This window comes from Triticum urartu, chromosome 6A (genome assembly GCF_056163025.1).
Source record: "Triticum urartu cultivar PI428250 chromosome 6A, HENAU_Tu73, whole genome shotgun sequence".
NCBI classification, from domain to species: Eukaryota; Viridiplantae; Streptophyta; class Magnoliopsida; order Poales; family Poaceae; genus Triticum; species Triticum urartu.
In genome coordinates, this window is record NC_141878.1 from 7,344,541 (window position 1) to 7,416,629 (window position 72,089).

The 72,089-nt window shown below is 43.4% G+C and overlaps 1 protein-coding gene and 1 pseudogene across 1 annotated transcript; both read right to left on the bottom strand.

Moving 5' to 3' along the window:
* Positions 1–19,399: 19,399 nt before the first annotated feature.
* Positions 19,400–24,501, bottom strand: LOC147963056 (uncharacterized). The gene is made up of 4 exons (XM_087527813.1): positions 23,917–24,501; positions 22,663–23,814; positions 21,731–21,811; positions 19,400–19,686 (listed from the first exon to the last, which is right to left on the bottom strand). The coding sequence occupies exons 2-3, from the start codon at positions 23,804–23,806 to the stop codon at positions 21,732–21,734; spliced, it is 1,224 nt and encodes a 407-aa protein (XP_087383939.1). The 5' UTR covers positions 23,807–23,814; positions 23,917–24,501; the 3' UTR covers positions 19,400–19,686; position 21,731.
* A 1,591-nt stretch (positions 24,502–26,092) lies between these two features.
* On the bottom strand, positions 26,093–28,369 carry LOC147963057 (protein FAR1-RELATED SEQUENCE 6-like; annotated as a pseudogene).
* Between the last annotated feature and the right edge of the window lie 43,720 nt (positions 28,370–72,089).

Genomic DNA, 72,089 nt, shown 5'->3' on the forward strand with positions numbered 1-72,089 from the left:
CATTTATGATGATACGTGTTTTTGTCACAATTATTGTCATAGAAAGTTCATAACCATGACATAAATTTTTTGTTCAGCCCATAATGTTACGAATGTGCTTTTTTGTGTTGCTTAGCTGTCGGATCAATCCTGATCGAGCATTCACGCTGGCCACAAGTAAGTATTGTGGCCATGTTTTTTTCCTGTAACAAGGGTCTTGTTTAAGTAGATTTCTGCAACACATAACTAGTCTCAGAAATAGAAAAAAATGATTCGGTGGCGAAGATTTTTTTCCTGCAACATGGGTCTTGTTTCAAAAGGTTTCCGCAATAGTGAAAGTGCAACTAATCCCTGGGTGGTTTTGGTAATTTATAACAACTATAGCTCATTCAACTAATATCCATTCAAGATAAAGATTTCAGGAAGTTCAATGAATGGCATGGCATGGACAAGAGATGTGGACCCCTCGAAATGCTAAGGACTAATATTGGCAAAAGCTCAAGACTCTTCATCTTTATTTTAGTGATCCAAGATCACATTGAGTCCATAAGAAAGCCAATACTATTAAAAGGGGATGAGGTGTTGCTTAATGGCTTGCTTGCTCAAATACTTAGCGATATTTCTCCAAAACCCTCAACCACTTTCTCCATCCAAATATGTCCAAAACTTATTGTACAACTCAGCCCCATCGATTCTTTCTATCCAGAGCCACCGAGTTCATATGACATAGCCACTGCCAAAAACCCTAGCAAACTCTTTGTAACCTGTTGTAATTATTTTGGTCTCACCGAAATCAGCAATTGGTCCCACAGAATTTTCTTGACCAACTCTCTGTTGCCCTATTGCTTCTCTTTGGTCTCACCAAATTGATGCAATCGGCGCCACCAAGATGAGGTTTTCCCTAAGCCCTAGCACATCGGTCCCACCGAGTTGTTCCATTCGGTCCCACAGAGATTCGTAATGTTCACATTTTTGAACTGATCGGTGCCACCGAGTTTAACCATTCGGTCTCACCGAGTTGAATGAAATGTGTGTAACAGTTGGATTTGGTGTGGAGCCTATATATACCCCTCCACCCCCTCTCCATTCGTGAGAGAGCCATCAGAACGTGCCTACAGTTCCACTACTCATTTTCTGAGAGAGAACCACATACTCATGTGTTGAGATCAAGACATGCCATTCCTACCATGCTTATGTCACTCAAGCAACCCATTATAAGTGAATCATAAACGTATTACAAACCCTATAGCGGGAGTCCCTCATGTGTGCGTGGCACGAAAGGCACCATAGGACGGCACCAAAATAAAACATACAACTCAAACCAATCTATATCATCAATCAACCCAAAAGATAAAAGAAATCTACTCAAAACATCATAAGATGGCAACACATCATTGGATCACAATATGTGGCATAAAGCACCACGTTCAAGTAGTGGATTACAGCAGGGTGCGGGAGAGTGGACCGTGTAAAATAGATGAGGATGGCGATGAAGATGGTGATGTTTATGAGGACGATCACCGCGGCGATGATTCCCCCGATGGCAGTCCGGCGCTACCGAGAGAGAGGGGGAGAGGTTCTCCCCCTTGTGCTTCCTCCTCCATGGCGTCCCCCCTAGATGGGGAGAGGTTCTCCCTCTGGTCCTTGGCCTCCATGGCGATGATGGCCCCCTCTAGGATCCTCCTCCGTGGCCTCCGGTGATGATGGCCCCTCCGGCAGGGTGCCAGAGAGGGCCTAGAGTGATTTTTCATGGTTACAGGGGCCTGCGGCGCAGGAACTCCCGATCTAGGTTTATATCTGAGGTTTTTGGGATTTATAGGAGGTGTTGGCGTTGGGGACAAGTCAAGAGGGTCCACAAGGCAATGGCAAGGTAGGGAGGCGCGCCCCAAGGGGGGTGGGGGCGCCCCCCACCCTTGTGGTTACCCCATGACTCCTCTCTGGTATCTTTTCGCTCTAGTATTTTTTAAATTTTCCAAAAATATTCTGCGTAAATTTCCATCCCATTCCATGACTTTTATTTCTGCACAAAAAATGACACCACGGTAGTTCTGCTAAAAACAACGTCAGTCTGGGTTAGTTCTAATCAAATCATAGCAAAACCATAGAAAATTGTTTTAAACATGGCATGAATACTTCATAAATTATAGATATGTTGGAGACATATCAAACACATAAAACCATTTGCCCGCTTGTTTGCCTCAGCCACAATCAGAAAAGTATGCACGCATTTAACGAACTGGGCAGAGCATCGGTCATCGTACATCCATTGCTGGCTCATCTTCATTACACAACACCGAAAATACCAAATTAATACAAGTTCATACATAAATTTCATACACACTTATTCTCATGAAACAACATACAAACTCTCTAGCTAAAGCATTTAAATGCAACAACAAATGCAATCAAGATCGCAACTAAGGTAAGAATTGATCCAACATCATAATGATACCAAGCCTCACTGTCAATGGAATATTTTCTAATCTTTCTAATCTTCAAGCGCATTTTCTCCATCTTGATCTTATGATCATTGACAAAATCGGCAACATACAACTCCAGTTTCACCTTCTCTTCTTCAAATCTTTTCAATTTTTCTTCCAAATACTCATTCTCTTTTTCAACTAAATTTAACCTCTCGACAAGAGGGTCGGTTAGAATTTCTGGTTCACATACCTCCTAGATAAAAATATCTATGTCAAGTTGATGGGCATAATTTGTCATAAACATGAAATGAAACAAATAGTTATAAAATAGAATATACAACATTCGAATCATAAACCGGACGAGGGACAACGGGGACGGATATCAAAACCATGCCAATATGTATGACAAACAACGCACGGGTAAGAAAATTATACAAGTAACTATATATCTAAATCACACAAACATGATTTTTTTTAAAGATAAGAACAAGAGGCTCACGAAGGTGGTGCCGGCGACAGGACGGTGCCGGCGATCGACGGTGGTTAGGATGGGGACGGGAAGGCACTAAGTAAACCACACCTACATATGCAAACTAAGCGTTAATTTGAGATCAAATTGCATATAAATCAAATAAACTACCACATATAATTACTCCCAAACTAAAACCCACAAATCACTACACATATAGAGCATTGCAAGAGCTAATCTAGCAATGAGAGATGAAAGGACAAAGTTGCAAACCTTTGTGATCACTTGGATGAATGTGGGGCCTTGAAATCTTGACAAATTTTGGGCAAAATGAAGGATGAACTCGAGCTTTGGGGAAGAATAGAGAGGACAGGAAAGGGGAAGAACATAGAGCTTGTTCGCGGGCTCAACGAAGGGTTTATATAGGAACATCTTTAGTCCCGGTTCATGGTACAAACCAGGACTAAAGGTGAGCCTCTAGTACCGGTTGGTGCCATGAACCGGGACTAGAGGGGTTGGTGGGGCCCCAGCCTGACACCAGCCTGCCACCACCTCTTTAGTATTGGTTCGTGGCACAAGCCGGTACTAGAGGTTCAACACGAACCGGGACTAATGATGCCCGCCCGCCTAGCCACTGGAACCGACACTATGGGCACATTAGTGCCGGTTCGTTTACAAACCAGGACTAATGTGTCTGACGTAAAGTAGTTTTTCTACTAGTGATACAACAAAAAGGTTTTGTTAGGAATACCGGAATGATACAAATATTTGAAGCCATAAGTATGATTTGAAATAAAGTATCAATTAGCTGGAATTTGATAAAGTAATTGGAGAATTTGAACTTCTCCAAGAAGCTTGTGGATATAAGAAGTTTAGTGGGAGGTCTATGGCATATCTGATCTTACACATATATGACATATCACTTGATCAGAAATAATATAAAGTATATTACCACAAGAAAATAAAATTATGTTTCTAAAAGTGACTTTGAATTATTGGATGAAAATCAATATAGATAGATTGATACATCTGATGATGCCAAGACATGTACTGTGTAAAAGTTTTCAAGAAGTCTAAAAGTAGAAACCGTTTTCTCAAAATGTCACATAGCATAACACTATGCAGAAATCAATAGTTGATGAGCATATGTGGATGAGTAGAGTTCAAATTGATTCAGATGTTGAATTCATCATATGTGGTATCAAATGTACAATGCCATATGTTTCATATGAACTAATCGTTAGTAGTAAGTACCATAATGATCCTAGAAGAGGTTCACTAGGGTGATTGCTTAAAGATTAAATACCTGAGTTGCACGAAGTTTTTTGCTTCTTGTCCTTGGTGGAGATGAAGAGATTGTTGTAAATAGTTACACAAATTATTTGTTGTAAAGGTTACACAAGAAACTTTATGAATGGTATAAACAATCTATCGGACAATATATTTTGAATAGTTTCAGAAAATGAACATAATTGTGGATTTTACAAATGATTTAGGTTGAGGCTTGAGAAGTCTTCAATAGAATATAATCTGGATCAATAAAAGTTTATTGATAGACTATGGTGTATTTCCAAATGTAAATTGACAATATAAAGATATACCAAATGGACTATATGGAGATATAGTATTACTGTAAAATGGACTATATGGAGATATAATGTTACCATTAATGTAACATCACAATTACATAGAAAAACCAGATTTTACCAACACAAATAAAATTAGAATAGAATTTGAAGAGTATCAGATCCGGCGGCGAAGACTCTACAAAGCATGAGGAACACCAGATAGCCATGGGTGTTAGAAAAGCACACAACTAGATTATTGACTCTAGTGCGAGTGGGAGACTGTTGAAATATGCCCAAGAGGCAACAATAATTCTATTGTAACATTTCTATATTCATAATTATAGAGTTTATGTTCTATGTTATAACTGCTATAATCCTGGAATATGCGATTCAGTGGAAAACTCATATGCATGTGTTGAATGATAAACGGTTAAATAAAATATTCCTAGTCTTGCCTCTAGGACTAGCTCAAGTTGCTGATGATCACTTTTTTCGGATCTTAGGATACCCTTAAGTGTAACGGTAGTCCTAAAGAACCTTGGAGATTATGACATTGGAAGAACAATCATACTGAATCAACCCAAACTTGTTTGTTATGAATTAGGATAATATCGTATGTAATCAATTGTAATAACACAGAGAGTTAACATGTGATTATTATCCTTAGACCATGAGTATCATAGTCACTTCTTACCGTACGGTGGACCCTGGGGTTTCTCAAACGTCACCTATAGCATGGTGATCATAAAGGCAACTTATAGGTTCATCTGTAAGTTTGACAAGTGACTAAATAGCTCGAGAGTGTGATTTGCTCCTCCGACGATGGAGAGATATTCTTAGGTCCCTCTTGGTGTGAGAACAATATTATTATCTGGCCAGACACATGTGACTTAGTCTTGGGGATGCCAGAACATGACAACGAGAAAGAACAACAAAACTGGTAATGAGGATAACATTTGTAAGCATTTGATGACTCAGGAGGATACCGATGCATCCTAGGTTTTCTGTAGTATCAAGAAGCAAAGGGAACATCACGTGACAACCAAAGGTTCACTCGAATATCATTTGTGTTCTCACGGGGATCGATATGGACGTCCAAGGTTCAGTTGTCGGTCATTGAACGAAGGGGTTTTGTTCATGTCTATGAGTTACTAAAACTATGGGTTCACAAGCTTAAGGCAATCACGATCTGATGAGTATTATTAGGACGGGAGTGATGACAATATATTTGTGTAATTGTTTTACTAATATTCGAAACAGTTCTGAGAGGATCTAGAAGCGTTTCGGGGTCACCTGAAGGGTTTCAAAGAATATTGGGTAATACCGGTTATTATCGATAGTTAATATATAGGTGGAAAATGTTTTTAGTGTTGTTAAATTATATATATATATATATATTATATTCAATTTAACACAAATGGGCCTTAAAAGGCCAAACCAGAGAAGGAAACTTGGGCCAAATTGGCCCAAGTTGAGTAGGCGCCCCCAATCCCCTTATGGAAGGAGGAGGCTGAATTGGACTAGGGGAGGAGGCCGGACTCCTCCGCCTTCCAGCTGTTCTTCTTGTGTAGCATCTGATAGATGAAAGGCATAGTAACAAATAGAATTAGTCAGCAAGGCTTGGTCTTCTCCCATTTGTTCATCTCCTCGGGCGCCTGCCACCGTGGCCGGCATCTCTTCCTCCTCAGCTTGCCATCGCCGCCACAATTTCTGGGGCGTTCCTTCTGGATCCCTCCCGGTGCCTCCTGGTGCGAGGCCTGATGGATGGATGTATGCCACCATCTTCAAGTCCTCTCGAGGGTGCCTCCTTGGGTTCCTGCCTGCTACCCAGACGAGCCACGCAGGAGGAGCTGCTGCAAACCTCCATGCCCAGGTGTTGCTCCTGGACCCTTGTACGTGTATGTGTTTCTTCGCCTGATACACAAGAGAGATGAATATATTTATTGTTAGTTAACCTGAGAGATGGTACTCCGTGTTGTATCTTGACACACGCTCATCCGCAGGTCGGTCGCCACCAGCGTGTTCTGCTTGTTGCCCGTCCTCCTTGTCACCGGCGCAGCCACCGGCCGGACAGGCAAGGGTACGTGTGTGTGTGCGAGGGCGCCGGCGGTGGCCACGGCCTCAAGTCTTGATGTGTGTTGCCACCATAGCGGCGAGCGCATCACTCCTTTGGCCTCCGTGACCTCCTTGCCGCACGTGCTGCCGCTGGAAAGAACCAGGTCGCGTGGGCTGCCCGACAAGCATGCTGCGTCGTGGTTTCCCTTCGACCCCTCAAGGCACATCGCTCATCTGCATGTCGACGCTGCCGCCATCGGGCGCGTCTTCTCTTCGTGCGTACCTCCTTCCCGCTGCTGCATCCTGCGTACGTGAGCTCCGCCCCTCCCTGAATATTGGAAAAACAATGACAAAGAAAACACATGTACTAGGAGGAAGAGGGTGATGAGGGCGTCGTGGCCACTGCCGACGCACCGGCCAAGATTGGGCAGTTTCCGAGTCGTCATTCCTGGCGCCGCCGCTTCTCCTCGTCTGATCGGCCTCGGCGCTGCCGCAACACCTGTACATCTCCTCCGGCAAGATGCCAACTCTCATCGATGCTGCCGCAGGGGCGCGTCTCCTGGGTGTCTGTCCATCCTCCCTCTCTGGCCGTCTTCCTCTCCCCGTGCGTGAACCCTTCTGCCGGTCGTGCTTTGTATATGTATATATAGGAAGCAGGGTGGCTGGATGGATGGCGACGCGCAGCAAGGCCACGGCCGTTCGGCTGTTGCCGATTTTCTTGGACGAGATATGGACTGCAACTAATCCATCTACCTTCGCTGCTTATCCCTTCATTATTTTGCTTGGCGCATACTTCTGCAAAAACAAAACCTCACATACATACCAAATATCTTCTCCCGTGTATTGCTTACCCTTCTCCTTTTTTGGTTGCGTAAATATGCGGGTATTCGGAGATGTATAAATACGCGTCGGCCAGGGTGCCGGTATACGGGTACTCAAAGAGAGTTACCACCGAGTATCTAGTGCAAGTATACATTAGTTAGTAACGTGAGCAAAACTCAAAGTGCATGCATGCACGTACAGCCGAATCGAGGATTGCCTATTGCGTATATGTATGTGCATGTACACCCGATCATAGATGTGTATAACTTGCACTGAAAAAGAAACTAAAATTAAACTTACATTTTCTGAAAGCAGGAAGTGCAAAAACACGTCAAACACTCTATTCTATACATATGTTTTGGAGCCTCATCTAGTTCTAGTTCTGCTTGGTACTAGCTAGTTGACTAATTAGAGCTAGGTCTAGTTCCTCTAATCCTCATAATTAGAAGCCCATTGTGGTTCTAATCTCCTCCCTCTAATTCTCTGGCGACGATTAGCTCTGGACGGTGAAGCGCTGCCGGATCATGAAGGTTGCACGCTCGCAACCAAGTAAGAAGTCGTGCTTTCGGTCTTCGGCTCAGGGACTATTAGTGGGCTGCTCGCGGGATCGTTCATCGATCGTTAGAGGGACTCCAAGTACGATCTACACCGACACGTCCTTCTTCCGTTGTAACTCGGTGACGGTAACGATCGTGATCCCAGCCAGTTATGCATCTTCATATTGATCTTGGGTGTGTAGGCGCGAAGGCTTTTGTTTTCTACTACGTTTCCAAACAGTGCCTTTTACAGCGGCTCTGGCGGAGGTGTCATGTTTAGCGTGTTGCTACTTGATCGAAAGTGGTGTGGCAGTAGCGGGAGGTAGGTGGTATGGGACGTCCTTGTCTTCTATTTTCTTCTCTAGAGGTAACCGGCTATCGTGGCGTTCAGTAGCAGGATAAGAGTGGAAGGTACAAATGTCTTCAACGACGAGTTTATGCACTTTGGCGGAAACACAAGATATCTGATCGGGCTATGTCGACGCACGTTTGTGTCTTTTCTTTCCAGAGGTGCTGGATTGAAGCTTGGCTTTGAGTATGAGAATCGGGAGTTCAACCATGTGGTGGACTCGCCATCATCGGCGCACACACGCTGATTTTTTCTTGAAGGCGTAGCCTAGGAGTTGTGTATTTTTCGTTTCTGATGTGTCTTGTAACATAGGGTTAGTGGCTATCTGGTGAAGTTACTGTTGCAAGGCATGCGGCCTCAATTTTTTCACTTTATTTTCAGGTCGATGTTGTTTGGCTGCTGAATTTTACACTATTAATAATATATGGCTGCATACATCTTCCTAATACAGAGGCCGAGGATATCCTCCTTTTCAGGAAAAAAAAACTCAATGGAGATTTGGCGGATTGAGCAATTAAGAGAAGTATATGTGAGAGAGGAGATATTGTACGGGCAACAATCACGTGTTATTGATGGCAAGTGATCAAAACACTAAGTACTTTCAGAATCATGCATCACGGCGAAGAAGAAAGAACACTGTGAAAGCACTTCCGAGAGAATAGGGAACCAGGTATATGACGGATGATGAGATCATGTACATGCCTGCAAAGTTCTACTTTTTTTCTTTTAGAAGGTTTTGTTGAGACACATTTTTTACTTGAGAATATTGGCAGCATGGTAACTGATGACATCAACGGGAAGTTAGTGGCTGCTATTACTGATGAGGAAATTGAGGCCGCACTTTTTCAGATGGGCCCAATGAAGGTGCTGGGGCCAGATGGGTTGTCGACCATGTTTTATCAACCACACTGGTTGTTGGTTGTCAAGGACGTCTGCCATGGGGTTAGTGATTTCCACGAGGGGGGCAGCAGCTCGGGATTCTTTTAACGCCACAGTTATAGTGAAGATTTTGAAAGTCAACTCACCGGAGTTACTTTCTTAGTTTCGGCTGATCAACCTGTGTTATGTGATATATAATATTGGTGAAAAAGAGGCTACATGTAATTTTGCCGATCTTAACATCTGAAGAACAAAGCACTTTTGTTTTAGGGAGGTTGACCACAAACAATGTTCTGGTGGCATATATGAGTGTGTGCAAGCGATCAGGACGAGAAGCAGGAAGAAACCGTTGAGTGCAGTGAGGATGTGATGAAGGCATATGACAGGGTACAGTGGGCGTTTTTTTGAGAAGATTCTTGCAAGGTTTGGATTTTCCCATGGATGGATTTGTACGATTATGAGATGTGTTACGTCTGGAAATTCTCTTTTAAGCCGAATGAGGTTTTTCGAGAGGATTTTTACTATCTACAGGACTACGGCAGGGCGATCCACTATCCCCATATTTATTCCTATTATGTGTGGAAGGCTTCTCATCTCTTTTAAGAAACTGGCAAGGTGATAAAAAACAATCAGAGGAGTATCTTTTTAGAGCACTAGCCCCCATGTGACTCACATGTTATTTGCAGACAACAGTATTATTTTCATGGAAGGTTCTCCTGATAATCTAGAGTCTCTCAAGGAAATCCTTAGGAAATATGAGGTGACATCCGGTCAAAGGGTGTTTTGAGGAGGACAATGGGAATCTTAAGCAGGCTAATTGTATTGAATCAAAGACCCTTACTGAAACGTACCATGATCTAAGGATGGTGCATTTAAGCATGTTACGGAATGTTCGAAGGGCAAATGTTCAGGATAGAAAGGACAAAGCTTCACAAAGGCCGCCAAGGAGGTACTTGTGAAATCTATGATTCAAGCCACACCAACCTATGCCATAACTTCTTTTCAGCTCACAAAGAAGATGTGCCAGAACTTGACATCAGTCTCATCGAAATTCTTGTGGGGAGCAGAAAATGGTGAGAGGAAGGTGCACTGAATTGCATGAGATAAAATGTGTACCGGCAAACGTGATGGAGGTTTGGCTTTCTATGCAGGCGTGGAGGATGTTACAGGTACCATCCTCTCTTTTTGCTGGAGTGGTTAAGGCGTGCTTCTTCAAGGAGGGAACCATTATGAATGCAACATGCCTGGCAGGGGCCGCATACACATTTCATAGTATATTGCATGGGCGTGATGTCTTGAAAAGGGTCTATTTGGTGGATTGGGGACCGATCAAATATTCTGATCCATCATGGTAACAGGATCCCACAAAGGGGGAGCATGAAACAACTCGGACAGGATTATGTTCATAGGGGCATGGGATCCAGTCCGTGTGGACTCTATGTTCTCACATGATGATGCAGCGGATATAAAAAAATAGCACCAGGAGGGCCTGGGACATATGACTACCTCGCATGAAATTATACAAAGAATGGTGAATTCTCGGTCAAGTCAGCATATCACCTAAAAATGACGTTGAATGTAGTGAAGTCTGGACGGCTGGGATCTACTTCTTTTCTACATAAACACAAGGAGTGGCTGGCTCTTTGGGATACATGTGCACCAAATAAAGCGAAGGTACAGATGTGGAGGCTCCTGAGGAATGGACTTGCGCTGTTGGTTCTAAGCTCTACCGTTGGCATACAAAGGAAGGAGTTTTTTGTGTGGCATGCAGAAGGGAGGAGACGCTATATCATTGATTCTGGTCATGGCCACATTCGGCTATGTTTTGGGAAATTATGCTCTCGTAAAATAGAGTTTCGGTGGCGATCCCACTGACTACGGCGGACTCGACGAGTGCATTGTCGAGCTGGATGCTAGGATGGTTTGCAGAGGTGGTGTAGGGGCTTTGGCGTGCAAGGAATGAAACAAAGGAAGGAAAGAATATTGCCTCGCCACAGGAAATATCCAGGTGTGTGGCACTGTACATGGCTGAATGGATGTCTCTGCATGTGAAGAAAGACACGGCCAAACCTGTTACAGAGCTACACCGGTGGTCTCCACCAGATGAAGGATGGGTCAAGGCCAATTTAGATGCCGGCATTGCGAAACATGGAGATAAGGGTGGTGGAGGGATGATCCTTTGGGGGCATGCTGGTGACATCTGCGCAGCAGCTGGCTACACTACAACATGAACCCCCTTATAGCAACGCTTCTATCCGTATCTACAAGTTCATATATGTGTTGTTAGCGCCTTTACCAACAGTTTCGGATGCGTTGCCTTATCCAGTGTTGCTAGAGCATAATGCAACGCTTATACCACTGTTGGTATATTGAACCGTTGCAAGAATGAAACACATAAAACAGAATTATGCAATGCTTATATACGTTGGTGCTTAATGCACAGGAATCAAAATCCCGTTGCTTGGCAACAAATAACATGCAACGCTTCAAGCATTGGTACATATATAATGTGAATAATATTGTTTTTCATATTTATTTATGACCGGCGGTTAAATTAATGTTCCATGTAATGGTGACAATTATGTATTTTAAGTGAAGAAAAGACAAGAGAATATACACACGGAGGAAGAAATTGTATATTAAATAAAATTGTTGGATTACAATACTGGATAGTACAGGAGGAACATCATCCAAATGTGATGCATAATCAAAATATTTTCTTGACAACAAAACTTAAACTGAAAGCATCCATCAACATCCCTGTAACTTAACTAAAACTTAACATCATCCAATAGCTTAACTAATATTGAAAGCATCCATCATCATCTTCATCATGAATAGTAACATCATCATAGTCATTGCACTAGACTTTCCATGCACCCTTATAATCAAGTTTTCTTTTGAATCTACAGACATAAAAAAAATGAAACATTAACACATATGGCGTTGACATGATGCAAGTAGTGATAGCGGAAGGATATTAGTCACATACAAATATTACTGCAATTGTAACAATGAAAGATTTACAAAATCTTAGCTTGTAAATATTTGATTTGTGATTACAAAATCTTAGCTTGTAAATATTTGATTTGTGATTTAAGTTCCTATCGCTGTTCTTCAAACATTGGAAAAAAGGCTAGTAAGGTCATTCTACTATGCATATTTTTTCCCTCTAGGAAACATTGAAATTGCTATAAATAAATAAATAAATAAGTGAAGTGATTTTTAATACATTAGATACATCAGTTTTCAGCACACACATGTATCTTCTGTTTTTCATGTCTAATAGTATCTTTCAAGTCCCTGTTGTCAAGTGGCTTGCATACCTTTAGAAGAACCACAAAGGTTCAAACTCATCTAGCATGTGTGTAGCTTATTTTTTCATTGCCGAACTTCCCTTTTGTTGATCAGACTGTGCAGCACTTAAAAAATGATTAATGAGAGGTGGTAAGGAAGATTTAAAAGTCATGGGACAAGAAAAAATTAACGCGAGCTGCAAAATATTGATCTGAAATACATATGAGAAGGCACTGCCTTCGCACAGCTCAGTCAGTTATAGCTATATAAACTTATCAAACTACATTTAAACAGAGGGATACTTACATATTTTTGTGCCACATAATATATATACTGGACAATGGCATTGAATGCATAATTTTATTTCAAGAAAACGCAATCAACAAACACATGTTAGAGAAGCAAAAGTTGTGATCTGAAGTTGCAGATTTGTAATATAGCCCATTGCTCAATCACATGTCAGCGTCAATATACCTGAAAATTTATGGTACCATGGAATGATAGGGGAGGCATGCCGCCTTTCAGTCAACTCTGTTTTGCAGCTACAAGGAAACTTTCTAATAATATATAATCAAGTGAGAGGAGAGTTAGACCAACACTTCCTATTACGTGTAAATCAATAAGTTATGTACGATTTATTCCTCGGCAGCATATGGAAACTTACTTTTCCCATACACCATTTCACAAATCCACCATATATACTGCGGCATGCACTTCCAAACCCCTGCCTGCATTATGAAATTTGTCAGCCTGAGAACAGTATAAGTAAAGAGAAGACATAAGTTTGCTAGCTTATTATTTAGTAAAATGAAGTAATATCGTTGCAATATCATCAAGAAAACACCACAAACAGTATGTTGCTGCATGACGTATCAGTGCAGAGTGCAGACCTTGCTGCTGAAGAATGTTCTCCATAATCTTCATTCACATTCATCAGCTTTACGAGGGTAAAAACTGCAAACAGTATTCAAATTAGAATGTGTGTTGTCTCCTGTAATAATCAATCTTCCTAGAAAGCATGCATGCTGAGAAGTGTTATCAATCAGGGCAAAACAAGACTCAGAATTTCCTTCAACAAAAGTTTTTTATGATATGAAAATTGAACCAATAAACCATGTACAGATATTTACTTTATTCAGAGGAATATAAATGTTGGTCCTTTTATTGCATTGAAAACTAAAGTAGCAGCATACATGAATAATCTATCACAAGTATATCAGTATCGTAACTACCAAAGCTTCTTCCAAAATGGATACAACATTAAGAAGATGGTCTGAACCATTAATTTTTATAAGCACAGTAGGCCGGAATGTGCACTGCTTGTGCAATTCAATGATATTTACCAATGTATGATGAACTTCTCGCCGTAGTACCTACAATGCTTGGAATCCAGCTAGTAGCAGGTGAACAAAATTCAATGGACACCATGGGCTTCCAACATTATTCCATTGGACTGCACAGGAAATAACATTCTCAATATTAAATCTGGCCAGGGGAACAGGACACTGAACAACACACTTGGTGCCGAGAAAAAAAAGATTATAAGGTATGCTGATTCAGGTGACCATCCATGGCAATGTGTTGTATTGGTGCATTGTCTATTTGAAATTTCAGTGGCCACGACATATTCTCCGACAATGACAACCTTTGATCTCTAACATAACATGTCCACTTTATTACAACTAAGCAATATGTGGACACTGAATACTACGACAATCACGTATGAGTCTCTGGTTTTAAGTCCTATACCTAATGGATGAAGAACAAAAGGTACAAATCATAAGGTTAAGTAACTTATTGGCTCGCCTACCAAACAAACATATAGAATCTTAGCTCCATGAGACCTTGACCATGAACTCGGGTGAAGAAACAGCTACAGAATTTTCTTAAACCAAACAGATCTTCTCAGCTCTCAAGAGTCAAGACCATCATGCAGGAACACCGGATAAACAAATCAAAATCTTTGGCCGCCACCTTCACTGTGTACCTAGGGATCAAACATTTGTTCCTGCCGTTCATGGGCTTGTGATAAAAAAAATCAATTTCTCAAACTTGGCGGGCAGGCTTGAGCAGATTCATGGCCGTACCTTGGATTCGCCAATGGTCACAAGGAAGGGGTGACGAGGGGCGGTGCGCCGGGATGCAGAGTCGCAGGGGAGACGTGCTGGCGGCGCGTCGGGACGGATGAGAGGACCACATGCAGGGGAGTGGTGACGAGAGGCGGCGCACCGGGCTGCAAGGTCACACGGGAGTGATACCTTGAACTCCTGAGAGGCGGCCGCCGGGATGGAGGACCGCGGGGGAGTGAAGAGGGGAGGCGCGCCAGGATGCGGGTTGGTCGCAGCCGCGAGGGGCGGCGGCCGGCGTGGGAGCCTAAGGAATAGGGGAGGGTGGGGAGAGAACGACCTAGATTATTTGTGAAAGCCAATTTGGGCTGGGCTATTACAAGAAAGAGGCTGGGTAGTGCGCTGGGCTTTACTTGTACTACAACAGAGGTCACGAGGTACAACTGTACAACGCATAAGGTGCAATGCTTGTATGCGTATCTATCGTGAATTTTGCAACATACAGTTAAAACGTTGTAGAATGTGTGTTGCTTTATGAAGGGTATCCTTGTAGTGCTACTTGTTCGGCACGGCGAAGAAGAAAGAACACTGTGAAAGCACTTCTGAGAGAATATGGAACCAGGTATATGACGGATGATGAGATCATGTACATGGCTGCAAAGTTCTACTTTTTTTTCTTTTCGAAGGTTTTGTTGAGATACATTTTTTACTTGAGAATATTGGCAGCATGGTAACTGATGACATCAACGGGAAGTTAGTGGCTGCTATTACTGATGAGGAAATTGAGGCCGCACTTTTTCAGATGGGCCCAATGAAGGTGCTGGGGCCAGATGGGTTGTCGACCATGTTTTATCAACCACACTGGTTGTTGGTTCTCAAGGACGTCTGCCATGGGGTTCGTGATTTCCACGAGGGGGCAGCAGCTCTGGATTCTTTTAACGCCACAATTATATTGATGATTTTGAAAGTCAACTCACCGGAGTTACTTTCTTAGTTTCGGCCGATCAACCTATGTTATGTGTTATGTGTTATATAAAATTGGTGAAAAAGAGGCTACAGGTATTTTTGCCGATCTTAACATAGAACAAAGCACTTTTGTTTTAGGGAGGTTGACCACAAACAATGGTCTGGTGGCATATATGAGTGTGTGCAAGCGATCAGGACGAGAAGCAGGAAGAAACCGTTGAGTGCAGTGAGGATATGATGAAGGCATATGACAGGGTACATGGGGCGTTTTTTTTTTGGTTCAGAACCACCAGCACACGAGTCTCCTCGTGCTCGGGGTGTGCCTCCATTTGGCACGGGTATATGGGGCGTTTTTTGAGCAGATTCTTGCAAGGTTTGGATTTTCCCATGGATGGATTTCTATGATTATGAGATGTGTTACGTCTGGAAATTCTCTGTTAAGCCGAATGAGGTTTTTCGAGAGGATTTTTACTATCTACAGGACTACAGCAGGGCGATCCACTATCCCCATATTTATTCCTATTATGTGTGGAAGGCTTCTCATCTCTTTTAAGAAACTGGCAAGGTGATAAAAAACAATCAGAGGAGTACCTTTTTAGAGCACTAGCCCCCATGTGACTCACATGTTATTTGCAGACAACAGTATTATTTTCTTGGAAGGTTCTCATGATAATCTAGAGTCTCTCAAGGAAATCCTTAGGAAATATGAGGTGACATCCGGTCAAAGGGTGTCTTGAGGAGGACAATGGGAATCTTAAGCAGGCTAATTGTATTGAATCAAAGACCCTTAGTGAAAGGTACCATGATCTAAGGATGGTACATTTAAGCATGTTACGGTTCGAACGGCAAATGCTCAGGATAGAAAGGACAGAGCTTCACAAAGGCCGCCAAGGAGGTACTTTGAAATCTATGCTTCAAGCCACACAAACCTATGCCATAACTTCTTTTCAGCTCACAAAGAAGATGTGCCAGAACTTGACATCAATCTCATCGAAATTCTTGTGGGGAGCAGAAATGGTGAGAGGAAGGTGCACTGAATTGCATGAGATAAAATGTGTACCGGCAAACGTGATGGAGGTTTGGCTTTCTATGCAGGCGTGGAGGATGTTACAGGTACCATCCTCTCTTTTTGCTGGAGTGGTTAAGGCGTGCTTCTTCAAGGAGGGAACCATTATGAATGCAACATGCCTGGCAGGGGCCGCATACACATTTCATAGTATATTGCATGGGCGTGATGTCTTGAAAAGGGGCTATTTGGTGGATTGGGGACCGATCAAATATTCTGATCCATCATGATAACAGGATCCCACAAAGGGGGAGCATGAAACAACTCGGACAGGATTATGTTCATAGGGGCATGGGATCCAGTCCGTGTGGACTCTATGTTCTCACATGACGATGCAGCGGATATAAAAAAATAGCGCCAGGAGGGCCTGGGACATATGACTACCTCGCATGGAATTATACAAAGAATGGTGAATTCTCGGTCAAGTCAGCATATCACCTAAAAATGACGTTGAATGTAGTGAAGTCTGGACGGCCGGGATCTACTTCTTTTCTACATAAACACAAGGAGTGGCTGGCTCTTTGGGATACATGTGCACCAAATAAAGCGAAGGTACAGATGTGGAGGCTCCTGAGGAATGGACTTGCGCTGTTGGTTCTAAGCTCTACCGTTGGCATACAAAGGAAGGTGTTTTTTGTGTGGCATGCAGAAGGGAGGAGACGCTATATCATTGATTCTGGTCATGGCCACATTCGGCTATGTTTTGGGAAATTATGCTCTCGTAAAACGGAGTTTCGGTGGCGATCCCACTGACTACGGCTGACTCCACGAGTGCATTGTCGAGCTGGATGCTAGGATGGTTTGCAGAGGCGGTGTAGGGGCTTTGGCGTGCAAGGAATGAAACAAAGGAAGGAAAGAATATTGCCTCGCCACAGGAAATATCCAGGTCTGTGGCATTGTACATGGCTGAATGGATGTCTCTGCATGTGAAGAAAGACACGGCCAAACCTGTTACAGAGCTACGCCGGTGGTCTCCACCAGATGAAGGATGGGTCAAGGCCAATTTAGATGCCGGCATTGCGGAACATGGAGATAAGGGTGGTGGAGGGATGATCCTTTGGGGGTATGCTGGTGACATCCGCGCAGCAGCTGGCTACACTACAACATTTAAAATACGGAACCGGCTCCTCTAACTTAGCTACTGTGAAGTTAGGAGCCTAACTTAGCCACATTTCATCCGTTGGATCTAGAATAAATGGCTACAGTTCTTAAACAGTGTCAATTGCTACAGGTAACAAACAGTGATTTTAGCTACAGTGCTCGTCCAAACAGTATGCTACAACCCCATGTGAACAGTGCAGAATCTTGGTCATCTATTTCCCATCTGATGGTTCACAGACTAAGTTAGGGTACTGTTTCCCTAACTTCATAGGAGCGAAGTTAGAGGGGCCAGTTCCCTAAAATACATGTGCAGAAGCTTCACCTGGAGACCGACAACAAGATTGTGTGGAGCATGTTAAATGATGGAAGAAAGAATCTCTCAGTGACTGGACCTTGGATTGAAGAAATCAAGTCAATATTGAGAACATTTCAGGAGAGCAAGGTGACATGGGTAAGGAGGTTTCCAAATTATGCCACGAATAATTTAGCTAAGCTAGGGGTAGGGGTAGATCTATGTAAGATTTGGTTGATGGTGCCACCAGACTTAATCTTAGTTGTGGTCGCCGATGAGATCCCGGACGTTGTTTAGATATTCGCTGGTTAAATAAAGCGGCGGAATTAATCCTCAAAAAAATGTACAAGCATCAAGAAGGCACATATTACACAATGGAGGTGTTTGGTTCACGTTTTTTTAGCCATCATCACATTGCGGAGGCACCTTAAAATGTTGCACACGTTTGGTTCAGTAGGGCTGTAAACGGATAGCGCATAATCAAATCACACCCCTATTCACTTCCTATTACGCCCACCCCTGTCCGATAACCGAAGCTATGATCGCTCATCCCTATCTCTTGCCACAGCCAACCTTCTTTTCCATCCGTTCCCGCCCACCTTCAACTCAACTATCTGCCCTGATTTACTCTGACGAGACCTCTGCATGTAGCAGCAGTGACGACACCAGCGACCCATTTCTCTACTCCCTGACCAGATTTATTTTGAGCAGCAAAGCACCTTACATGGATGGATCGGCGGGCAAGGTGAGAAGCACGTTTCAGATCTTCCACCACCTCAAGGAGCAGCATCCGTCACCAGTGATTTTCCTCGCAGCCATCACAAGGAGAATTGCCCAAAGCATCACCGCTGCATAGCATTCAAAATACATCAAACATCCATGTTGGGGCAAAATAAGCCATGCTCTGCCGAGGTGATCGACGTAGGGCGCGCCAGGTCTGGTCCGGCAAGGTTGTAGGCGTGTGCGTGTGTGTTTAGTCTGAGCTGAGCCGGTCTGTGGCTGGGCCTGCGATCGTGCAGCGATAGATGCCCAGGTCTCGCGGATGAGTAGGTTGCTCATGTTGGTGGGAGACCGGGTAGCCAGGGCGTACATGCGCGTGGTGATCGTGTTGCGTGGGGGGCTGCGTTGCCGATGGCTACAAAGCCGGCTGTAATCCCAGTTTGTTAGTTGGTGGTGAGTTCAGTTGCAACAAATACAAGGCGTTGGAGCGCCGGTGCATTCGTTGCACACAAAACAAACTCGAGTTTCCTGTCCATCGTCTACCTTCGAGCGAGAGTAACTAGACAGAGACAGAGCCACCCATCAATCCAAACACCGCAATGGAATCCATGCCTTTACAATGGCAATACCATACAAAAAGGGGAAATATCTTATTACGCCTTCATCCCATTGTGAACCCATTCCATTACCTTTTGCATTATCACTGCATAACCACAGGACATTTATAGACAGGTGAAAAAAATTATAGTTTTTCACTCCCCAGTTTTCCCTCAAGAACTTAGTAACTTTATGGACTGTCAGAAATTGTATATTCAAAACCAAAAACATATGTTACTCGGAACAAGAAAAAAAATCAATGGCAAGTTCCAGAATTGGACTGCCATTTGACAATACATACATCAAGATGTTTTTTCGGGTCAAATACTCTTTGAGGTTCAATGGTACATCACATGAATGTAACATGGGAAAATTCAGAAAAAATAAACATCATGACACTCTATTTTGACATGTCTGCTTGTTGCTTCATTGTGCTTTTAAGGACCATAGTTTTTACCCACGAAGGCAAATATATCCTCTCTGAATGTTGGTCTTGTATTCCTGGAACACATTTTGAAATAATGAGCACGAGAAATGATGTATTACAAATTTATAGATGCATATATACCAAGCAAAGGGATATTTTTCAAGTTACTGAAAACATCATGCAAACATCGAATGAATTTAACAGATAAACTTCCCGGAACCCCCCCCCCCCCCCCCCCCCTCCTCCGATAAACTTGCAGAGCTGCTAAAGGATCATGTAGCAACTGAATAATAAAAGTAAGAGTGTTCCTGACAAACCTTTCTTAGTTTCTTTAAACTAGGTAACTAGGGCTGAGGTAGGCAGCCGCAACAAAAAATAGGATGATGAGGACAACAGGTTCAGGTCTCAATACATCCAAGGATGAGTCTCCAACTAGGGATGCAGACACTGGATTCAGAAGCTTTATCCACCACAATAGTTGTCTACAAACCAGTAGGTATGACCGGTACGAGTGTTACCTTTGCTGAAACTCGCGCCTCTTGCCGCCGATCAGATCACCGTCGTAAGCCGGTGCAACTAGTCGGAACCAGAACAAGATGTACACGTACAGAACTAGGTAATCAGGCAAGCAGGCTGGTGGATGCTTTTGATGTAGGCTAGCTTAGGATGCAATCTAATCTCACGGCCACTTGATTGATCCGTACAGATACACACAAGAACACAGGATATTTTCCCCACACTGTCATAGCTTCCCATATGATTTTCTCCTTTATTGTAAATAATAGCATGATTACATAGACTCCAATGTAAACACTACTAATACTTGTCACCCTATGTCCAACGTGACCTAAACTTAGGACTCTCCAAACGACACCAACATGTATAAGACATCCTAACAACCTCTCCCTAATCCCAACTTGTCTACTCAACAACTCAACAACGACTAGTCTAATTGGCTCTCCTAAATTTTGATCACATCAAATAATAACGACCACACGCATAGAAAACTTTTATAGCCAAGGGCCTGTTTCGTGCCCCTCTTCTTCTCTTTATTTTTTTTCTCTTTTAACTCACGGAGTTACAAAAGACACACTTGATGCTGTGCATCTAAGAACCTTCCTACGTGATGTCCTCTAACTAGGCAGCATCTATAATTCTAAATATATTATATGTTATAATTTAGGAGCACTGCCTGTCTGTGTTGCATGTGGTGATGAGGTCATGTCATCAGCATATCACTGTTAGATCACTAGCAAGACTCACAAGATGGATCAAATGTAGTGAGGGACTTCACAAACACAATGTCTAAAGTGACATAGCCTACTGCTTCTTGTCCACCCACCTAGTTAATACAAGCGATTAACCAAATCGACTCCACTAGTCTACCAGGCATGCAACTTGACTAAAGTCGACTGATCTTAGATCATAATAAAAAATTCACATGATTAAATCCGAGAAGTTCCACGTGACATGCTACTGTACATAATAGCAATCTTAGCGTCAACCAGAACACATTCACAGCATACAGAATTGAAGAACCATCTAGCCCTTTTTCTTTGTTAAAGTAACCCAAGTATTACTCAACATACTTGCAGAACAATCAAAGCCATCTCAGTGTACCCATTTCATACTACTCTCAAAGAAAAGCGATTTTTTTTGAGCCAACAATAAAGTTTAACCATACAACACTGTACAAACTATACAAAAAACTCCAAAGCTGAATCATCACAGCATTTTTTTAATAAAAAATAGCAATACAAAGGAGAAAACCAATAGAAGATCAATCAGTTTGTGATGGCACACCTGCAACCTCTATGGTTATCATGTTCTCTAGTTTTTATTTCTCCGGATAAGTATGTACAATCAAATTAAAACTAGTAAAAGATCAGTGACTGAAAGCTTGCATCCATTAGAGGCGAAGACTGGACTTCCTAGATTGTTCCAAATGAACAACATACCTTACAGAAATATAAGAACTACACGGTTTCAAAATTAATTGAATTTATGCATTAGGAATCTAAAATCATAAATCATGCACCATCTAAGCTGAGTAATCAACATGAAATGATATACTGCCTTCAAGACAAAAGATATACTCATAGCTAGAAGATAAATTACCTCACTTTTTCAACAAAGATAGAATATTAGTACATCTCATGTGTTCACATTTCAGATTCGCGCAGTCTCCAGCCAACTCCCCTGCGTACAAGCAAAAGAAGCACAAAAGGAAAGAAATATCAAAGATAAGTTGAATCAATGAGAAGGCATATGTGCAAACCATTATAACTTTAGGTAACTGGAGGAGGGGGATTAGCTTCTGTTATGATGACAGTAAATGAATCCCCCTAAACGAAGCTAATCATTATAAGTACATGATTGCAGTTAGCAATTAGCAATGGACAGACATCAAACCATTAGTTATATTCTTCTTCTAGCTTTAAGGTAGAAAAGTAATAATAAGAAATTACATCACCATCAATGATATGATGGGAAATTTCTAAAATTATGGCCAATGGTCTAGAAGAAAGCACATATTGGAAAACCACAGTGATTACATAGTACCATTCGAATTTAATTAACTAGTGTTCTTTTTTTTACAACACATAATGTACATGTTATAAATTGATATTTAGTATCAAGGTCAGTGAAAATAGACATTATATTTCCCATAAATTTATTGTATGGGAAAATATAACTAGATTTAAGCTTCCAAGTGTGCCAGCCGGTTAACTATTTCATGTAGCAGACGGCTTCACGACATCACAAATTGCCAGCACACGACTGTGGTTACCAATTAGAAACGGCCACAAATCAATGAAATAGTTATATTCTCGTTCTAGCTTTAATCTGGCATGGTAATAATAAGAAATCACATCACCATAACTCATGACCAGACCAACAAGGAAACAAACAACTGAACACATTTTTATATATCCAGTCAATTTTTAATCGCAACTACAATTTATTACCGCAATCATGTGCCAAAAGCAATCCAAGAAAAAAAAATACTCTTGTTTGCTCGTGCAATGTGAATATAGAGGAGGCATTACCTGTAGTATAGAAATTTGTGTATGGATAGAAAGTGTCCAAACATAAGCCACCTCGTTTGCAAATATGTTTGATCTGCATCGAGTCAAGTTGGAGCGTGAAGACGCCGCGGATCGTAGATAGAACAATCACATTTGTGTCCTCATCATACCCCGTTATTATCATCTTTTTGCAACGACTAAACATTCTATGCGGAAAGAGCTCCTGCAATTGAATACTTTTCTGCAGAAACACCCATGTGACAACGCCATCACAGTTTGATTTCCTCTCCCATAACAGGATGGTCAGTTTTGACAAATATGCGAGGCCAAGTCTGTTATCATCCATCCTTAAGACCTGAACAAATCCATAGGAGGTGGTGTTCATAGGGCAGTCTACCGGCCTCTTGATCAAATCAAGGTGCTGACTTTCAACATCAAACACAAGGACGTTACCACCACAAAGCACCCAGCAAAGTGCACTCCCAACAAGGATGCCAGGCCTTATGCCAAACATCGTGTCTGTTGACTCCATGGAGACAATGTCTCCCCATAAACCAGATGCCGATTCATAGAGGCAAGCGAATGCTTTTCTGTATCCAATGACCCAGATCAAGACCAATTCGAGCGGTCTCGAGAAGCAATCGCCATGCACGTGCCCGTCTTGGGCATCAGCGCACATCACCGCGGCCTCCCAGTACACCAGGTGGACCTCCGGGTCGAACACCAGCCCAGGTGGACAAGCCACACGGTGCTCTTGTCCGGTGAGGGGATCCCACACCATCACCTGACGAAGCCACATGTTGACTAGGATGGCGAGGCCGTGGCGGCAGCCTACGAAGTTCCAGTGTTTGTTGCTGTTGTTGGGCACAGAGAAGCGGGCTGCAGCGATGCGGTCCGGCGAGTCGAGCACAGGAGTGAAGTGGTGCTCTGTGCTCATTGAATTACCTCTGAAGAAGCCGAGCAGTGGAGGTTTTTGGTGGTGCCTGCGGAAGCGCTTGAGGAAGTCCGGATCGGACAGGATGCTGCGCCAGCGCTTACAGACGAGGGAGGCGCGGGGGAGTGACGATGGGTCCGGAGGGAGGCGCAGGAGGATCTCCGGGAGAAGGTTCTCATCTTCCACTGGGGACGCCGTCGCCGGCGAGCAACGGCGGCGGCGGCTCCTCATACTTCAGCCTGTAGCGAAGACAGCAAGAGAATTATCAAGAATCCTAAAACCAAATCAAAATTGGAAAAGCAGGAGTCAAGATAGGAGTAAAAGAAACCAGAGGCACTCACCGTTTGTTCTTCCAGAGGCCTGGCCGGAGCGCCGCCGTTGGTCGCCGCTACGAATTAGGGTTAGGGCAAAGGAGGGCGGGGCAGGGCAGAAGGGCGGGGGTAGGGGGAGGCGCGGCGGAGTGCGTGAGGGACGCAGCGGAGTTCAGGACGGACGCGGTGGAGCTGGAGGAGCAGCGGCGGCTGGCCACCGGCCGGCGCCGTTGGGTGGAGCGGCGGCGGCTGAGAGTCTGAAACCTGAGACAGCGAGATGCGATGTGAGTGTGCTCTTTTTTGTTTCCTTTCCAGCGATGTGACTCTACTCACTGTAGGCATGGAAATGGCATATTTACCCTTGTCGAAAGGAGAAACAGCTGCTACTTTAGTCAGAGAGTGCACGAGAGTTCTTAGCCTCGTCAAATCCCTTTTGCCTCTGCGTTGATCTTGCTTCCGCTGCCATGCATGGATGGCACTCCTGCCATTCAGGCTGGACATAGCGAGCGGGCTTTTCAGCCCGCTCGTGGCCCGTTCGCTCTTGGCCCGCTCGGTCCAGCCTCGCTAAATATAATGGACGGTCCGGTCTGTAAATATGGGCCCGTTTCGGTCCAGTCCAGGCTCGCTAAATAGTGTAGCAGGGAGCGCGGCCTCTGTCGACCTCCTCGTTGTGCTCGCCATCGATGCGGGGAGCTTGCATCTCGTTGCCAACATGCCGTCGACACGGGGAAGGAAGAGCCATGGAGGGACCTCCGCGTCCCATGAGATCACGAGGCTTCAAGAGCGCCGCCTGCAGACCGGCCGCCATTGGCAACTTCTTGACTTAGTCAACCACCTCCTTGCCGCCTACGAGCGTCGTCCGACCACCACAAGCATGAGGGGCATCTCCTCCGCAGCGTCGCCTGTCGACCGCAAGCATCAGGTGCATCTTCTACGGCCCCGGCCACCATGCTACTTCTCCCTCCACCTTTCCGAAATGCTGACCCCACATGGCAGTGACTGGCCACCGCAGGGACCGCCGAGCCCGTCGGTACACACCGAGCTTTACACCCGCCGGTCCGGTCCCTGAAAAGAGGACTGCAGCACTGCTCGGTCCGGTCCGGTCTAGACCGCCGGCGACCGGTCCAAACTGCAGCTCAGTCAACGACCGGACCGTGTCCACCCTGACCTGCCACCAACGGCATGGCCCATCTCCCCAACGCCAATCTGCCTACGGCCGCTCTTCAGAATGGCGGCCACCAAGACGCTCTGCTCGTTGCGCCGCCGGCTTATTCCCTCCCCGCCTTGGTCTTCAAACCATTGACATCCGCTGCCATGTTCCGGTCATCCTTGACCTGCTGGCCGGCAACTACCAGCAGTAGCACTCACACTTTGACACCAATAATGCTACACTTACGGATGCTTGTTGATGTGGAAGCGTCCATGTCATCCCCACGGCCCACCCTTGTCTAGAAGAAAACAGCAAAAAAATTACTCAGTGCAGAAAAGTCATAATCCCTGCTCATCCCCTTTCTCTACCGGGTGATGCGACGGCGATGGGTGATGGCTGACAGCGGAGAGGATGTTCCCCCAGATCAGCGGCGGTGTTACATGGCGAGGGTCCTTCGAGGCGGCCCGACCTGCCAGTTCCCTCGCGCGGCGGGTCTAGCTCCCCTGTGACGGCCACGGCGAGCTCCTGCCCGAGGGAATCCGATTGGTGAGCTCTTTGCAGTCAGCGGCGGCGCGGAAATCGCTAAGTCATACGCGGGCGGCGCTCACGAGTTCTTTCTCTCTGGCGGCTGCGGCACGAGATCTTGGTCTCCAGCGACAGCGGCGCGAGCTCTTGGTGGTCGGCTGCGGTGGCGCAAGCTCTTGGTCGTCGGTTGCGGTGGCGCGAGCTCTTGGTCGGATTGTGGCACAGTGAGGTCCTCCATTGTTGCAATGCCGAGCAATTAAAATCACAAAAATCCTGCATGTTGTTTGTAATTGCCCATGTCCCTTGGTTGTCTGATGATGTCACTTTTTCCTTGACAGATTCAGAGCTGTGTTAGATGTGTGATGAAACAGTACTAGACAAGATGCCGATTCTGATAACAGAAGCTAAGCAAGCCAATACAATATTCAATCTTGCATCATCGTCATTATCATATGGCTGCATGTGTATATCTTGTCAGGACATGCCATCTCTGCAAACAAGTGCAGACTCAATCCTTCTCTGAACATACCATCAGCTAGTGCCCTCCCTGTGAACATCTTCAGGATCCAGCAGAGTTATCCCAAAGCTGTAAGCATCACCAGCAGCTGATACAGAAAGGGCGCAAAATCAAGGCAGTTCAGTTTATTAATAAGAGGAGGGCGCAAAATCAGGGCATCGTCATTGTAAACATATCTCCTTATTCAGGGATTTAGTTAGCCACGACTGACTAGCACGTTCGTGCACTCATGTACTTGCCTCAGATCAATAAAAAAGTGGGTTTCATCATATTCTTGCCTCTTACATTCTGTCATTGTTTCTTGAGAATGACAAATAAAGAGTATTTGCTGCTGATGTTTCTGCTAGGATCGACATAAAAGAACCACCTAACATTTGAACTGGAACTGAAACTGGAAGCAACTAATACTTGAACCATATAACAGAGACAAATTCAAGTACCTTGGGCAGAAACAAGATGACAAAACATAAATCTGTCTACTTTTCTAGTGCACTGGTACCTACCAGGTATCAGGTATTACATTAAAGTTAACAAGGTCATACAAAATATTGCATCCAACATATTCAAACTATGTAAATCATGTCCAAACCCTGGTCCATCATATTGTCGAGCCCTTAACTTTCATCGAAATGTAATACTGTAGAACTAGGCTCTACAGTCGATCCCTGCTGAACTTCAAATAGCATACTCGTATATTTTCCAAGAATTTGGGGCATAACCATTGTCGATGAACCTCCAAGTGATACTGTAGCCGATCCTTGTGGTGGATTTATGTCGCCATTGGTAATGCCCAAGTCAAATGATTTCTGCTCCAAAGAAAGTGATAAAATTACATGGATGTTTAAGAGTTTACTAGAAATAAAAAGGTGAGAAATAAGCATACCTCAGCCATGCTACTACAAGCTTGGCCATCTTGTTCCACAACGTCTTGTTGTAGAATATCATCATGTGATGATTTCCTTTTTTATTGGACATTTTCTTTTTCAAATTCATGGAGCGAGCCTGAAATAAATACAAAATTAGTAAGAAAACACGCAACACATGCCTACAGAGAATCCCTCTGAATTCAAAGTGGCGACATGAACCCATCGGTGCTGATTGCAGTAAAGACCTTTAAGACATTCATTATCACCAAGATCATACTTCTCAAGCATAAGCATCCAAGCAACTTCAAACTCTGTAACTGTTAATGAATCATAAACTGCCTTGCCAATAGCAACCTTAATGTGATCATATTCATCATATCCACCAAACTTCTCGGGTATCTTCTTCATTATATGCCTCAAACACCATCTATATCGAGATTCTGGAAAAACTCTTTCCACACCATTTTGAATTGCTTTTGCTTGATCGATTACAATAGTTTTTGGATGGAGATTTGTCATGCATACATGTGAGCCATGCTTGAAATAATCAAACAAATGTTTCAGTATCTTCATATGATAATAGCGCACATCCAAGCTAAACTGATTGTCCATGATGATTCACTCCGACTAAACAAGCAAAAGGCATATCATATTTATTCGTCAAATATGTTGTGTCAAAAATAATGGCGTCATGAAAAGAGTCATACACTGCTCTACTTCCTGCATCAGCCCAAGAAACATTCCTTAGTCGAGATTCATCATCAAGGTCCATCACCTCTGCCAAGTTTCAACCTTCTTGTTTTCTCTAGAAAATTGCGAGCATCCTTCTCACCAAAAGTTAGGTTCTCATGACCATTTGCTTCCACAACAAAAGAATTGAAATTCTCGTTTACTCGAATTCCAGCCCGGTCATTCAGCTCAAACCTTCGCTTCACATGGAAGTCCAATTTTTGGTTGCATCTGAATAACCGAGACTTGTCTGAACTTAATCTGTGATTATGATCTAAAATGACGGTTGAAAGATGAAACTTCCCATCAGGACCATGGCTAATATTGATTTTAGCTTTACATCCTAACCCGGTTGTTGGATTTGGTTTCAACATAGTACTTGAGTTGGATTGAGTCTTACCATACCGAGAGCACGAAAGTGTAAGATGCTTCAGCTGTCCATTATCAGCATTGCTTGAGCTTCTTCTTGTCACATCAAAGCCCTTTGCTTTAGCGTAGTTGTTGTATTACTCTCGCACCTCATTCTCAGTATCAAAGGTCATCCCCAATTTAGGGTCTCCAAGTAAGGCATCTGGTTGAGATTCACCATGGTCATGTTCAAGTTCCGTGTTGCTCATTCCGATGCTTAATGTTGTCATCATCGCTTGAACTAGGCATGTCACTTGATTCTGGAACACCACCAATTCCATCACACATTTCTATAAATCAAGAAAATTGTAAACATTATTATTGTTCAAAGGGAATATAAAATAAATTTATAGGGGATGGTAACATATTGTGCTAACATTTGGCATGTGGAACATGATCTATACAAGATGTATACATTCAGAAGCATGCGTAGGAACAAACAATCAATCATAAATAATGTGCTACACTTCTGTAGATTCAGACACAAGAAAGGTGCAGATATTGAACATAACAAATTATTGGGGCAAAAAAATCAATCGTAATCTGATGAAGAAAAGTTAGATGGAAGATGCAGAGATTGAACAATATTGGGGCAAGAACCTCAACTCCTACAGTCCTCAAGCTCGGCCAAACACACACCTTAGTCCACCCCCAGCGTCGTCCGCAGTGCCAAATCTGCGACGGACAACAGTTTATGCAGCGACCTGCTGCGACAACAACGCCCTCGGATCTAGAATCCCAGCGGCTAGTTGTTCAATGTGGAACGAGGGAATCCAAGCGGCCTGTCTGGAAAACAAGGAGGCGGCTGGCTGTTCTTTTTTGTTCGAGGTAGAAGCTAGAAGGCAGACGGTCTGGCTGTTTGGCACTTGCTCGCGACCACGTCGGATTCTATCCTAGTCATTCCGTAAAGCTTCCGTAAGTCATCCGTAAGTGTAGCATTATTGCTTTAACCCGACGGCTATGATATCAACGCAGATCTTACTAATAAATCGATGAACGAGCTGCCGCATGGTCACGCTCCTCACTCAAAAGGTCAAGAGCATCTTGACGTGCTTTTTCATTATCAGCTTCAACATAAGCCGCCACATGGGGCGAGTCGTGACGAATGTCATTAGGGAGAACCGCCTCTGCTGCGTAAACCATGAAGAAAGGCGTGCAACCCATAGATCTGTTGGGGGTAGTATTGATATTCCATAACACTGAGGGAAATTCCTCCACCCAACAACCCGGCGTCCTCTGCAAAGGGACCATAATCCGGGGCTTGATGCCTCTCAAAATTTCTTGATTGGCTCTTTCAGCTTGGCCATTGGACTGGGGGTGAGCTACTGATGATACATCCAGACGAATATGCTCTCGTTGACAAAATTCTTTCATAGCACCCTTGGACAGATTAGTGCCATTATCAGTTATAATGCTGTGAGGAAAGCCAAACTAGAAAATCACCTTTTTGATGAACTGAACCGCTATTGCCGCCTCCACACTTACTAACCGGCTCTGCTTCAGCCCACTTTGTGAATTTGTCAACCGCGACCAAAAGGTGGGTCTTTTTATCCATGGACCTTTTGAAAGGTCCGACCATATCCAGCCCCCAGACTGCAAATGGCCAAGTAATTGGAATCATCCTCAATTCTTGAGCTAGCACATGAGCTCGTCTTGAGAATTTCTAACAACCATCACAGTTACTGACCAAATCCTCTGCATCATCATGTGCCATCAGCAAATAAAATCCATGGTGAAAAGCTTTTGCTATGAGAGATTTAGAGCCAGCATGATGACCGCAATCTCCTTCATTAATCTCTCGTAGAATATCACGACCTTCTTTAGGAGAAACACAACGCTGAAATACCCCTGTGACACCGCAATGATGCAACTCTCCATTGACAATAGTCATTGACTTAAACCGCCGTGTTAGTAGCATGACCAAAGTTTGATCTTCAGGTAACTCGCCCCGGGTCATATAAGTGAAATATGGAACTGTCCAATCAGGAATAACATGAAGAGCCATCACCAATTGCGCCTCCGGGTCAGGAATAGCAAGATCCTCCTCCGTAGGCAATTTGACTGAAGGGTTATGCAGAATATCAAGGAAAACATTAGGTGGAACCGGCTTACGCTGGGACCCTAGCCGGCTCAAAGCATCAGCCGCCTCATTTTCCCGCGATCAACATGTTCCACTTGATAGCCTTTGAAATGACCAGCAATAGCATCAACCTCTCGGCGGCCGCCATGAGTAGGTCTTTAGAATCCCAAGTGCCTAAGACTTGCTGAACCACCAAATCTGAGTCGCCAAAGCACCTCACCCGACTTAGATTCATCTCCTTAGCCATCCAAAGACCATGGAGCAAGGCTTCATACTCAACTGCATTGTTAGTACAAGGGAACATCAACATTAAAACATAATAAAATTTATCTCCTCCGGCATCTGCAACTCTGTCCAATCATTGATGAAATCCACAAGTGCTTGAGATTTGATGGCTGTGTGAGGCGTATATTTCAAACCATGGGGTCCAAGCTCAATGGCCCACTTGGCTACCCGTACTGTGGCCTCTTTGTTTTGAATAATATCCCCTAAGGGAGCAGAACTAACCACAGTGATGGGATAGCCAAGGAAATATTGCTTGAGCTTTCGACTAGCCATGCACACCCCATATACCAGCTTCTGCCAATGCGGATACCTCTGCATGGATTCAATGAGCACCTCACTGATATAATAAAACCGACCGCTAAACCCGATGTTCCTTTCCTCCTTCCTTCTGTTCCACCACAATCGCCACACGGATGGCTCGGCTCTTGGCAGGCACATATAACAACAAGGGCTGCTTAGCAATAGGAGTTGCAAGGATTGGCGACTCAGCTAACTATTTCTTCAGGGCTTTAAACGCCTGATCAGCAGCATCACTCCTGACAAAGTGATTTGTTTTCTACATCATCTGGTATAGAGGGATAGCTTTTTCTCCTAACCGGCTTATGAGCCGGCTTAAGGCCGCAATACGACCCGCCAGATGCTGAAGATCATTAATGCACGCCGGTTTAGCAAAGAAGTAACAGCCTTGATTTTTTTCCGAGTTAGCTTCGATGCCTCGTTCTGAAACCAAAAAATCCAAGAGCTTGCCTGCTGGCACACCAAAAACACACTTGGCCGGGTTAAGCATCATCTTGTAGACCCGGATATTGTCAATGGTCTCTTTCGAATCATCTATCAAGGATTCCTTCTTCTTGGATTTCACAACAATATCATCCACATAGGCATGAACATTGTGAAGAAAATATGTCCTAGAGGAAATAATAAATTTGTTATTTATATTTCCTTATATCATGATAAATGTTTGTTATTCCTGCTAGAATTGTATTAACCGGAAACTTAGTACATGTGTGAATACATAGACAAACAGAGTGTCCCTAGTATGCCTCTACTTGACTAGCTCATTAATCAAAGATGGTTAAGTTTCCTGATGATACCTCCATTTTGCATCATGTTTTTATATCAATATTTATTGCATTATGGGCTGTTATTTCACATTATGTCACAATACTTATGGCTATTCTCTCTTATTTTACAAGGTTTACATAAGGAGGGAGAATGCCGGCAGCTAGAATTCTGGGCTAGAAAAGGAGCAAATATTAGAGACCTATTCTGCACAACTCCAAAAGTCCCAAAACTCCACGGAACACCTTATAATAAATGATGAAAAATCCTCGCCAAAGATGAAGACCAGGGGGGCCACACCCTTCTCACGAGGGTGGGGGCGCGCCCCCCTGCCTCGTGGGCCCCCTGGTGGCTCTCCAATGACCATCTTCTCCTATATGAAGTCTTTCGTCGAGAAAAAAATAGGAAGCAACCTTTCGGGACGAAGCTCCGCCGCCACGAGGTGGAACCTTGGCGGATCCAATCTAGAGCTCTGGCAGAGCTGTTCTGCCGAGGAAACTTCCCTCCCGGAGGGGGAAATCATCGCCATCGTCATCACCAACGCTCCTCTCATCGGGAGAGGGCAATCTCCATCAACATCTTCATCAGCACCATCTCATCTCAAAACCGTAATTCATCTCTTGTATCCGATTCTTGTCTTCAAGTCCGGGATTGGTGCTAGTAGGTTGCTAGTAGTGTTAATTACTCCTCGTAGTTGATGCTAGTTGGTTTAATTGGTGGAAGATCATATGTTTAGATCCTTTATGCATATTAATACCCCTCTGATTATTAACATGTTTATGCTTTGTGAGTAGTTACGTTTGTTCCTGAGGACAAGGGAGAAGTCTTGCTATTAGTAGTCATGTGAATTTGGTATTCGGTCGATATTTTGATGAGATGTATGTTTTCTAGCCTCTAGTGGTGCTATGTTAACGTCGAATACATAACACTTCACCATTATTTGGGCCTAGAGGAAGGCATTGGGAAGTAATAATTAGATGATGGGTTGCTAGAGTGACAGAAGCTTAAACCCTAGTTTATGCGTTGCTTCATAAGGGGCTGATTTGGATCCATATGTTTCATGCTACGGTTAGGTTTACCTTAATACTTTTTTTGTAGTTGCGGATGCTTGCAATAGAGGTTAATCATAAGTGGGATGCTTGTTCAAGTAAGAACAGCACCCAAGCACCGGTCCACCCACATATCAAATTATCAAAGTACCAAACGCGAATCATATGAACGTGATGAAAACTAGCTTGACAATATTCCCATGTGTCCTCGGGGGCGCTTTTCCTTATATAAGAGTTTTTCCAGGCTTGTCCTTTGCTACAAAAAGGATTGGGCCACCTTGCTGCACTTTATTTACTTTTGTTACTTGTTGCTCGTTACAAATTATCTCATTACAAAACTATCTGTTACCACTTATTTCAGTACTTGCAGAGAATACCTTGCTGAAAACCGTTTATCATTTCCTTCTGCTCCTCGTTGGGTTCGACACTCTTACTTATCTAAAGGACTACGATAGATCCCCTATACTTGTGGGTCATCACCTGACCATAGACATGTGTTGTCATTTGATGAACGGGATCACATCATTAGAGAATGATGTGATGGACAGGAACCATCGGTTAGCTTAGCGTTATGATCATCTAGTTTTATTGCTATTACTTTCTTCATGACTTATACATATTCCTCTGATTATGAGATTATGCAACTCCCGAATACCGGAGGAACACCTTGTGTGCTATCAAACATCACCACGTAACTGGGTGATTATAAAGATGCTCTACAGGTGTCTCCGAAGGTGTTTGTTGAGTTGGCATAGATCGAGATTAGGATTTGTCACTCTGTGTATCGGAGAGGTATCTATGGGCCCTCTCGGTAATGCACATCACTATAAGCCTTGCAAGCCATGTAACTAATGAGTTAGTTGCGGGATGATCCATTACGGAACGAGTACATATACTTGCCGGGAACCAGATTGAACTAGGTATGATGATACCAACGATCGAATCTCGGCCAACTAACATACCAGTGACAAAGGGAATGACATATGTTGTTATACAGTTTGACCGATAAAGATCTTAGTAGACGGGTCTAGTGTGAAAGAAGATTTAGCCAATGGCTGCCCTAGTGTGAAAGAAGACGGGTCTCCCTTCGGCGCTACTGATTTTGCACAAATAGCAAGGGCAATGCATCCAATAGCACGCAAGCTAGCTGAAGAAACAGATCTATCCCAATACCAAGCGGCATATGACGCTGAGAACAAGAAGTTAAAGGCACCGGTTCATCAAGAAGTGGATCTCATCCCACCGACTCGTAAGCATACCTTTGCTTCTAAGATTGATCCATCAAGTCTTATTGACGACAAGGCTGTGTTTAGAGCTTTGACCGGTATCAACTGGGCTACGCCCGACTTCCAGCCAATGGATAATCAAGACGATGAAGAAGAAGAAGCGCAAGATGACCCGGAGGCTTCGACCCGCCAAGACTAAAAGTCTTAATCCATGAGCTGGTTTATCAGGCATAGCATTTGGATGCTAAAAACACTTGTCCTTTTGGGGCGTCAGATGCCTTGTAATAGGCTAGTTACAAACAATGATATGTCGTGCCATCGTGCACATTTTATTTGCATAGCACTGCCGATCCATCATTTGAAGATCTGCCACTTATGCTCATAATACCATCAATTATGCAGACCATACTTATCATGTTTTCCTGCACATAAACAGATAATAAGTGCCCTGGCGGTTTACCCCAGGGTGGGTCACAATACCCCATATAAAAACCACTGATGACTAAATAGTCCATAACCAGGGTTGGTTTATCGAAACCTCATATAATCATAACAAAATAAATATCATACATGTGATATTGTTTACAATGCCGACTTATCATGCTTCGTGCAGTAATTTATTCACACCGCCGGCTTAGAACGCCATATGCAGAAAGGGGTAACATCCCAAAGCTTAGAGCCAGAACTCCAAGCACATAATCATCATACACTGGCGACTTAAAGTCCAAAGTCAGGCCGGGTTAACAAAACTCCGGATAGATTCATAAATGAACCATAAGGCAACGTGGCCCTAATCAGTTTTCAAACATATAGCAATATGGCAACAAAAGATGAATCTCAAAAAATATTTAGAGCAAAATAAATCAGAAAAACAAGGCATTCATAGGCTACCAAGCCTCAATGTCAAGTGCTATTCAAGGGCCGCATAGCCTCTGAGTTAAACCTTAATTCAAACCCGTAAGCTGGACCTCACAGGACCAATCGCCATTTTTACTTTGACAAATTCAGGGTCTTTATAAGATTGATTGTCAAGAGTACAACGGGTCATTCCAGGATTACCTGGTCGGAGTGGCAGGCAAACTAAGGCAGGATAACCCGGATTTTTGGTGAATACACCTGGCGTCCAAGCCTATCACAAGGGACAACAAAGCTCTGTTCATTAACAAGGAGCCCCGAAGTAATATTTCATTCTAGGTGTATAAGCCAGATTATAGGGTTGTCATAGCTATGCTCAATGAGCAGGAATCCCCCAAGTATTTTGTAATCATGGCGTACAAGCCGGATCAAGATGGTAGTCACAGCTATGCTCAATGAGTAGGAAGCCCCCAAGTATTTTTTAATCATGGCGTCAAGCCGGATCAAGAGGGTAGTCACAGATATGCTCAATAAGCAGGAAGCTCCCAAGTGATCGTATGAAGTGACAATAAAGACTCATATTCTTAGAAATGAAAAGGCAGAGGCCCTGAATTATCGGGGATGCCGACTTTATTATATTCATCATAATATATGTATTGACAAAATATGTACATCACGAGAGCGGGCAGCTCAGGTGTAATAAGGCCAAAGATGAGCAATATTCCACGGCCGGCGGGTCTCTTCCTCCGATGTGCGTGAGTCCTTGTGGTCTCGAACATCGATAAGGTAGTATGACCCGCTTGTGCATGTCAGTTTGATCCTGGATGAGCCGGAGCACCAAATCTCCTTCTTGAAAGGTCCTGGTTTTAACCCGGTGACTATGATATGAACGCAGATCTTACTGATAAATCGCTGAACGAGTCGTCGCACGGTCACGCTCCTCATCCAATATGTCAAGAGCAACATAAGCCACCACAAGGGGCGAGTCGTGACGAATGTCACTAGGGAGAACCGCCTTTGTTGCGTAAACCATGAAGAAAGGCGTGTAACTCATAGATCTGTTGGGGGCAGTATTGATACTCCATAACACTCAGGGCAATTCCTCCACCCAACAACCCGGCGTCCTCTACAAAGGGACCATAAGCCGGGGCTTGATGCCTCTCAAAATTTCTTGATTGGCTCTTTCAGCTTGGCCATTGGACTGGGGGTGAGCCACTAATGGTACATCCACACGAATATGCTCTCGTTGACAAAATTCTTTCATAGCACCCTTGGACAGATTAGTGCCATTATCAGTTATAATGTTGTGAGGAAAGCCAAACCGGGAAAATCACCTTTTTGATGAACTGAACCGCTATTGCCGCATCACACTTACTGACCGGCTCTGCTTCAACCCACTTTGTGAATTTGTCAACCTCCACCAAAAGGCGGGTCTTTTTATCCTTGGACCTTTTGAAAGGTCCAACCATATCTAGCCCCCAGACAGCAAACGGCCAAGTAATTAGAATCTTCCTCAATTCTTGAGCTGGCACATGAGCTCGTCTTGAGAATTTCTAACAACCATCACAGTTGCTGACCAAATCCTCTGCATCATCATGAGCCGTCAGCCAATAAAATCTATGGTGAAAAGCTTTTGCTATGAGAGATTTAGAGCCAGGATGATGACCACAATCTCCTTCATGAATCTCTCGTAGAATCTCACGGTCTTCTTTAGGAGAAACACAACGTTGAAATATCCCTGTGACACTGCAATGATGCAACTCTCCATTGACAATAGTCATTGACTTATACCGCCATGTTATTAGCCTGGCCAAAGTTTGATCTTCAGGTAACTCGCCCCGGTTCATATAAGCCAAATATGGAACTGTCCAATCAGGAATAACATGAAGAGCCGTCACCAATTGCGCCTCTGGGTCAGGAATAGCAAGATCCTCCTCCGTAGGCAATTTGACTGAAGGGTTATGCATAATATCAAGGAAAACATTAGGTGGTATCGGCTTACACTACTAGGGAAAACCTTATACACAGAATCTTAGAAACAGCGAGGTTTAAAAACAAACGCTACTGCTAATTAGCAGTACAGAGCGTCAGAAGACCACGCTACTAATAGCCCAGTAGTAGTAGCGCTCTAGGTGAAACGACGCTACTACTACAATTGCCACGGTGTTGCCTTCAGGCTATATATAGTAGTAGCGCCCTTCTACTAGGCGCGCTACTGCTAAAGTACTTAGTAGCATCATTTTTCAACTAAGTATCATCCCCTCTTGCAACTAATTAAGTTAGTCCCATACTGCTAAGCGAACAAGGTGTTTACCACCTTAAATATGTTACTTCTCAAACTATCTCGAGCACTTGGTCTTCATTGAACTGTATGTGTAGGATTTGTGGCTGCAATATGAATCTTCACCTGTGCCTATACAGGTACGGTGAGGATTCATATTGACTATTTAGATTCTACACAAAAAGATCAATGATGACCAATGTATATTTTTGATGTTTTTACATGCTTAGCCTTAGCAGTAGCGTTTTTTCAGGACAAAGCACTACTGATATTGGGCTTAGAAGTAGCGCGCTCCCTGTACCCACGCTACCGCTACAGCAAAACAAAACACGGGGCCCAACCCCCCGCACGCTCATCTCTCAATCGTCCCCCTCCGCCCGACGCCGGCAGCTGCGGTTAGGGTTTCTCCTCCGCCACTGCGCGCCACCACCACCGCTGCCGCAGGTAATGCTCCTCCCCCTCTCGCCGCCCCTCTGCTAGCTGCTCCTCCACCCTCTCGCCGCCCACTCTGTCGCCGCCTGCAAGCTCTGGCCGGGCGCCTTTGGCCGACTGCCCTCGATCCCCTCGCCGGCCGCTGTCGTCGCCCCTGTTCCCTTGATGCCAAATTTGTTTTACTATTTGTATAGGTGTCGTCTGACGATGTGGACCGCAAGGATGAAGTTGGCCAGAGGAGGTACAAGAGGCAAATCTTGAGGGAGATTTATGCGGGAATGCATAACAGGCGTATTAGGACCTGCAATGGTGGCTATCGATGCCCATTTTGCAACCACAAGCTTCATGATGCTCTCTTTGTCCTTCAATTGCTATCTTTCATGTGAGCATCATTAAAATTATCAATGCCTAGCTAAAAGGCTTTAAAGAAAAGCGCTTGTTGGGAGAAAACCCAATATTTTTCTTTCTTGTTTTGAAATAAATATTTCATATAGCCTCTGGTTAGATGTGGTTTTGTGTTTTAATTAGTGTTTGTGCCAAGTAAGACCTTTGGGATAGCTCACGGTGATAGTTGATTTGATCCTGCTGAAAAACAGACACTTTTACACCCAGGAGATTAGTTTTCATTTTTAACAAAAGCACGATAAAATACTGATTCTTTTTGTAGAGGATATATAAGCAAATTTTCCAGGACTTCGTAGTTTATCAGGATGTTTGGAGTTACAGAAGTATTCGAAATCTCCAGATTGCTACAGACTGTTCTGTTTTTGACAGATTCTGTTTTTCGCGTGTTGTTTGCTTATTTTGATGCATCTATGGCTAGTATCGGGGGGTACGAACCATGGAAAAGTTGGAATACAGTCGATATTACACCAATATAAATAAAGAATGAGTTCACAACAGTACCAAAAGTGGTGATTTATTTTCTTATACTAACAGAGCTTATGAGATTTTCTGTTGGAGTTTTGTGTTGTGAAGTTTTCAAGTTTTGGGTAAGGATTTGATGGACTATAGAATAAGGAGTGGAAAGAGCCTAAGCTTGGGGATGCCCAAGGCAACCCGAGGTAATATTCAAGGATGTCAAAAAGCCTAAGCTTGGGGATGCCCCGGGAAGGCATTCCCTCTTTCATCTTCGTCTATCGGTAATTTTACTTGAGGCTATATTTTTATTCACCACATGATATGTGTTTTGCTTGGAGCGTCTTGTATGATTTGAGTCTTTTGTTTTTAGTTTGCCACAATCATCCTTTCTGTACACACCTTTTGGGAGAGACACACATGAATCGTGATTTACTAGAATTCTCTATGTGCTTCACTTATATCTTTTGAGCTAGGCAATTTTGCTCTAGTGCTTCACTTATATCTTTTTAGAGAAGGGTGGTGGCTTTATTTTATAGAAATTGATGAACTCTCATACTTCACTTATATTATTTTGAGAGTCTTTAGAACAGCATGGTAATTTGCTTTGGTTATAAATTAGTCCTAATATGATAGGCATCCAAGAGGGATATAATAAAAACTTGTGTTAAGGTTTGTGAGTCCCGTAGCATGCACGTATGGTGAACTGTTATGTAACAAAGTTGGAGCATGAGATGTTTTTTGATTGTCTTCCTTATGAGTAGTGGTCGGGGACGAGCGATGGTATTTTCCTACCAATCTATCCCCCTAGGAGCATGCGGCTAGTACTTTGTTTCGATGACTAATAGATTTTTGCAATAAGTATGTGAGTTCTTTATAACTAAGGTTGGGTCCATGGATTATACGCACTCTCACCTTTCCGCCACTGCTAGCCTCTCTAATACCGCGTAACTTTCACCGGTACCATAAACCCACCACACATCCTTCCTCAAAACAGCCACCATACCTACCTATTATGGCATTTCCAAAGCCATTTCGAGATATATTGCCATGCAACTTTCCACCATTCCGTTTATTATGACATACATCATCATTGTCATATTGCTTTGCATGATCATGTAGTTGACATTGTATTTGTGGCAAAGCCACCGTTCTTCATTCTTTCACACATGTCGCACTTGATTCATTGCACATGCCGGTACACCATCGGAGGCATTCACATAGAGTCGTATTTTTATTCTAGTATGGAGTTGTAATTTTTGAGTTGTAAGTAAACAGAAGTGTGATGATTTTCATTATTAGAGCATTGTCCCATGTGAGGGAAAAAAAGAGAAAGGCTAAATAAAAAAAGAGAAGGCCCAAAAAAAGGAGAAAAGAAAAAATGAGAGAAAAAGAGAGAAGGGACAATGTTACTATCCTTTTTGCCACACTTGTGCTTCAAAGTAGCACTGTGATCTTCATGATAGAGAGTATCCTATAATATCACTTTCATATAATAGTGGGACTTTTTCATTATAGACCTTGGCTTGTATATTCCAATGATGTGCTTCCTCAAACGCCCTAGGTCTTCATGAGCAAGCAAGTTGGATGCACACCCACTTAGTTTTCTATCTTTTTGAGCTTTCATACACTTATAGCTCTAGTGCATCCGTTGCATGGCAATCCCTACTCACTCACATTGATATCTATTAATGGGCATCTCCATAGCCCGTTGATACGCCTATTTGATGTGAGACTATCTCCTTCTTTTTGTGTTCTCCACAACCACCATCTATTCCACCTATAGTGCTACGTCCACGGCTCACACTCATGTATTGTGTGAAAGTTGAAAAGGTTTGAGAATGTCCAAAGTATGAAACAATTGCATGGCTTGTCATCGGGGTTGTGCATGATTTGAATATTTTGTGTGATGAAGATGGAGCATAGCCAGAGTATATGATTTTGTAGGGATGATCTTTCTTTGGCCATGTTATTTTGAGAAGACATAATTATTTTTGTTAGTATGCTTGAAGTATTATTGTTTTTATGTCAATATTAAACTATTGTTTTGAATCTTATGGATCTGATCATTCATGCCACAATTAAGAGAATTACATGGACAAATATGTTAGGTAGCATTCCACATAAAAAATCTATTTTTATCATTTACATACTCAAGGACGAGCAGTAATTAAGCTTGGGGATGCTTGATACGTCTCCAATGTATCTATAATTTTTGATTGTTCCATGCTATTATATTATCTATTTTGGATGTTTTATATATATTAATATGCTATTTTATATGATTTTTGGGACTAACCTATTAACCTAGAGCCCAGGGCCAGTTTCTGTTTTTTCCCTTTATTTAGAGTTTCGCAGAAAAGGAATGCCAAACAGAGTCCAAACGGAATAAAACTTTTGCGATGATTTTTCATGGACCAGAAGACACCCAGGAGACTCGGAGTGTAAGTCAGAAGAGCCGTGAGGTGGCCACAAGGGTACAGGGCGCGCCCCCAACCTTGTGGGCCCCTCGGCGACCCCTGACCTAGATCTTCCTCCTATATATACTCTTATACTGCAAAAAACTTCCAAGGAGCCACGAAACCACTTTTCCACCACTATAACCTTCTGTACCTGTGAGAACCCATCTTGGGGCCTTTCTCGGCATCCTGCCGGAGGGGGATTCGATCATGGAGGGCTTCTACATCAACAACATTGCCTCTCCAATGAAGCAGGAGTAGTTTACAACGCACCTACGGGTCCATTGTTAGTAGCTAGATGGCTTCTTCTCTCTCTTTGATTCTCAATACCATGTTCTCCTCGATGTTCTTGGAGATCTATTCGATGTAATACTCTTTTGCGATGTGTTTGCCATGATCTGATGAATTGTGGATTTATGACCAGCTTATCTATTAATATTATTTGAATCTCTTCTGAATTCTTATATGCATGATTTGATATCTTTGCAAGTCTCTTCGAACTATCGATTTGGTTTGTTCAATTAGATTTGTTTTTCTTGCAACGGGAGAAATGCTTAGCTTTGGGTTCAATCTTGCGGTGCTCGATCCTAGTGACAGAAGGGGAAACGACACGTATTGTATTGTTGCCGACGAGGATAAAAAGATGGGATTTTCATCATATTGTTTGAGTCTACACCATGTCATCTTGCTTAAGGCGTTACTCCATTCTTTATGAACTTGATACTCTAGATGCATGCTAGATAGCGGTCGATGTGTAGAGTAATAGTGGTAGATGCAGAATCGTTTTGGTCTAGTTGACACGGACGTGATGCCTTTGTTCATGATCATTGCCTTAGATATCGTCATAACTTTGCGCTTTTCTATCAATTGCTCGGCAGTAATTTGTTCACCTACCGTAATAATTTCTGTCTTGAGAGAAGCCTCTAGTGAAACCTATGGCCCCCAGGTCTATTTTCCATCATATAAGTTTCCGATCTACAATTCTAGTTTCCTACTTACTTTCTTTTTCAATCTTTTACTTTGCGAATAACCATGAAGGGATTGACAACCCCTTTGTCGCGTTGGTTGCAAGTTGGTGTTTGTTTGTGTAGGTATTCGGTGGCTTGTCGCGTCGTCTCCTATTGGATTGATACCTTGGTTCTCAATACTGAGGGAAATACTTAAGCTACTTTGTTGCATCACCCTTTCCTCTTCAAAGAAAAACCAACCCAATCTCAAGAGGTAGAATTGTCCTGTTCATTGGCAGCCAAGGGTCGGAACGGAGCAAATAGCACCCTATTCATCAGGAGCGAAGCCATTGGGTCGTAACACGTCCTGTTCATCGGGAGCCAACCAGCTTGGACGAAATAGCCGAAACGGGGTCTGGCGTACCACAAAACGGAGGAAAACGACCTTCTGTTTGACCGCGTACGTCGAAACGGGGTCTTGTTCATTGGGAAGTGTCGAGCGTACCACAAAACGGAGGAAACGAAATCTTGTTCAAGTGCCGACGGTCAAAATGGGGACCTGGGGTGTGGCGTACCGCAAAACGGAGGAAACAAACATCTGTTGGAGCGCCTATGGTCGAAACAGGGTCCTGTTCATCGGGAGGGGTTTGGTGTACCATCAAATGGGACTCTACAGGCTACTGTCCATCCACCATCTACTCCCTCGCTCCAGCCTCCACGGGCTACTGTTCATCCACCGTCGACTTCCTGCAGCCTCCACCTGGTACTGTTCATACACCATGTCTTCTGCTACCTCTTGAGCACTGCGTTGGTTTTCCCCGAAGAGGAAGGAATGATGCAGCAAAGTAGCGTAAGTATTTCCCTCATTTTTCGAGAACCAAGGTATCAATCCAGTAGGAGGCTACGCACGAGTCCCTCGTACCTGCACAAAACAAATAAATCCTTGCAAGCAACGCAAATAGGGGTTGTCAATCCCAATAAGGCCACTTACGAGAGTGAGATCTGATAGATATGATAAAATAATATTTTTGGTATTTTTATGATAAAAGATGCAAAGTAAAATAAAAGCAAAGTAAATAGAAAAGGGGCCATAGGTTTCACTAGTGGCTTCTCTCGAGAGCATAAGTATTCTACGGTGGGTGAACAAATTACCGTTGAGCAATTGACATAATTGACCATAGTTATGAGAATATCTACGTATGATCATGCATATAGGCATCACGTCCGAGACAAGTAGTCCGACTCCTGCCTGCATCTACTACTATTACTCCACTCATCGACCGCTATCCAGCATGCATCTAGAGTATTAAGTTAAAAACAGAGTAACGCCTTAAGCAAGATGACATGATGTAGAGGGATAGACTCATGCAATATGAAGAAAACCCCATCTTGTTATCCTCGATGGCAACAATACAGTACGTGCCTTGCTGCCCTTACTGTCACCGGGAAAGGACACCGCAAGATTGAACCCAAAGCCAAGCACTTCTCCCATTGCAAGAAAGATCAATCTAGTAGGCCAAACCAAACTGATAATTTGAAGAGACTTGCAAAGATAACCAATCATACATAAAAGAATTCAGAGAAGATTCAAATATTATTCATAGATAGACTAGATCATAAACCCACAATTCATCGATCTCAACAAACACACTGCAAAAAGAAGATTACATCGAATAGATCTCCACAAGAGAGGGGGAGAACATTGTATTGAGTTCCAAAAAGAGTGAAGAAGCCATCTAGCTACTAACTATGGACCCGTAGGTCTGAGGTAAACTACTCACACTTCATCGGAGAGGCTATGGTGTTGATGTAGAATCCCTCCATGATCGATGCCCCCTCCGGCGGAGCTCCGGAACAGGCCCCAAGATGGGATCTCGTGGATACAGAAAGTTGCGGCGGTGGAATTAGGTTTTTGGCTCCGTATCTGATCGTTTGGGGGTACGTAGGTATATATAGGAGGAAGGAGTAGGTCGGTGGAGCAACAGGGGGCCCACGAGGGTGGAGGGCGCGCCTGGTGGGGGTGGGCGTGCCCCCTACCTCGTGGCCTCCTGTTTCTTTTCTTGACGTAGGGTCGAAGTCTCCCGGATCATAATCTTCCTAAAAATCACGTTCCCGAAGGTTTCATTCCGTTTGGACTCCGTTTGATATTCCTTTTCTTCGAAACCCTAAAACAGGCAAAAAACAACAATTCTAGGCCGGGCCTCCGGTTAATAGGTTAGTCCCAAAAATAATATAAAAGTGGATAATAAAGCCCAATAATGTCCAAAACCATAGATAATATAGCATGGAACAATGAAAAATTATAGATACGTTGGAGACGTATCAAGCATCCCCAAGCTTAATTCCTGCTCGTCCTCGAGTAGGTAAATGATAAAAACAGAATTTTTGATGCGGAGTGCTACTTGGCATAATTTTAATGTAATTCTTCTTAATTGTGGTATGAATATTCAGATCCGAAAGATTCAAGACAAAATTTCATATTGACATAAAAAAATAATACTTCAAGCATACTAACAAAGAAATTATGTCTTCTCAAAATAACATGGCTAAAGAAAGTTATACCTACAAAATCATATAGTCTGGCTATGCTCTATCTTCACCACACAAAAATATTTAAATCATGCACAACCCCGATGACAAGCCAAGCAATTGTTTCATACTTTTGACATTCTCAAAACTTTTTCAATCTTCACGCAATACATGAGCGTGAGCCATGGACATAGCACTATAGGTGGAATAGAGTGGTGGTTGTCGAGAAGACAAAAAGGGGAAGATAGTCTCACATCAACTAGGCGTATCAATGGGCTATGGAGATGCCCATCAATAGATATCAATGTGAGTGAGTAGGGATTGCCATGCAACGGATGAACTAGAGCTATAAGTATGTGAAAGCTCACAAAGAAACTAAGTGGGTGTGCATCCAACTTGCTTGCTCATGAGACCTAGGGCATTTTGAGGAAGAACATCATTGGAATATACAAGCCAAGTTCTATAATGAAAGATTTCCACTAGTATATGAAAGTGATAACATGAGAGACTCACTACTATGAAGTTCATGGTGCTACTTTGAAGCACAAGTGTGGTAAAAGGATAGTAACATTGTCCCTTCTCTCTTTTTCTCTCATTTTTTTATTTGGGCCTTTTCTCCTTTTTATGGCCTCTTTTCTTTTTTTTCTTTTTTTTTATTTTTCGTCCAGAGTCTCATCCCGACTTGTGGGGGAATCATAGTCTCCATCATCGTTTCCTCACTGGGACAATGCTCTAATAATGATGATCATCACACTTTTATTTTTCTTACAACTCAACAATTACAACTCGATACTTAGAACAAAATATGACTCTATATGAATGCCTCCGGCGGTGTACCGGGATATGCAATGACTCACGAGTGACATGTATGAAAGAATTATGAATGGTGGCTTTGCCACAAATACGATGTCGACTACATGATCATGCTAAGAAATATGACAATGATGGAGTGTGTCATAGTAAACGGAACGGTGGAAAGTTGCATGGCAATACACTACTAGGGAAAAGCCTAGCAGCAGCGAGGGTTTTGGGCCTCTCAGTAGCGCGGGTGCCGGCGCTACTAATAAGGCACTACAACTAACGTATAGCAGTAGCGCCTGTGGTCCCACGCTACTGCTATACATGAATAGCTGTAGCGCTCTTTGGGAAAGGGCGCTACTGATATTATCTGCAGCGCTGTTTGCTGGGACGCGCTACTGGTAAGGAGGCGCTACTGCTAAATTTCCCCCCTCGCTACTACTAGTTTATTTATTAGTTTTTTTTCCTGCATATTTGTTTTGTATTTGTTTTGTATTTGAATAGGCTTTATACAATAATCTTTAGCATATCATACACATACAAATGTAATCATAGCATATACATACAATTAGTCTCATCAAATCATGTCATCATCATAATCATCATCCAACACAAAGTGGTCTCTCGTCATCATCTCGAAAGTACCGATACAAGTCTCGATTACTTGCAAATACATCGTCATCCATCTAAACAATGATATACACGAGAAGAGCTATCACTTTGAGAACATGAGTTCGTATCCCTCTCTCGCATTAGCATGAACATAAACTAACTACTGCCTGTCGCTCGGAAACCGGAAACCGGTACTCCTGGGCGGCCTGACACTCCGGCCACTTGTCGTATATATACTCCTGGCGTAGCACTTCTTCACCATCTATGATCTATGCACCTGCATCATCACATGAGTCAATGATATGCAACATATATAGTCGAGCAACAGAAAGAGACAGACTTGGCAAAAATAGAAACAACATATCATAAGAATAAATAACAAAGTTCATCGTACCCCAAAATGCCCTACCTAGAGTGATTTTCGCTAGTCGAGGAGGAGGACGGTTTAATTACATCACAAATAAAGTTTCACCGTGCATAACTCAAAGTTTTGTCATAGAGAAAGTATGGACTAAACGGACACATTGTCATATATCGACAATCACTCCAACATGTTGTTCCATCCATCCAATTCATGGAGATAGTCCCCGAGCCTAGTGAAAGGCTTCAGGTCGAGACGCTGAGAGGCTATCCATGTTCGGACGTCTTCCCGCGACATTTGTCCTTCTCCGTAGAACATCCCTGTTTTTCCGACGACCTCCTTCATGATGATTTGGGAAAGTTCATGCTGGATGTTATAGAACTCAGCTCGAAGTTGATGATCCTCGATATCTCCTATGTCCTTTGCCCATTGCAGAATATGGGCATCGCCGGAAGAAGGTGCCATGCGAAGGTTCTGGTGATCCCATCTGTACCCCATCATGTGGTGTAGGACATAGAATCCATCATTAAGAGAATCGTTCGGTTACTAGATGCAACAGAAGTCGGTCTTATGGTCGAAGGTGACCCTGCCGCCCCTTATCTTCTTGTCCCTGACCTCTCCACCCATTGATTGGTAGTAATACATAGCACTGTTGAGAACATCCTTGATGTGGGTCTAATCCTTTTTGTGAATGTTCTTCGACGAGTCCAAGTAAAGAGCGTGGGAGAATCGGGGGTAGAGGATGATGAGGACGGCGCGCCCGCCGCTGCGCAAAATAAGTCCTCAAATTAATTAGCCTCCACCGTGCAAATGTATGGTTGAAATAGAAGGACGAAGGATAGCAGCGCGGATGACTTACACGGGATGATAAGGCACGAGAATCGCCCCCTTGTCCTTATTGGCGAGCCTGAAACTGACGATGTAATCCCTCGCGTATTCATGGTGATTTGCGCAGACTCCCAAGAAGCCCTCGTGGATGTAGTATGGGTCAGCAACACATATATGAGATATCTGCTCAGCCCCGATGATGTAGTTCATGTGCAAGGCATAAAGGCGGACAAACGTAAAATCCAGCTTCTTCACATGAAACATGTCGAATATGTAATCGAATCGGAGGAAAAACTTATCCGCGGGGAAGTTGTCGACGTACGACATTTGCCGCGGAACGTTAACCACGTAGAGTGGGTATCCTGGATCTTTCGAGGCGATGAGGTATTTCTCTACCCGCAGCACATCGTCATGAAGTCTCTTTAGATCGCCGAATCTGGCCCGTAGCGCTGTTGCAGGTAGGATTGGTTGACCGGGGATATGCCATTTATCTGCATCAGGGATATCTATACGGTCCTGAAGCCGAGGCTGCTGAGGCGGCTGGATCATAGAAACTGCTTTTTTGCCTTTCCTCGCTCTCTTCCTAAACTTCTTTACTACCGGAAGGTCGTCCATAATATGTTGAGACGGCAATTCAGGCACCGACTCATGACGCTCAAACGCTGAGGAGGCGCCAATATAGACATACTGTTCAGCAGCGCCATCGTCGTCCTCATCCTCATCCATGGCGACGTCATCAGTGACTAATGGAGCCGCCTCCTTACCCCGTCCGCTATCACCCAACCCGACACCCGACGCTAATTGGGTAGGTGGGGTGTTGATGTTCATACCTTGCTGAGGCTGCGTGCTCGTGGGTGTGCTCCCGGCCACCTCCAGACGAAGCAGACTCTTTGGCCACAACATGACCCACCCAGCATTGCAACAATCACCAAGCCGCTGCGGTGTGTCGTCTTCATCCCCCAGTAGTACTGGAGGAGGCAAATTCTCATGGCCCGGTTTGACACTGGCCACGGAAACCTTGAGGACGTTCGGGGGGATCGGCCGGCTGTGGAACAATGGTTCCTTCGGCTCCATTATCGTCGCCTTCCCCACATCCACCTTCTGGTCGCCGATGGTGTACAATATGGTGCACGGGGTTTCGTCGTCCTGCAAAGAAAAGTCTGCGACGTGAGACATCCGAAAGGAAATGAAAACGGGAGATTATACATTTATATTGAAGGGGGCCGGTGTGACAGATATCGTGAGGGCGTCGAGCTTAGCCAAAGACGAAGCACCGCCTAGCACGTCTGGTGCGGGAGCAGGTGCAGCTGCAGGTGCTGGTGCAACGCTAGTCGAGCTGCTCCCCACCAAGAAGTCAGCAAGGGGAAAGTCCGCTGCATTTTTTTCTGGATTTTGCCTGGTCCAATTGAAAACGGCCGGAACCAAGGTAGTAGAAATATCTACAGCCACCTGTTTTGCAGCAGCTACCGCTGTTGCGACTGTCTGAGTTGATTTCTTCTCAACCGCAATCTCAACCCTCTTGTCGATGTTTTCTTCATTTAACCTCCGTCTTTCCTTTCTCTCCTCCGTGGTCTCACGGTAGTACTTCTTCCATACAACGGTCGAGTATCCACTGGTTGTCATTTCAATATGTTCAACACCCGGTTGAATGGAGTGTCCCACTTGGGCCTCGCCAATGCCTCAGACGGCGAGTCGCTTTCGGCCACAATCCTGTGCTGCTCTCTTTGCAAAAGGCACAACGATCGTTTACAAATATGACTAACGTGTGCAGTCGAATTGATCAGAAACTAAAATTACCAGCAGTCTTATGAACTCCGTAATGACCGGTGTTGTCTCGTAAACCTTTTTCACTGGGTCCCAACGGTGCCGGGCCCTGAGGACGTCACGCTCCTGCTGGACGGCGAACTCCACCAAGGGGTCTGCGATTCCCAGACTCACGGCTTCCGCGTCCTCCTTGGCCCATTTGGACCTCTTTTCGCCGTAACCACGGCTTTTGAGGTGGTGGCTCCCAAAGTTCCTCTCTTGAAGCCCCTTCATGTACTTAGACTTTTTTTTGGCATCTTCGGCCTCGCAAGCCTCCTTGAATATTTGAAACTGCTCTTCCGTGATTGTCAGATTATCCTTTACAATCTCGGAGTAGGGTTCCTTCTTGTCGATGATCCTTGATTTCACTCAATTTTTCCAGGCGGCCAACACGTTGCTAAACTTGGTCATGGCGTGTTTGTTTATCTTCTTCATTGCCGGGTCCTCATCTGGATCTTTATAATCATTCTCATTCCGGCCCGGGAACAAGAATATCTGGTGAAACTTCTTTAGGAGGGAGCTCCTCATATTTTCTATCTTCTATAGTTTCTCATCGTTGATGGTGGCGGTTGTCCGTACGATGCAGCCTATTTGATTGCCGTAGCACCGACGCGCTTCCTCGGGCGCCGTTGGCTCAAAATTGTCATCGTCCACCTTCGTGACCACCACTCTAGTAGTCCTGAGTTTGTTAGGAACCCGTTGCCTCTTTGCTTTCGGTTCTACACCAGCTCCGCTCCCCGAGGCAGCGCCGGTCTCAGTCTGAGCGCCGGTCTCGATGCCGGTCTGAGTCTGAGCGCCGGTCTCAGTCTCAGCACCGGTCTGCGTGTTGGTCTCAGTCCCCGATGCCACCGGTGGGCCCAGCAATAACATCGGTTGATCGTCGGTAAGGCTAAAAAATTCGTCTGCCGCCCGGTAGGCATCGTCGCAATCACCAGAACCCTGTCCTTCATCGTTGCTAGCCATGTTTCCTATGATTAAATCTAGTCAATTAATTCTAGACCTAATAAAATGAATAATGACATAAAAAAGGCCTATTGTTTTGCAGGAATGTTGACTCCTTCCTGGTGCGGAAAATCACGGGCACTCGATATATCCTAGTTTGTAGCACAAGTCATGCCGAAATTCATGGAAAATTTCGGCATGACCTTTGCTAAATGGTGGACAAATCGAGAACCTGAAATTTGCCGGAAAATAAATGAATCAACATTCTAGCAAAACATAGGCCACTAAGCATCATTCCCTGGAAATAGTGTCCAAATATACACGAGCAACCACATGTCCAAATTTCGCAAGCTAATTCAAAAACAAAGTGTAGAAGAAAATTCATTTAACTACTAATAGAACAAAATTCAGTTAACTTTAGTGCTCTATAATGATGAAAGGAAAAAAAATTCAGTTAACTACTAATTTCATTCATTTAGGTTATTCATTTAACATCACCTAATTAACCTACTGTACCACTAGTACTAGCAGCACTACTAACCTAATTAACCTAGCAAAACTCTAGTGCCCTAACTGAAAAACATCTAATTAACATCTACTAGTACCACTATTGCCCTAACCTAATTAACATCTACTAGTATCACTATATACTATACAAGCAGCATCTACACTAATTAAACCCTACCGCCCTAACTAACTTTTGCTGTACTATTTTTTTCTCTAAAATGCAGAGAGAGATGAGTGGGGGGGAGGGGTGGGGGACTTACAGAGAGGGGAGAGAGGGCGGCCTCGGGCACGGGCAACGGCGGTCCTGGGCGGGCTCAGGCGGCGGTGAGGTGGAGGGCACCGACGGTGACGTCGAGGGCGGCCTCGGGCGGCGGCGGTGAGGCTAAGGGCGGCCTCGGGCGGCGGCGGTGAGGATGACGGCGGCCTCGGGGGGAGACGGTGAGGTTGCGGGCGTCCACGCCGGCAGGAGACGGCGGCGAAGTCGGCGACGGCGAATTGGGGAGACGGCGGCGAGGGCGAGGGATTTGGGGAACAAGTGGTGGCCGCGGGGCGAGGGGGGGGCGCTGTTTAAGTGAAACGTAATGGTAGCGAGTTTCCGGAAACGCGCTATAGCTATGTTAGCTATAGCGCGTTTACTGAAACCTGCTACTGCTATTCCTTTCTCCTTTTTTCCTTTTTTCTTCTATTTTTCTTTACATTTTATTTTTTCCTTTCTCCTTTTTCTATTTCTTTCATTTTCATTTAATTTTCTACTTGTTTTTCACTTTATTTTATTTCCGTTAGCAGCAACGCCTTACACGTAAGCGCACTACAGCTAAGGAGCGTACCAGTAGCGCTGGGCCAGTATACGCGATACTGCTAGGTTGGGCTAGCCATGTGCGCCTAGTTCAAACATAGTAGCAGCGCTTTTCGCCAGTACGCGCTACTGCAAAAGTCGTAGCAGTAGCGCTGTTTATTTACGCGCGCTGCTCTTAATTAGCAGTAGCGTTTGATTTTGTACAGCGCTACTGGTAACATTCTGTGTATAAGGTTTTCCCAAGTAGTGATATATCTCGGAATGGCTATGGAAATGCCATAACAGGTAGGTATGGTGGCTGTTTTGAGGAAGGTATATGGTAGGTGTATGATACCGGCGAAAGGTGCGCGGTATTAGAGAGGCTAGCAAAGGTGGAAGGGTGAGAGTGCGTATAATCCATGGACCAACATTAGTCGTAAAGAACTCATATACTTATTGTAAAAATCTACAAGTTATCAAAGCAAAGTATTACACGCATGCTCCTAGGGGGATAGATTGGTAGTAAAAGACCATCGCTCATCCCCGACCGCCACTCATAAGGAAGACACTCAAAAAATAAATCATGCTCCGACTTCATCACATAACGGTTCACCATACGTGCATGCTACGGGAATCACGAGCTTCAACACAAGTATTTCTCAAATTCACAACTACTCAACTAGCATGACTTTAATATCACCATCTCCATATCTCAAAACAATTATCAAGTATCAAACTTATCATAGTATCCAACACACTCATAGGAAAGTTTTATTATTAATCTTGTGTACCAAGCATATTAGGATTTTAAGCAAATTACCATGCTATTTAATATTCTCAAAATAATCTAAGTGAAGCATGAGAGATCAATAGTTTCTATAAAACAAATCCACCACCGTGCTCTAAAAGATATAAGTGAAGTACTAGAGCAAAATTATATAACTCAAAAGATATAAGCGAAGCACATAGAGTATTGTAGCAAATTCCAAATCATATATGGCTCTCTCAAAAGGTGTGTACAGCAAGGATGATTGTGGTAAACTAACAAGCAAAGACTCAAATAATACAAGACGCTCCAAGCAAAACACATATCATGTGGCGAATAAAAATATAGCTCCAAGTAAAGTTACCGATAGAAGTAGACGAAGGGGGGGGGGGGTGCCTTCCGGGGCATCCCCAAGCTTTGGCTTTTAGGTGTCCTTAGATTATCTTGGGGGTTCCATGGGCATCCCCAATCTTAGGCTCTTGCCACTCCTTGTTCCATAATCCATCAAATCTTTACCCAAAACTTGAAAACTTCACAACACAAAACTTAAAGTAGAAAATCTCGTGAGCTCCGTTAGCGAAAGAAAACAAAAGACCACTTCAAGGTACTGTAATGAACTCATTCTTTATTTATATTGGTGCTATACCTACTGTATTCCAACTTCTCTATGGTTTATAAACTATTTTACTAGCCATAGATTCATCAAAATAAGCAAACAACACACGAAAAACAGAATCTGTCAAAAACAGAACAGTCTGTAGTAATCTGTAGCTAGCGCAAGATCTGGAACCCCCAAAATTCTAAAATAAATTGCTGGGCGTGAGTAATTTATCTATTAATCATCTGCAAAAAGAATTAACTAAATATCAGTTTCCAAATAAACATGGCAGTAGTTCTCGTGAGCGCTAAAGTTTCTGTTTTTACAGCAAGTTCAACAAGACTTTCCCCAAGTCTTCCCACCGGTTCTACTTGGCACAAACACTAATTAAACACAAAAAACACAACCAAAACAGAGGCTAGATAAATTATTTATTACTAAACAGGAGCAAAAAGCATGGAATAAAAATAAAATTGGGTTGCCTCCCAACAAGCGCTATCGTTTAACGCCCCTAGCTAGGCTTAACAATCAAGAATAGATCTAGGTATTGCCATAATAGTAAGATAGATTATTAAAACTCATTTCATATTCTCTACGTTCGGCAACAAGTTTTATTTCAGGCAAGCAAAAGTAATCAAAAGGGCTAAATTTAATGGGACAAAAGTCCCCAAGATCAACCTTGGGAGGTATAGGTTCCTCGTTTGGTCCTTCATATTGCACAACCAATTCATCATTATAAGCATTCTTTTGACAGAACTTTGTGAGCCTATATTCAAGAGAATATCCTAGTTCGTTATTTCGAATAGCCAAATCATCATTAAGTTCATAAATTCTATCAACTATAACATTGGTAGGAACCCTTTTTCTAAGATTTTCATTCAAAGCAACATAGTCTAGAGATTGAAAACGCATTATTTCTTCTTGATCAAAGAGGATAGCCTCTATGAGAGGACAGCAAGCGTCCACCCTATAATGTGCAAAGATTTCTTTGTCCTCTTTTATTATGAATCTAAACTCATGAGCCAAAAAGATAGTAGTGGCACGCTTAACAGAAGAATGCTCAATATTAGAAAATTCCAGAAAAATCCTTTGTATGGAAGGATGCATGTGCATGAATTGTCTTTCAATTTCAACTACAAGCATGGCAATAGCGTCCGCAAGACTACTAGTTCTATGAAGGATAGAACTACCCATAGAAGGTAAAGCACCGGCACAAGTAAAGAAATCTAGAATAACTCCTTTTCCAATAATATTACCACTACCAACACGGAATCTTTTTGTATGTGAGATAATGGGTTCTTTAGTAGGAGCATCAGAATTATTATTGACAATAGTTTCCCCAATTTCAGACATAGAGGCAGAAGGTAAAGGACTAACCATAACGACAAGAAAACAAACTAACACACAAGCAAACAGAAAGCAAGCGGGAAAAAACAGGCAAATAGAGAGGGAGGATAGAGAGAGAGAGGGCAAATAAAACGACAAGGGTGAAGTGGGGGAGAGGAAAATGAGAGGCAAATTTCAAATAATGTAATGCGGGAGCTAAGGGTATGTGATGGGTACTTGGTATGTTGACTTTTGCGTAGACCTCCCCGGCAACGGCACCAGAAATGGCTCGTTGTCAGGAGTCAAATCTTGACTTGCGCGAACCTCCGCGGCAACGGCACCAGAAATCCTTCTTGCTACCTCTTGAGCACTATGTTGGTTTTCCCCAAAGAGGAAGGGATGATGCGGCAAAGTAGCGTAAGTATTTCCGTCAGTTTTTGAGAACCAAGGTATCAATCCAGTAGGAGGCTACACGCGAGTCACTCGTACCCGCACAAAACAAATAAATCCTCGCAACCAACACAAATAGGGGTTGTCAATCCCTATAAGACCACTTACGAGAGTGAGATCTGATAGATATGATAAGATAATATTTTTGGTATTTTTATGATAAAAGATGCAAAGTAAAATAAAAGCAAAGGAAATAGCAAAGGAAATAACTAAGTAATAGGAGATCAATATGATAAAGATAGACCCCGGGGCCATAGGTTTCACTAGTGGCTTCTCTCGAGAGCATAAGTATTCTACGATGGGTGAACAAATTACTGTTGAGCAATTGACAGAATTGATCATAGTTATGAGAATATCTAGGTATGATCATGTATATAGGCATCACGTCCGAGACAAGTAGTCCGACTCCTGCCTGCATCTACTACTATTACTCCACTCATCGACCGCTAGCCAGCATGCATCTAGAGCATTAAGTTAAAAACAGAGTAACGCCTTAAGCAAGATGACATGATGTACAGGGATAGACTCATGCAATATGAAGAAAGTCCCATCTTGTTATCCTCGATGGCAACAATACAATACGTGCCTTGCTGCCCTTACTGTCACTGGGAAAGGACACCGCAAGATTGAACCCAAAGCTAAGCACTTCTCCCATTGCAAGAAAGATCAATCTAGTAGGCCAAACCAAACTGATAATTCGAAGAGACTTGCAAAGATAACCAATCATACATAAAAGAATTCAGAGAAGATTCAAATATTATTCATAGATAGACTTGATCATAAACCCACAATTCATCGGTCTCAATAAGCACACCACAAAAAGAAGATTACATCGAATAGATCTCCACAAGAGAGGGGGAGAACATTGTATTGAGATCCAAAAAGATAGAAGAAGCCATCTAGCTACTAACTATGGATCCGTAGGTCTGAGGTAAACTACTCACACTTCATCGGAGAGGCTATGGTGTTGATGTAGAAGCCCTCCATGATCGATGCCCCCTCCGGCGGAGCTCCAGAACAGGCCCCAAGATGGGATCTCGTGGATACAGAAAGTAGCGGCGGTGGAATTAGGTTTTTGGCTCTGTATCTGATCGTTTGGGGGTACGTAGGTATATATAGGAGGAAGGAGTACGTCGGTGGAGCAACAGGGGGCCCACGAGGGTGGAGGGCGCGCTTGGTGGGGGTGGGCGCGCCCCCTACCTCATGGCCTCCTGTTCTTTTCTTGACGTAGGGTCCAAGTCTCCCGGATCGTAATCTTCCTAAAAATCACGTTCCCGAAGGTTTCATTCCGTTTGGACTCCGTTTGATATTCCCTTTCTTCGAAACCCTAAAACAGGCAAAAAACAGCAATTCTGGGCTGGGCTTTTGGTTAATAGGTTAGTCCCAAAAATAATATAAAAGTGGATAATAAAGCCCAATAATGTCCAAAACAGTAGATAATATAGCATGGAGCAATCAAAATTTATAGATACGTTGGACACGTATCATCTTCCTCCTGCCTCCACCAGCTACTGTTCATCCAGCCTTCACTGGCTACTATTCAACCAACCCTCCACGGGGTTCTGTTTATCCACTCCCAACCGGCTCCCTTGTGGCAGCCTCCTCGGGGTCCTGTTCATCTAGCAGCAATGGCCTACTACCACGAGGTCCTGTCCATCCAACCTCCACCGGAAACTGTTCATCCAACCCCCAACAACAGTCACTGTTCATCAAGAGGCAGGTTCGATCGGCTTCAGTTAGCAGCAGTAGCGAAGGAATCACTTGGGTTCAGTTAACATCCAAGGGATCGATCACTTGGGTTCAGTAACGTAGGTAGTGCAATCGCTTAGGTTCAACAAGCGAGCGCCTCGCTCGGGTTGAGCTAGAGCCCAACGCCTCGCATACACGCGCGTACGTGTACAAGAGAAACCCGCAAACCTCTGTGCATCACTCAGCCCCGGCCACCCACCGTAACCGGGAACTCCCCAAAATTTTCCTCGCCCTCGCTTCTACTATGATTTTTTCTGTCATGGACGGCCCAGAGAATGTCACGCAGGTGCGTCCCCCGCCTGCCTAGGACGAAAATCCCATTTCCTGTCATGATATTTTGTCATAGAAGTAGGAGCCCGCCACATTTATGATGATACGTGTTTTTGTCACAATTATTGTCATAGAAAGTTCATAACCATGACATAAATTTTTTGTTCAGCCCATAATGTTACGAATGTGCTTTTTTGTGTTGCTTAGCTGTCGGATCAATCCTGATCGAGCATTCACGCTGGCCACAAGTAAGTATTGTGGCCATGTTTTTTTCCTGTAACAAGGGTCTTGTTTAAGTAGATTTCTGCAACACATAACTAGTCTCAGAAATAGAAAAAAATGATTCGGTGGCGAAGATTTTTTTCCTGCAACATGGGTCTTGTTTCAAAAGGTTTCCGCAATAGTGAAAGTGCAACTAATCCCTGGGTGGTTTTGGTAATTTATAACAACTATAGCTCATTCAACTAATATCCATTCAAGATAAAGATTTCAGGAAGTTCAATGAATGGCATGGCATGGACAAGAGATGTGGACCCCTCGAAATGCTAAGGACTAATATTGGCAAAAGCTCAAGACTCTTCATCTTTATTTTAGTGATCCAAGATCACATTGAGTCCATAAGAAAGCCAATACTATTAAAAGGGGATGAGGTGTTGCTTAATGGCTTGCTTGCTCAAATACTTAGCGATATTTCTCCAAAACCCTCAACCACTTTCTCCATCCAAATATGTCCAAAACTTATTGTACAACTCAGCCCCATCGATTCTTTCTATCCAGAGCCACCGAGTTCATATGACATAGCCACTGCCAAAAACCCTAGCAAACTCTTTGTAACCTGTTGTAATTATTTTGGTCTCACCGAAATCAGCAATTGGTCCCACAGAATTTTCTTGACCAACTCTCTGTTGCCCTATTGCTTCTCTTTGGTCTCACCAAATTGATGCAATCGGCGCCACCAAGATGAGGTTTTCCCTAAGCCCTAGCACATCGGTCCCACCGAGTTGTTCCATTCGGTCCCACAGAGATTCGTAATGTTCACATTTTTGAACTGATCGGTGCCACCGAGTTTAACCATTCGGTCTCACCGAGTTGAATGAAATGTGTGTAACAGTTGGATTTGGTGTGGAGCCTATATATACCCCTCCACCCCCTCTCCATTCGTGAGAGAGCCATCAGAACGTGCCTACAGTTCCACTACTCATTTTCTGAGAGAGAACCACATACTCATGTGTTGAGATCAAGACATGCCATTCCTACCATGCTTATGTCACTCAAGCAACCCATTATAAGTGAATCATAAACGTATTACAAACCCTATAGCGGGAGTCCCTCATGTGTGCGTGGCACGAAAGGCACCATAGGACGGCACCAAAATAAAACATACAACTCAAACCAATCTATATCATCAATCAACCCAAAAGATAAAAGAAATCTACTCAAAACATCATAAGATGGCAACACATCATTGGATCACAATATGTGGCATAAAGCACCACGTTCAAGTAGTGGATTACAGCAGGGTGCGGGAGAGTGGACCGTGTAAAATAGATGAGGATGGCGATGAAGATGGTGATGTTTATGAGGACGATCACCGCGGCGATGATTCCCCCGATGGCAGTCCGGCGCTACCGAGAGAGAGGGGGAGAGGTTCTCCCCCTTGTGCTTCCTCCTCCATGGCGTCCCCCCTAGATGGGGAGAGGTTCTCCCTCTGGTCCTTGGCCTCCATGGCGATGATGGCCCCCTCTAGGATCCTCCTCCGTGGCCTCCGGTGATGATGGCCCCTCCGGCAGGGTGCCAGAGAGGGCCTAGAGTGATTTTTCATGGTTACAGGGGCCTGCGGCGCAGGAACTCCCGATCTAGGTTTATATCTGAGGTTTTTGGGATTTATAGGAGGTGTTGGCGTTGGGGACAAGTCAAGAGGGTCCACAAGGCAATGGCAAGGTAGGGAGGCGCGCCCCAAGGGGGGTGGGGGCGCCCCCCACCCTTGTGGTTACCCCATGACTCCTCTCTGGTATCTTTTCGCTCTAGTATTTTTTAAATTTTCCAAAAATATTCTGCGTAAATTTCCATCCCATTCCATGACTTTTATTTCTGCACAAAAAATGACACCACGGTAGTTCTGCTAAAAACAACGTCAGTCTGGGTTAGTTCTAATCAAATCATAGCAAAACCATAGAAAATTGTTTTAAACATGGCATGAATACTTCATAAATTATAGATATGTTGGAGACATATCAAACACATAAAACCATTTGCCCGCTTGTTTGCCTCAGCCACAATCAGAAAAGTATGCACGCATTTAACGAACTGGGCAGAGCATCGGTCATCGTACATCCATTGCTGGCTCATCTTCATTACACAACACCGAAAATACCAAATTAATACAAGTTCATACATAAATTTCATACACACTTATTCTCATGAAACAACATACAAACTCTCTAGCTAAAGCATTTAAATGCAACAACAAATGCAATCAAGATCGCAACTAAGGTAAGAATTGATCCAACATCATAATGATACCAAGCCTCACTGTCAATGGAATATTTTCTAATCTTTCTAATCTTCAAGCGCATTTTCTCCATCTTGATCTTATGATCATTGACAAAATCGGCAACATACAACTCCAGTTTCACCTTCTCTTCTTCAAATCTTTTCAATTTTTCTTCCAAATACTCATTCTCTTTTTCAACTAAATTTAACCTCTCGACAAGAGGGTCGGTTAGAATTTCTGGTTCACATACCTCCTAGATAAAAATATCTATGTCAAGTTGATGGGCATAATTTGTCATAAACATGAAATGAAACAAATAGTTATAAAATAGAATATACAACATTCGAATCATAAACCGGACGAGGGACAACGGGGACGGATATCAAAACCATGCCAATATGTATGACAAACAACGCACGGGTAAGAAAATTATACAAGTAACTATATATCTAAATCACACAAACATGATTTTTTTTAAAGATAAGAACAAGAGGCTCACGAAGGTGGTGCCGGCGACAGGACGGTGCCGGCGATCGACGGTGGTTAGGATGGGGACGGGAAGGCACTAAGTAAACCACACCTACATATGCAAACTAAGCGTTAATTTGAGATCAAATTGCATATAAATCAAATAAACTACCACATATAATTACTCCCAAACTAAAACCCACAAATCACTACACATATAGAGCATTGCAAGAGCTAATCTAGCAATGAGAGATGAAAGGACAAAGTTGCAAACCTTTGTGATCACTTGGATGAATGTGGGGCCTTGAAATCTTGACAAATTTTGGGCAAAATGAAGGATGAACTCGAGCTTTGGGGAAGAATAGAGAGGACAGGAAAGGGGAAGAACATAGAGCTTGTTCGCGGGCTCAACGAAGGGTTTATATAGGAACATCTTTAGTCCCGGTTCATGGTACAAACCAGGACTAAAGGTGAGCCTCTAGTACCGGTTGGTGCCATGAACCGGGACTAGAGGGGTTGGTGGGGCCCCAGCCTGACACCAGCCTGCCACCACCTCTTTAGTATTGGTTCGTGGCACAAGCCGGTACTAGAGGTTCAACACGAACCGGGACTAATGATGCCCGCCCGCCTAGCCGCTGGAACCGACACTATGGGCACATTAGTGCCGGTTCGTTTACAAACCAGGACTAATGTGTCTGACGTAAAGTAGTTTTTCTACTAGTGATACAACAAAAAGGTTTTGTTAGGAATACCGGAATGATACAAATATTTGAAGCCATAAGTATGATTTGAAATAAAGTATCAATTAGCTGGAATTTGATAAAGTAATTGGAGAATTTGAACTTCTCCAAGAAGCTTGTGGATATAAGAAGTTTAGTGGGAGGTCTATGGCATATCTGATCTTACACATATATGACATATCACTTGATCAGAAATAATATAAAGTATATTACCACAAGAAAATAAAATTATGTTTCTAAAAGTGACTTTGAATTATTGGATGAAAATCAATATAGATAGATTGATACATCTGATGATGCCAAGACATGTACTGTGTAAAAGTTTTCAAGAAGTCTAAAAGTAGAAACCGTTTTCTCAAAATGTCACATAGCATAACACTATGCAGAAATCAATAGTTGATGAGCATATGTGGATGAGTAGAGTTCAAATTGATTCAGATGTTGAATTCATCATATGTGGTATCAAATGTACAATGCCATATGTTTCATATGAACTAATCGTTAGTAGTAAGTACCATAATGATCCTAGAAGAGGTTCACTAGGGTGATTGCTTAAAGATTAAATACCTGAGTTGCACGAAGTTTTTTGCTTCTTGTCCTTGGTGGAGATGAAGAGATTGTTGTAAATAGTTACACAAATTATTTGTTGTAAAGGTTACACAAGAAACTTTATGAATGGTATAAACAATCTATCGGACAATATATTTTGAATAGTTTCAGAAAATGAACATAATTGTGGATTTTACAAATGATTTAGGTTGAGGCTTGAGAAGTCTTCAATAGAATATAATCTGGATCAATAAAAGTTTATTGATAGACTATGGTGTATTTCCAAATGTAAATTGACAATATAAAGATATACCAAATGGACTATATGGAGATATAGTATTACTGTAAAATGGACTATATGGAGATATAATGTTACCATTAATGTAACATCACAATTACATAGAAAAACCAGATTTTACCAACACAAATAAAATTAGAATAGAATTTGAAGAGTATCAGATCCGGCGGCGAAGACTCTACAAAGCATGAGGAACACCAGATAGCCATGGGTGTTAGAAAAGCACACAACTAGATTATTGACTCTAGTGCGAGTGGGAGACTGTTGAAATATGCCCAAGAGGCAACAATAATTCTATTGTAACATTTCTATATTCATAATTATAGAGTTTATGTTCTATGTTATAACTGCTATAATCCTGGAATATGCGATTCAGTGGAAAACTCATATGCATGTGTTGAATGATAAACGGTTAAATAAAATATTCCTAGTCTTGCCTCTAGGACTAGCTCAAGTTGCTGATGATCACTTTTTTCGGATCTTAGGATACCCTTAAGTGTAACGGTAGTCCTAAAGAACCTTGGAGATTATGACATTGGAAGAACAATCATACTGAATCAACCCAAACTTGTTTGTTATGAATTAGGATAATATCGTATGTAATCAATTGTAATAACACAGAGAGTTAACATGTGATTATTATCCTTAGACCATGAGTATCATAGTCACTTCTTACCGTACGGTGGACCCTGGGGTTTCTCAAACGTCACCTATAGCATGGTGATCATAAAGGCAACTTATAGGTTCATCTGTAAGTTTGACAAGTGACTAAATAGCTCGAGAGTGTGATTTGCTCCTCCGACGATGGAGAGATATTCTTAGGTCCCTCTTGGTGTGAGAACAATATTATTATCTGGCCAGACACATGTGACTTAGTCTTGGGGATGCCAGAACATGACAACGAGAAAGAACAACAAAACTGGTAATGAGGATAACATTTGTAAGCATTTGATGACTCAGGAGGATACCGATGCATCCTAGGTTTTCTGTAGTATCAAGAAGCAAAGGGAACATCACGTGACAACCAAAGGTTCACTCGAATATCATTTGTGTTCTCACGGGGATCGATATGGACGTCCAAGGTTCAGTTGTCGGTCATTGAACGAAGGGGTTTTGTTCATGTCTATGAGTTACTAAAACTATGGGTTCACAAGCTTAAGGCAATCACGATCTGATGAGTATTATTAGGACGGGAGTGATGACAATATATTTGTGTAATTGTTTTACTAATATTCGAAACAGTTCTGAGAGGATCTAGAAGCGTTTCGGGGTCACCTGAAGGGTTTCAAAGAATATTGGGTAATACCGGTTATTATCGATAGTTAATATATAGGTGGAAAATGTTTTTAGTGTTGTTAAATTATATATATATATATATATATTATATTCAATTTAACACAAATGGGCCTTAAAAGGCCAAACCAGAGAAGGAAACTTGGGCCAAATTGGCCCAAGTTAAGTAGGCGCCCCCAATCCCCTTATGGAAGGAGGAGGCTGAATTGGACTAGGGGAGGAGGCCGGACTCCTCCGCCTTCCAGCTGTTCTTCTTGTGTAGCATCTGATAGATGAAAGGCATAGTAACAAATAGAATTAGTCAGCAAGGCTTGGTCTTCTCCCATTTGTTCATCTCCTCGGGCGCCTGCCACCGTGGCCGGCATCTCTTCCTCCTCAGCTTGCCATCGCCGCCACAATTTCTGGGGCGTTCCTTCTGGATCCCTCCCGGTGCCTCCTGGTGCGAGGCCTGATGGATGGATGTATGCCACCATCTTCAAGTCCTCTCGAGGGTGCCTCCTTGGGTTCCTGCCTGCTACCCAGACGAGCCACGCAGGAGGAGCTGCTGCAAACCTCCATGCCCAGGTGTTGCTCCTGGACCCTTGTACGTGTATGTGTTTCTTCGCCTGATACACAAGAGAGATGAATATATTTATTGTTAGTTAACCTGAGAGATGGTACTCCGTGTTGTATCTTGACACACGCTCATCCGCAGGTCGGTCGCCACCAGCGTGTTCTGCTTGTTGCCCGTCCTCCTTGTCACCGGCGCAGCCACCGGCCGGACAGGCAAGGGTACGTGTGTGTGTGCGAGGGCGCCGGCGGTGGCCACGGCCTCAAGTCTTGATGTGTGTTGCCACCATAGCGGCGAGCGCATCACTCCTTTGGCCTCCGTGACCTCCTTGCCGCACGTGCTGCCGCTGGAAAGAACCAGGTCGCGTGGGCTGCCCGACAAGCATGCTGCGTCGTGGTTTCCCTTCGACCCCTCAAGGCACATCGCTCATCTGCATGTCGACGCTGCCGCCATCGGGCGCGTCTTCTCTTCGTGCGTACCTCCTTCCCGCTGCTGCATCCTGCGTACGTGAGCTCCGCCCCTCCCTGAATATTGGAAAAACAATGACAAAGAAAACACATGTACTAGGAGGAAGAGGGTGATGAGGGCGTCGTGGCCACTGCCGACGCACCGGCCAAGATTGGGCAGTTTCCGAGTCGTCATTCCTGGCGCCGCCGCTTCTCCTCGTCTGATCGGCCTCGGCGCTGCCGCAACACCTGTACATCTCCTCCGGCAAGATGCCAACTCTCATCGATGCTGCCGCAGGGGCGCGTCTCCTGGGTGTCTGTCCATCCTCCCTCTCTGGCCGTCTTCCTCTCCCCGTGCGTGAACCCTTCTGCCGGTCGTGCTTTGTATATGTATATATAGGAAGCAGGGTGGCTGGATGGATGGCGACGCGCAGCAAGGCCACGGCCGTTCGGCTGTTGCCGATTTTCTTGGACGAGATATGGACTGCAACTAATCCATCTACCTTCGCTGCTTATCCCTTCATTATTTTGCTTGGCGCATACTTCTGCAAAAACAAAACCTCACATACATACCAAATATCTTCTCCCGTGTATTGCTTACCCTTCTCCTTTTTTGGTTGCGTAAATATGCGGGTATTCGGAGATGTATAAATACGCGTCGGCCAGGGTGCCGGTATACGGGTACTCAAAGAGAGTTACCACCGAGTATCTAGTGCAAGTATACATTAGTTAGTAACGTGAGCAAAACTCAAAGTGCATGCATGCACGTACAGCCGAATCGAGGATTGCCTATTGCGTATATGTATGTGCATGTACACCCGATCATAGATGTGTATAACTTGCACTGAAAAAGAAACTAAAATTAAACTTACATTTTCTGAAAGCAGGAAGTGCAAAAACACGTCAAACACTCTATTCTATACATATGTTTTGGAGCCTCATCTAGTTCTAGTTCTGCTTGGTACTAGCTAGTTGACTAATTAGAGCTAGGTCTAGTTCCTCTAATCCTCATAATTAGAAGCCCATTGTGGTTCTAATCTCCTCCCTCTAATTCTCTGGCGACGATTAGCTCTGGACGGTGAAGCGCTGCCGGATCATGAAGGTTGCACGCTCGCAACCAAGTAAGAAGTCGTGCTTTCGGTCTTCGGCTCAGGGACTATTAGTGGGCTGCTCGCGGGATCGTTCATCGATCGTTAGAGGGACTCCAAGTACGATCTACACCGACACGTCCTTCTTCCGTTGTAACTCGGTGACGGTAACGATCGTGATCCCAGCCAGTTATGCATCTTCATATTGATCTTGGGTGTGTAGGCGCGAAGGCTTTTGTTTTCTACTACGTTTCCAAACAGTGCCTTTTACAGCGGCTCTGGCGGAGGTGTCATGTTTAGCGTGTTGCTACTTGATCGAAAGTGGTGTGGCAGTAGCGGGAGGTAGGTGGTATGGGACGTCCTTGTCTTCTATTTTCTTCTCTAGAGGTAACCGGCTATCGTGGCGTTCAGTAGCAGGATAAGAGTGGAAGGTACAAATGTCTTCAACGACGAGTTTATGCACTTTGGCGGAAACACAAGATATCTGATCGGGCTATGTCGACGCACGTTTGTGTCTTTTCTTTCCAGAGGTGCTGGATTGAAGCTTGGCTTTGAGTATGAGAATCGGGAGTTCAACCATGTGGTGGACTCGCCATCATCGGCGCACACACGCTGATTTTTTCTTGAAGGCGTAGCCTAGGAGTTGTGTATTTTTCGTTTCTGATGTGTCTTGTAACATAGGGTTAGTGGCTATCTGGTGAAGTTACTGTTGCAAGGCATGCGGCCTCAATTTTTTCACTTTATTTTCAGGTCGATGTTGTTTGGCTGCTGAATTTTACACTATTAATAATATATGGCTGCATACATCTTCCTAATACAGAGGCCGAGGATATCCTCCTTTTCAGGAAAAAAAACTCAATGGAGATTTGGCGGATTGAGCAATTAAGAGAAGTATATGTGAGAGAGGAGATATTGTACGGGCAACAATCACGTGTTATTGATGGCAAGTGATCAAAACACTAAGTACTTTCAGAATCATGCATCACGGCGAAGAAGAAAGAACACTGTGAAAGCACTTCCGAGAGAATAGGGAACCAGGTATATGACGGATGATGAGATCATGTACATGCCTGCAAAGTTCTACTTTTTTTCTTTTAGAAGGTTTTGTTGAGACACATTTTTTACTTGAGAATATTGGCAGCATGGTAACTGATGACATCAACGGGAAGTTAGTGGCTGCTATTACTGATGAGGAAATTGAGGCCGCACTTTTTCAGATGGGCCCAATGAAGTTGCTGGGGCCAGATGGGTTGTCGACCATGTTTTATCAACCACACTGGTTGTTGGTTGTCAAGGACGTCTGCCATGGGGTTAGTGATTTCCACGAGGGGGGCAGCAGCTCGGGATTCTTTTAACGCCACAGTTATAGTGAAGATTTTGAAAGTCAACTCACCGGAGTTACTTTCTTAGTTTCGGCTGATCAACCTGTGTTATGTGATATATAATATTGGTGAAAAAGAGGCTACATGTAATTTTGCCGATCTTAACATCTGAAGAACAAAGCACTTTTGTTTTAGGGAGGTTGACCACAAACAATGTTCTGGTGGCATATATGAGTGTGTGCAAGCGATCAGGACGAGAAGCAGGAAGAAACCGTTGAGTGCAGTGAGGATGTGATGAAGGCATATGACAGGGTACAGTGGGCGTTTTTTTGAGAAGATTCTTGCAAGGTTTGGATTTTCCCATGGATGGATTTGTACGATTATGAGATGTGTTACGTCTGGAAATTCTCTTTTAAGCCGAATGAGGTTTTTCGAGAGGATTTTTACTATCTACAGGACTACGGCAGGGCGATCCACTATCCCCATATTTATTCCTATTATGTGTGGAAGGCTTCTCATCTCTTTTAAGAAACTGGCAAGGTGATAAAAAACAATCAGAGGAGTATCTTTTTAGAGCACTAGCCCCCATGTGACTCACATGTTATTTGCAGACAACAGTATTATTTTCATGGAAGGTTCTCCTGATAATCTAGAGTCTCTCAAGGAAATCCTTAGGAAATATGAGGTGACATCCGGTCAAAGGGTGTTTTGAGGAGGACAATGGGAATCTTAAGCAGGCTAATTGTATTGAATCAAAGACCCTTACTGAAACGTACCATGATCTAAGGATGGTGCATTTAAGCATGTTACGGAATGTTCGAAGGGCAAATGTTCAGGATAGAAAGGACAAAGCTTCACAAAGGCCGCCAAGGAGGTACTTGTGAAATCTATGATTCAAGCCACACCAACCTATGCCATAACTTCTTTTCAGCTCACAAAGAAGATGTGCCAGAACTTGACATCAGTCTCATCGAAATTCTTGTGGGGAGCAGAAAATGGTGAGAGGAAGGTGCACTGAATTGCATGAGATAAAATGTGTACCGGCAAACGTGATGGAGGTTTGGCTTTCTATGCAGGCGTGGAGGATGTTACAGGTACCATCCTCTCTTTTTGCTGGAGTGGTTAAGGCGTGCTTCTTCAAGGAGGGAACCATTATGAATGCAACATGCCTGGCAGGGGCCGCATACACATTTCATAGTATATTGCATGGGCGTGATGTCTTGAAAAGGGTCTATTTGGTGGATTGGGGACCGATCAAATATTCTGATCCATCATGGTAACAGGATCCCACAAAGGGGGAGCATGAAACAACTCGGACAGGATTATGTTCATAGGGGCATGGGATCCAGTCCGTGTGGACTCTATGTTCTCACATGATGATGCAGCGGATATAAAAAAATAGCACCAGGAGGGCCTGGGACATATGACTACCTCGCATGAAATTATACAAAGAATGGTGAATTCTCGGTCAAGTCAGCATATCACCTAAAAATGACGTTGAATGTAGTGAAGTCTGGACGGCTGGGATCTACTTCTTTTCTACATAAACACAAGGAGTGGCTGGCTCTTTGGGATACATGTGCACCAAATAAAGCGAAGGTACAGATGTGGAGGCTCCTGAGGAATGGACTTGCGCTGTTGGTTCTAAGCTCTACCGTTGGCATACAAAGGAAGGAGTTTTTTGTGTGGCATGCAGAAGGGAGGAGACGCTATATCATTGATTCTGGTCATGGCCACATTCGGCTATGTTTTGGGAAATTATGCTCTCGTAAAATAGAGTTTCGGTGGCGATCCCACTGACTACGGCGGACTCGACGAGTGCATTGTCGAGCTGGATGCTAGGATGGTTTGCAGAGGTGGTGTAGGGGCTTTGGCGTGCAAGGAATGAAACAAAGGAAGGAAAGAATATTGCCTCGCCACAGGAAATATCCAGGTGTGTGGCACTGTACATGGCTGAATGGATGTCTCTGCATGTGAAGAAAGACACGGCCAAACCTGTTACAGAGCTACACCGGTGGTCTCCACCAGATGAAGGATGGGTCAAGGCCAATTTAGATGCCGGCATTGCGAAACATGGAGATAAGGGTGGTGGAGGGATGATCCTTTGGGGGCATGCTGGTGACATCTGCGCAGCAGCTGGCTACACTACAACATGAACCCCCTTATAGCAACGCTTCTATCCGTATCTACAAGTTCATATATGTGTTGTTAGCGCCTTTACCAACAGTTTCGGATGCGTTGCCTTATCCAGTGTTGCTAGAGCATAATGCAACGCTTATACCACTGTTGGTATATTGAACCGTTGCAAGAATGAAACACATAAAACAGAATTATGCAATGCTTATATACGTTGGTGCTTAATGCACAGGAATCAAAATCCCGTTGCTTGGCAACAAATAACATGCAACGCTTCAAGCATTGGTACATATATAATGTGAATAATATTGTTTTTCATATTTATTTATGACCGGCGGTTAAATTAATGTTCCATGTAATGGTGACAATTATGTATTTTAAGTGAAGAAAAGACAAGAGAATATACACACGGAGGAAGAAATTGTATATTAAATAAAATTGTTGGATTACAATACTGGATAGTACAGGAGGAACATCATCCAAATGTGATGCATAATCAAAATATTTTCTTGACAACAGAACTTAAACTGAAAGCATCCATCAACATCCCTGTAACTTAACTAAAACTTAACATCATCCAATAGCTTAACTAATATTGAAAGCATCCATCATCATCTTCATCATGAATAGTAACATCATCATAGTCATTGCACTAGACTTTCCATGCACCCTTATAATCAAGTTTTCTTTTGAATCTACAGACATAAAAAAAATGAAACATTAACACATATGGCGTTGACATGATGCAAGTAGTGATAGCGGAAGGATATTAGTCACATACAAATATTACTGCAATTGTAACAATGAAAGATTTACAAAATCTTAGCTTGTAAATATTTGATTTGTGATTACAAAATCTTAGCTTGTAAATATTTGATTTGTGATTTAAGTTCCTATCGCTGTTCTTCAAACATTGGAAAAAAGGCTAGTAAGGTCATTCTACTATGCATATTTTTTCCCTCTAGGAAACATTGAAATTGCTATAAATAAATAAATAAATAAGTGAAGTGATTTTTAATACATTAGATACATCAGTTTTCAGCACACACATGTATCTTCTGTTTTTCATGTCTAATAGTATCTTTCAAGTCCCTGTTGTCAAGTGGCTTGCATACCTTTAGAAGAACCACAAAGGTTCAAACTCATCTAGCATGTGTGTAGCTTATTTTTTCATTGCCGAACTTCCCTTTTGTTGATCAGACTGTGCAGCACTTAAAAAATGATTAATGAGAGGTGGTAAGGAAGATTTAAAAGTCATGGGACAAGAAAAAATTAACGCGAGCTGCAAAATATTGATCTGAAATACATATGAGAAGGCACTGCCTTCGCACAGCTCAGTCAGTTATAGCTATATAAACTTATCAAACTACATTTAAACAGAGGGATACTTACATATTTTTGTGCCACATAATATATATACTGGACAATGGCATTGAATGCATAATTTTATTTCAAGAAAACGCAATCAACAAACACATGTTAGAGAAGCAAAAGTTGTGGTCTGAAGTTGCAGATTTGTAATATAGCCCATTGCTCAATCACATGTCAGCGTCAATATACCTGAAAATTTATGGTACCATGGAATGATAGGGGAGGCATGCCGCCTTTCAGTCAACTCTGTTTTGCAGCTACAAGGAAACTTTCTAATAATATATAATCAAGTGAGAGGAGAGTTAGACCAACACTTCCTATTACGTGTAAATCAATAAGTTATGTACGATTTATTCCTCGGCAGCATATGGAAACTTACTTTTCCCATACACCATTTCACAAATCCACCATATATACTGCGGCATGCACTTCCAAACCCCTGCCTGCATTATGAAATTTGTCAGCCTGAGAACAGTATAAGTAAAGAGAAGACATAAGTTTGCTAGCTTATTATTTAGTAAAATGAAGTAATATCGTTGCAATATCATCAAGAAAACACCACAAACAGTATGTTGCTGCATGACGTATCAGTGCAGAGTGCAGACCTTGCTGCTGAAGAATGTTCTCCATAATCTTCATTCACATTCATCAGCTTTACGAGGGTAAAAACTGCAAACAGTATTCAAATTAGAATGTGTGTTGTCTCCTGTAATAATCAATCTTCCTAGAAAGCATGCATGCTGAGAAGTGTTATCAATCAGGGCAAAACAAGACTCAGAATTTCCTTCAACAAAAGTTTTTTATGATATGAAAATTGAACCAATAAACCATGTACAGATATTTACTTTATTCAGAGGAATATAAATGTTGGTCCTTTTATTGCATTGAAAACTAAAGTAGCAGCATACATGAATAATCTATCACAAGTATATCAGTATCGTAACTACCAAAGCTTCTTCCAAAATGGATACAACATTAAGAAGATGGTCTGAACCATTAATTTTTATAAGCACAGTAGGCCGGAATGTGCACTGCTTGTGCAATTCAATGATATTTACCAATGTATGATGAACTTCTCGCCGTAGTACCTACAATGCTTGGAATCCAGCTAGTAGCAGGTGAACAAAATTCAATGGACACCATGGGCTTCCAACATTATTCCATTGGACTGCACAGGAAATAACATTCTCAATATTAAATCTGGCCAGGGGAACAGGACACTGAACAACACACTTGGTGCCGAGAAAAAAAAGATTATAAGGTATGCTGATTCAGGTGACCATCCATGGCAATGTGTTGTATTGGTGCATTGTCTATTTGAAATTTCAGTGGCCACGACATATTCTCCGACAATGACAACCTTTGATCTCTAACATAACATGTCCACTTTATTACAACTAAGCAATATGTGGACACTGAATACTACGACAATCACGTATGAGTCTCTGGTTTTAAGTCCTATACCTAATGGATGAAGAACAAAAGGTACAAATCATAAGGTTAAGTAACTTATTGGCTCGCCTACCAAACAAACATATAGAATCTTAGCTCCATGAGACCTTGACCATGAACTCGGGTGAAGAAACAGCTACAGAATTTTCTTAAACCAAACAGATCTTCTCAGCTCTCAAGAGTCAAGACCATCATGCAGGAACACCGGATAAACAAATCAAAATCTTTGGCCGCCACCTTCACTGTGTACCTAGGGATCAAACATTTGTTCCTGCCGTTCATGGGCTTGTGATAAAAAAATCAATTTCTCAAACTTGGCGGGCAGGCTTGAGCAGATTCATGGCCGTACCTTGGATTCGCCAATGGTCACAAGGAAGGGGTGACGAGGGGCGGTGCGCCGGGATGCAGAGTCGCAGGGGAGACGTGCTGGCGGCGCGTCGGGACGGATGAGAGGACCACATGCAGGGGAGTGGTGACGAGAGGCGGCGCACCGGGCTGCAAGGTCACACGGGAGTGATACCTTGAACTCCTGAGAGGCGGCCGCCGGGATGGAGGACCGCGGGGGAGTGAAGAGGGGAGGCGCGCCAGGATGCGGGTTGGTCGCAGCCGCGAGGGGCGGCGGCCGGCGTGGGAGCCTAAGGAATAGGGGAGGGTGGGGAGAGAACGACCTAGATTATTTGTGAAAGCCAATTTGGGCTGGGCTATTACAAGAAAGAGGCTGGGTAGTGCGCTGGGCTTTACTTGTACTACAACAGAGGTCACGAGGTACAACTGTACAACGCATAAGGTGCAATGCTTGTATGCGTATCTATCGTGAATTTTGCAACATACAGTTAAAACGTTGTAGAATGTGTGTTGCTTTATGAAGGGTATCCTTGTAGTGCTACTTGTTCGGCACGGCGAAGAAGAAAGAACACTGTGAAAGCACTTCTGAGAGAATATGGAACCAGGTATATGACGGATGATGAGATCATGTACATGCCTGCAAAGTTCTACTTTTTTTTCTTTTCGAAGGTTTTGTTGAGATACATTTTTTACTTGAGAATATTGGCAGCATGGTAACTGATGACATCAACAGGAAGTTAGTGGCTGCTATTACTGATGAGGAAATTGAGGCCGCACTTTTTCAGATGGGCCCAATGAAGGTGCTGGGGCCAGATGGGTTGTCGACCATGTTTTATCAACCACACTGGTTGTTGGTTCTCAAGGACGTCTGCCATGGGGTTCGTGATTTCCACGAGGGGGCAGCAGCTCTGGATTCTTTTAACGCCACAATTATATTGATGATTTTGAAAGTCAACTCACCGGAGTTACTTTCTTAGTTTCGGCCGATCAACCTATGTTATGTGTTATGTGTTATATAAAATTGGTGAAAAAGAGGCTACAGGTATTTTTGCCGATCTTAACATAGAACAAAGCACTTTTGTTTTAGGGAGGTTGACCACAAACAATGGTCTGGTGGCATATATGAGTGTGTGCAAGCGATCAGGACGAGAAGCAGGAAGAAACCGTTGAGTGCAGTGAGGATATGATGAAGGCATATGACAGGGTACATGGGGCGTTTTTTTTTTTTTTGGTTCAGAACCACCAGCACACGAGTCTCCTCGTGCTCGGGGTGTGCCTCCATTCGGCACGGGTATATGGGGCGTTTTTTGAGCAGATTCTTGCAAGGTTTGGATTTTCCCATGGATGGATTTCTATGATTATGAGATGTGTTACGTCTGGAAATTCTCTGTTAAGCCGAATGAGGTTTTTCGAGAGGATTTTTACTATCTACAGGACTACAGCAGGGCGATCCACTATCCCCATATTTATTCCTATTATGTGTGGAAGGCTTCTCATCTCTTTTAAGAAACTGGCAAGGTGATAAAAAACAATCAGAGGAGTACCTTTTTAGAGCACTAGCCCCCATGTGACTCACATGTTATTTGCAGACAACAGTATTATTTTCTT

Excerpts from the sequence above, each read along its gene's own strand:
- LOC147963056 (XM_087527813.1), bottom strand. The coding sequence starts at position 23,806 with ATGAGGAGCCGCCGCCGCCGTTGCTCGCCGGCGACGGCGTCCCCAGTG. Across the intron at positions 21,812-22,662 it reads CACAAATTTCTATACTACAG|GGGAGTTGGCTGGAGACTGC; the intron begins GTAATGCCTCCT and ends GCTTGTACGCAG.